Consider the following 72,089-nt stretch of genomic DNA (forward strand, 5'->3'; position numbering starts at 1 on the left):
CAAGTTTCTTAAGCCTGCAAACTAAGGGAGAAAAGGCTCAATCGTTGAGCATGTGCTGAGATTGTCTGAGTACTACAATCACTTGAATCGAGTGGGAGTTAATCTTCCATATGAGATTGTGATGGTTCTCCAAAGTCACTACCAAAAGCTACTAGAGCTTCGTGATGAACTATAACATATCAGGGATAGATATGATGATCCTTGAGCTATTCGCGACGTTTGACACCGCGAAAGTAGAAATTAAGTAGGAGCATCAATTGTTGATGGTTAGTAAAACCACTAGTTTCTAGAAGGGCAAGGGCAAGAAGGGATACTTCATGAAACGGCAAATCAGTTGCTGCTCTAGTGAAGAAGCCCAAGGTTGAACCCAAACCCGAGACTAAGTGCTTCTGTAATAAGGGGAACGGTCACTGAAGCAGAACTACCCTAGATACTTGGTAGATGAGAAGGCTGGCAAGGCCGACAGAAGTATATTGGATATACATTATATTAATGTGTACTTTACTAGTACTCCTAGTAGCACCAGGGTATTAGATACCGGTTCGGTTGCTAAGTGTTAGTAACTCGAAATAAAAGGCTACAGAATAAATGGAGACTAGCCAAAGGTGAGACGACGATATGTGTTGGAAGTGTTTCCAAGGTTGATGTGATCAAACATCGTACGCTCCCTCTACCATCGGGATTGGTACTAAACCTAAATAATTGTTATTTGGTGTTTGCGTTGAGCATAGACATGATTGGATTATGTTTATCGCAATACGGTTATTCATTTAAGGAGAATAATGGTTACTCTGTTTATTTGAATAATACCTTCAATGGTCTTGCACCTAAAATGAATGGTTTATTGAATCTCGATCGTAGTGATACACATGTTCATGCCAAAAGATATAAGATAGTAATGATAGTACCACATACTTGTGGCACTGCCATTTGAGTCATATTGGTATAAAACGCATGAAGAAGCTCCATGTTGATGGATCTTTGGACTCACTCGTGTTTGAAAAGATTGAGACATGCGAACCATGTCTATTGGTGTATACGCATGAAGAAACTCCATGCAGATGGATCGTTTGGACTCACTTGATTTTGAATCACTTGAGACATGCAAATCATACCACATGGGCAAGATGACTGAAAGGCCTCGGTTTCAGTGAGATGGAACAAGAAAGCAACTTGTTGGAAGTAATACATTTTGATGTGTGCAGTCCAATGAGTGCTGAGGCACGCAGTGGATATCGTTATGTTCTTACTTCACAGATGATTTGAGTAGATGCTGAGTATATTTACTTGATAAAACACAAGTCTGAATTATTGAAAGGTTCAAGTAATTTCAGAGTGAAGTAGAAGATCGCCGTGACAAGAGGATAAGATGTCTATGATATGATCATAGAGATGAATATCTGAGTTACGAGTTTGGCACACAATTAAGACATTGTGGAATTTGTTTCACAACTAATACTTCCTGGAACACCATAGTGTGATGGTGTGTCCGAACATCATAAATGCACCCTATTGGATATGGTGCATACCATGATGTCTCTTATCGAATTACCACTATCGTTTATGGGTTAGGCATTAGAGACAACCGCATTCACTTTAAATAGGGCAGCACGTAACTCCGTTGAGATGACACCGTATGAATTATGGTTTAGAGAAACCTAAGTTGTCGTTTCTTAAAAGTTTGGGGCTGCGACGCTTATGTGAAAAGGTTTCAGACTAATAAGCTCGAACCCAAAGCGGATAAATGCATCTTCATAGGACACCCAAAAACAGTTGGGTATGCCTCCTGTCTCAGATCTGGAAGCAAAAGGGATTGTTTCCAGAATCGGATCCTTTCTCGAGGAAAAGTTTCTCTCGAAAGAATTGAGTGGGAGGATGGTGGAGACTTGATGAGGTTATTGAACCGTCACTTCAACTAGTGTGCAGCAGGGCACAGGAAGTTGTTCCTGTGGCGCCTACACCAATTGAAGTGGAAGCTGATGATATTGATCATGAAACTTCGGATCAAGTCACTACCAAAACTCATAGATCGTCAAGGATACGTACTACTTCAGAGTGGTACGTAATCATGTCTTGGAGGTCATGTTGCTAGACAACAATGAACCTACGAGCTATGGAGAAGCGATGGTGGGCCCGGATTCCGACGAATGGCTCGAGGCCATAGAATCCGAGAGGATCCATGTATGAAAACAAAGTATAGATGGATTTTAAAAGGGAAAACGGACAATGATGGTAAGTATCACCATTAAGAAAGCTCGACTTGTCGTTGAGATGTTTTCCGACAAGTTCAAGGAGTTGACTACGATGAGACTTTCTCACTCGTAGCGATGCTAAGAGTCTGTTGGAATTATATTAGCAGTTACTGCATTATTTATGAAATCTTGCAGATAGGATGTCAAAACATTGCTTCCTCGACGATTTTCTTGAGGAAAGGTTGTATGTGATACAACCAGAAGGTTTTGTCAATCCTATAAGATGCTAACAAGTATTCAAAGCTCCAGCAATCCTTATAGGGATTGGAGTAAGCATCTCAGAGTTGGAATATACGCTTTAATGAGATGATCAAAGATTTTGGGTTTATACAAAGTTTATGAGAAACTTGTATTTCCAAAGAAGTGAGTGGGAGCACTATAGAATTTCTGATGAGTATATGTTGTTGACATATTGTTGATCAGAAATGATGTAGAATTTCTGGAAAGCATATAGGGTTATTTGAAAAGTGTTTTTCAATGGAAAACCTGGATTAAGCTACTTGAACATTGAGCATCAAGATCTATAAGGATAGATCAAAAACGCTTAATAGTACTTCCAAATGAACACACACCGTGACAAGATTTTGAAGGAGTTCAAAATAGATCGGCAAAGAAGGAGTTCTTGGCTGTGTTGTAAGGTGTGAGTATTGAGTAAGACTCAAGACCTGACCACGGCAGAAGAGAGAGAAAGGATGAAGGTCGTCCCCTATGCTTTAGACGTAGGCTCCACAGTATGCTATGCTGTGTACCGCACCTGAAGTGTGCCTTGCCATGAGTCAGTCAAGGGGTACAAGTGTGATCCAGTAATGGATCACAGGACAGCGGTCGAGGTTATCCTTAGTAACTAGTGGACTAAGGAATTTTCTCGATTATGGAGGTGGTAAAAGAGTTCGTCGTAAAGGGTTACGTTGATGCAAACTTTGACACTAATCCGGATGACTCTGAGTAGTAAAACCGGATTCATAGAGTAGAGCAGTTATTTGGAATAGCTCCAAATAGCGCGTGGTAGCGGCATCTACAAGATGACATAGAGATTTGTAAAGCACACACGGACCTGAAAGGTTCAGACCCGTTGACTAATAACCTCTCTCACAAGCAAGATATGATCAAACCCCATGGGTGTTGGATTCATTACAATCATATAGTGATGTGAACTAGATTATTGACTCTAGTGCAAATGGGAGACTGTTGGAAATATGCCCTAGAGGCAATAATAAACTGGTTATTATTATATTTCCTTGTTCATGATAATTGTCTATTGTTCATGCTATAACTGTATTAACTGGAAACCGTAATACATGTGTGAATACATAGACCACAACATGTCCCTAGTGAGCCTCTAGTTGACTAGCTCGTTGATCAATAGATGGTTATGGTTTCCTGACCATGGACATTGGATGTCATTGATAACGGGATCACATCATTAGGAGAATGATGTGATGGACAAGACCCAATCCTAAGCATAGCACAAGATCGTGTAGTTCGTCTGCTAAGAGCTTTTCTAATGTCAAGTATCATTTCCTTAGACCATGAGATTGTGCAACTCCCGGATACCGTAGGAATGCTTTGGCTGTACCAAACGTCACAACGTAACTAGGTGGCTATAAAGGTGCACTACAGGTAGCTCCAAAAGAGTGTGTTGAGTTGGCACGAATCGAGACTGGGATTTGTCACTCCGTATGATGGAGAGGTATCTCTGGGCCCACTCGGTAATGCATCATCATAATGAGCTCAGTGTGACTAAGGAGTTAGTCACGGGATCATGCATTACGGAATGAGTAAAGAGACTTGCCGGTAACGAGATTGAACGAGGTATGGGGATACCGACGATCGAATCTCGGGCAAGTAACATACCGATAGACAGAGGGAATTGTATACGGGATTGATTGAATCCCCGACATCGTGGTTCATCCGATGAGATTATCATGGAACATGTGGGAGCCAATATGGGTATCCAGATCCGGCTATTGGTTATTGGCCGAGAGGTGTCTCGGTCATGTCTGCATGGTTCCCGAACCCGTAGGGTCTACACACTTAAGGTTCGGTGACGCTAGAGTTGTTATGGGAAATAGTATGTGGTAACCAAAAGGTTGTTCGGGGTCCCGGATGAGATCCCGGACGTGACGAGGAACTCCGGAATGGTCCGGAGGTGAAGATCGATATATTGGACGAAGGGTATTGGAGTCCGGAATTGTTCCAGGGGTACCGGGTGACGACCAGTGTGTCCGAAAGGGGTTTCGGAGGCCCCGGCAAGCGTTGGGGGGCCTTATGGGCCAAGGGGAGGGGGCACATCAGCCCACTAAGGGGCTGAGCGCCCCTCCCACCCCATCTCACGTAACCTGGAGAGGTTGGGGTGCCTCCCCTAGGGCAGCCACCCCTCCCGGCTTGGGGGGCAAGTTTCCTAGGGGTGGGGGCGCCCAAACCCATCTAGGGTTTTCCCTGTGGCCGCCGCCCCTCCCCTAGGGAAACCCTAGGGCGCCTCCTCCTCCCCCCTTCCCCCTATATATAGTGAGGGAGAGAGAGGGCAGCCGCACCCCTTCCCTGGCGCAGCCCCTTCCTGAAAGGATCGAGATGGACCTAGAGGGGGGTGAATAGGTACAATTACAAATTTTAATTGTTACTTAGCAATTTTAGGCAATAATGCGGAATATGAAGGTGAGCCTAACAATTGCAAGTGAAGTACTAAGTGCTAAGCAAGATAAGCAAGTATGTAAGTAAGCAAGTACAATATGATATAAGTAAGTACTCAGAGACAAGTAACCACAGGTAGGGAGTTAGGGTTAGGAATAACCGCAACTCCGGGAGACGAGGATGTATGCCGATGTTCACTTCCTTAGAGGGAAGCTACGTCACCGTTAGAGAGGTGGATGTTACCATGAAGGCACACCAACGCCACGAAGGCTCACCCTATTCTCCCTTTGAGACAACACCATGGAGGCGTTTCTCAACCACTAGTGGTAGACCTTGGGGTGGTCTCCAAATCCTCACAAACTTTCCGGGGGGTAATCAGAAAGGTCGATTCCTCTCCGAAAGACTCCTACCGCCTAGGAGTCTCCAACCTCCAAGAGTAATAAGAACGATGGGGAAAAGCTCAAGACTTGCTCAAATCACGAATTCCTTGGGTGCAAAGAAGGGGATGGAGTGGATCTATCACTTGATCGGACAACTTCTCTCAAATGCTCTCAAATCCCTTGGGGATCTAAGATTTGGTGTGGAGGAGTGAGAGAGAGAGAGTGAGAGGTGTTCTAGGGTTTGTTCAAAGTGAATGGTCAACCCTCTCCCGTGGGGAAGAAGGGCTATATATAGTGTAAGCACAAATGTGGTCGTTATAGCACAAGTGAATGGGCAGGCCGGACATCCGGGCAGGGTGGCCGGACATCCGGGCTGGCGAGGCACTAGAAGAACAGAGGAGAATCCAGGAGAAAAACAGAGGGGGCCGGACATCCGGAGTAAGGATCGGACATCCGGAGCAAGGACCGGACATCCGGTGACACGGGAAGGCCCGGACATCCGGGCGAAGCCCGGACATCCGGCAGCAACGTGCAAACCTACTGGAGTCGAGATGACAGGGAGCCGGACATCCGGGGGAAATACGGACATCCGGCGTGGCTGGGAGACCCGGACATCCGTGGTGTAGCCCGGACATCCGGCGTGAGCATGCAGACTTACTGGTGTTGGAATGACAGGGAGTCGGACATCCGGGGAAAATACCGGACATTCGGCATGGCTAGGAGACCCGGACATCCGGCAGGTAGCCCGGACATCCGGCAAGGGAGCAAACAGAACATGTGCACAGAGTATTTTTGTGTGACCCTAAGTTTTTATTGAAGCAAGGAATTATTGTAACTTGAGCAAGTCTTTAACTAACCCTACCGATCCCCTCTTAATAGTGCGGGATCCTATACTCAAGAAACCAAATATCAAATCAATTTTTATGCTTCATCCTTGAGTAAAATCACTTGTATGCCCTTGATCCACACACTTCGATGAGCCGGGGACTAACACCTGAGATTTACTTAACAACCATTGTTAGTCCCCTACATGTATATTGTCATCAACATCAAAACATAATGTAAGGGCATGATTGCACTTTCACTTCCTCCTCCAACTTTTCCTCCTCCTCCGCAGTGCTTGGCGAAGCCCTGCAGGAATACCACAAGCTCCACCACCACGCCGTCGTGCTGCCGGAGCTCTCCCTCAACTTCTCCTCTCCCCTTGCTGGATCAAGAAGGAGGAGACGTCCCCGGGCTGTACGTGTGTTGAACGCGGAGGCGCCGTCCGTTCGGCGCTAGATCGGATCTTCTGCGATTTGAATCACCGCGAGTACGACTCCGTCAACCGCGTTCCTGTAATGCTTCCGCTTGGCGATCTTCAAGGGTATGAAGATGCACTCCCTCTCTCTCGTTGCTAGCATCTCCTAGATTGATCTTGGTGACACGTAGGAAAATTTTGAATTATTACTACGTTCCCCAACATGTGGAGTATTAATGATACCAGTTAACGAAAAGAAAAGTAGGCTCGCAAAGCATTCATTAATTTTATCTTGGTACCTGTAATTTGAGTTTGTGACCTTGTATAAGGGAACGATAGGAGTACCATTCTCGAATGTGTTTGCCCTGTCAATTGGCCCTTCTTCGAGCCGACACGTGGCCAAACAAAGCCGGGAGGGAATATTGCATGGTTATGCATGGTAACCTGCGCGATTGTGTGGAAACAGGCTCACCAATGATACATTTGGCGCCTTTTCAAGACTATGTGTGGTCAAACTAAACGCATGTGGGGTGCTCAAGCGTGCACTGGGATCCTCCGCTGGGAACGCGGTGACAAGATGTGACGATTACAAACTGTTCGGCCCCCAGTTATTACATCAGCCATTAAACTCTTGTGTCTCTTCAACCTTTTGACCGTGCCCCAATTTTACAAGAAGCACACCCACGATGAAAAATACAGAGAGGGTATCCTCTGTGGCTCCAATGGCGCTCACAGTGCCTGCGGACGATGAGCGGCGGTTCACCATGCATGCCGTAGTGGACACCTACAGAAGGTTCATGGAGCTCTTGGTGTTGTACACCAACAACCTGATATGGGTGGAGAACTCCATCCACACTATGAATGTGTTGCTTGTTGTGGAGAAGTACAAAGTGGTCGGGTTCGACCTTGAGTACACCCGCGCTCGTGTCGGGTATCTTTAGAAGGTCGTCGTTGCCCAGATGTGTGTGCACAATCACGTCCTCGTCTATCAGTACTGACTAGCCACAAGGCCTTGCGAGCGTTTCGCCAGGTTTGTCAACAACCCCCACTACAGGTTCGCTATGGTGGACACCACCAACGATGTAAAGGTGCTCAAGAATTCGGGCATCTCCTGCCAGAATCTTGTCGACATCCAGGGCCAATACAAGATCTAGGGCAGCAAGAAGCACGAGAAGGACTCACTGGTTCACCTCGCCGAGACTACCATCGACCCCTACTAAAGAGACATGAAGGATGCTGCAACGAGGACAAGCTTGCCTGCCACTCGGCCTGGATGGAGAAACTGGACGAAGATCACGTCGTGTACATGGCCAAGGTGGCATACACGAGCTACGAGATGTACAGTCGGATCGTTGACATGAGGAAGTGACTCCTTCCCCAAAACGGCGAGGGATCCAGCCGAAAGAATATCAATGGCAAGCGTCGTCACAACAAGTAGATGATTTGATGATCATTTCCCCTAGTTTATTATGCATGTAATTGTTACTTTGGTGTGTGCAAATGTTATGTGTGTAGTCACTCGTGTAATTGAATGTTTAATTTGGTTATGCCTCTCCCTCATGTATATGATAAATATCACACGCGTCATATTCAATTGCCTATGGATAAATCTTTCTAATCGTTCTCCAAAAAGTTTAAACAACAACTAACTTTTATTATATTGCAAAGTTCTCCTGGTTTTATTCTTGCAAAGTAATTTTATTCTTGTTATAGATAAAACAAACGCGTGCATAGAGTTTGTATCAGTGATCGATAGAACTTGAAAAGAATATAAATCTTACTTTTAGCTTCTCGTTGGGTTTGATACTCTTATTGATCAAAAAGGTTCCAAACGATCCATATACTTATGGGTTATTAGCACCTCGTAGTCGATGGGAGCATCTTTGCCAACTGCATAAATATCGTCGGTAAGCTTGCAATAAATCCAGATAAAATGCGAGCCAGCAATACCAAGTCTAGGACTTGAACCCTGGTGGCCTGGTTCTACCGCAAGGGAACTAACCATCCGAGCGACGCTGAGTTCACTTTCAAATACTCCCTCCATTTCTAAATATAAATTCTTTTAGAGATTTCAATATGGAGTACATACGGATGTATATAGACATACTTTACAATGTATATTCACACATTTTGCTCCATATGTAGTCCATATTAAAATATCTAAAAAGACTTATATTTAGGAAATGAGGGAGTATATGTTTTGATGTCCACTCTTTTTCATACACATTGTATATTTTTCGTAAACACCAGGAACACTTTTTTTTATATACGTTTAACATTTTCCAAACACATTATAACATTTTTATATATAATGCTTTCATTTTGTTTTCAATATGTGCTAAACATTTTTTCAAGTAGACGTCGAACATTTTTTGAATGATATAAAACATCCTTTTCAGCAACGTGAACTTTCCTTGGCAACAAAAATGCCAAGAACAATTTTTTTGAAAGTCATGAACATTTTTTTGAAGGTCCCCGTACATCCTTTTGAATGGTGTGAAACAATTTTTTGAATTATGCAAACATTTCTACATTGTATAAACAATTCTTAAAAATTTCACGTGGATTTTTGTGAAACGTGGGAACATTTTCTAAATGTCACGAACATTGTTTGAACACTGCATTCACATTTTTTTAACGAGTTGTAGAATTTTGAAACTTTACGTAAAGTAAGTTTTGGCATGTATTTTTTTATTGAAATATAAATAAACGTGTGGCGGCGTGTGTTGTCCCGCATCGGGCCTAGCTCATTTATATGGGGAGGTAAAGCGAGGCGCTCTAGGTGCCTGCAGAATTTGTAATACCTATTGAATTCATGAAATTTATTTGTGTATGAATTTGAAAAAATGTTAGAAATTTGAAATAAAAAAGGAAGCGACGGCCATTGGCCGGCTAATTCTGGGGCCAGCTTTTGTCGCTTCCTTTCCTCTTCTGTTTAATTTTTCATTATTAAAAAAAACATTTGGATTTCAAATAAAATTCGCGAAGTCAAAAAATATTCTCGGATTTCAGACAGGAGTTCTAAAATTTAAAAACCATTCACACATTTTATAAAGTGTTAGATATTCAATTATTTTCTGAATTTCATTTTTTTACAAATTTTGTAAAATGAGAGGAATTTATAAAATTATACATGAATTTTGTAAACGCTATTTAAAAATATACATTTGTAAAAGTTGTTCAGTATGAGTTTTAAAATAGTTCAGTGTACTTAAAAATATGTTCGTTGCATATTATAAAATGTTCACATTAGAAAAATGTTTAGTTCTGTAGGGTTAAAAAGCTTTAATTTATTACTGAGTTTTCAAATTTACAGGGATAGCAAACGGGTCATCTACTAAAAAAAATATGTTTTCATCTTATATTTTCACATTATTAGAAAAAATGTTTGGTCCTCCACCAGGCCCATAATGTGCTGCGCGCGGCCCATAGTTAAAGAGCCCAAAGCACTAGGAGACGTCCATGACACACACACAGGGCGGTCCGTGTTTGTTCCCCAAATCCCTCATCTCGCACAATTCCTCCCTCAATCCTCGCGAGTCAACCATGCGGCCAGCGCCGCCGCCGCCGCTGAGCCTCTCCGATGGCCCGGCCTCACGCGACAACGCGCTCGCCTCCATCCACAAGCAGCCGGCGTCTCATGGTGATTCGTCCACTCGTCAGCCATCAATAAGAAGGTACTCCTGATGTATAATAGGTCGGTCTTGATGGTTGGTTGCATAATCTATATAGGGGGCCGTCGATGTAAATCATCCCCCCAGCCCCCGCGTCGCTCCGCTCGGGGCGACTCGGGCGGCGACGAAACCCTAGCGCGCGCCGCCGCCCCCTGCTAGCTCCCCCCTCGCTGCCACTGGGAGAATTGATTTTAACCCCCCCAGCTCGCGCGCCTTTGATCTTAAGCCCCCTTGTTCGTTTGCCTTCCTCTGAAGCCCCCGACGCAGCCTAATTTTGGCTCGCTTGCCCCTCTAGCGCTGTTATCTCTGGATTTAGTGCATAAGGAAAGAATCTGGACTTAACAAATTTGTAATTGCCAAATCTGCCCTCGTCCAATTTTCCTCAAACTCACGAGACAGAGGCCCGAGGCCTGGCCCGTTTCTCATTCTATCTCCCCTCCCCTTCCCGACTCGACCTAGCCGCCAGCCGCCAGAGCCGCTGCGCCCGCCGTCCGCTGCCCTGCTCCGCCGCGTTTCTCCCCATCCGCCACCTTCCATCGCTGGCCCAAGGTAAGGCTGTTGGGGAACGTAGTAATTTTAAAAAAATTCCTACGCACACGCAAGATCATGGTGATGCATAGCAACGAGAGGGGAGAGTGTTGTCCACGTACCCTCGTAGACCGATAGCGGAAGCGTTATCACAACGCGGTTGATGTAGTCGTACGTCTTCATGATCCGACCGATCAAGTACCGAACGCACGGCACCTCCGAGTTCTACACACGTTCAGCTCGATGACGTACCTCGAACTCCGATCCAGCCGAGTGTTGAGGGAGAGTTTCGTCAGCACGACGGCGTGGTGACGATGATGATGTTCTACCGACGCAGGGCTTCGCCTAAGCTCCGCAACGGTATTATCGAGGTGTAATTTGGTGGAGGGGGGCACCGCACACGGCTAAGAGATCTCAAGGATCAATTGTTGTGTCTCTGGGGTGCCCCCCTGCCCCCGTATATAAAGGAGCAAGGGAGGAGGAGGCCGGCCCTAGGAGGGGGCGCACCAAGTGTGGAGTCCTACTAGGACTCCCTAGTCCTAGTAGGATTCCACCTCCCATATGGAATAGGAAAAGAGGAAGGAAAAAGAGAAGGAAGGAAGGGGGCGCCCCCCTTCCCTAGTCCAATTCGGACCAGACCAAGGGGAGGGGTGCGGCCACCCTTGAGGCCCTTTTCCTTCTTTCCCGTATGGCCCAATAAGGCCCAATACATATTCCCGTAACTCTCCGGTACTCCGAAAAATACCCGAATCACTCGGAACCTTTCCGAAGTCCGAATATAGTCGTCCAATATATCGATCTTTACGTCTCGGCCATTTCGAGACTCCTCGTCATGTCCCCGATCTCATCCGGGACTCCGAACTCCTTCGATACATCAAAACTCAATAAAACTGTCATCGTAACGTTAAGCGTGCGGACCCTACGGGTTCGAGAACTATGTAGACATGATCGAGACACGTCTCCGGTCAATAACCAATAGCGGGACCTGGATGCCCATATTGGCTCCCACATATTCTACGAAGATCTTTATCGGTCAGATCGCATAACAACATACGTTGTTCCCTTTGTCACCGGTATGTTACTTGCCCGAGATTTGATCGTCGGTATCTCGATACCTAGTTCAATCTCGTTACCGGCAAGTCTCTTTACTCGTTCCGTAACACATCATCCCGCAACTAACTCATTAGTCACAATGCTTGCAAGGCTTATAGTGATGTGCATTACCGAGTGGGCCCAGAGATACCTCTCCGACAATCGGAGTGACAAATCCTAATCTCGAAATACGCCAACCCAACAAGTACCTTTGGAAGCACCTGTAGAGCACCTTTATAATCACCCATTTACGTTGTGACGTTTGGTAGCACACAAAGTGTTCCTCCGGTAAACGGGAGTTGCATAATCTCATAGTCATAGGAACATGTATAAGTCATGAAGAAAGCAATAGCAACATACTAAACGATCGAGTGCTAAGCTAACGGAATGGGTCAAGTCAATCACGTCATTCTCCTAATGAGGTGATCTCGTTAATCAAATGACAACTTATGTCTATGGCTAGGAAACATAACCATCTTTGATTAACGAGCTAGTCAAGTAGAGGCATACTAGTGACACTCTGTTTGTCTATGTATTCACACATGTATTATGTTTCCGGTTAATACAATTCTAGCATGAATAATAAACATTTATCATGATATAAGGAAATAAATAATAACTTTATTATTGCCTCTAGGGCATATTTCCTTCAGTCTCCCACTTGCACTAGAGTCAATAATCTAGTTCACATCGCCATGTGATTTAGCATGAATATTTCACATCACCATGTGATTAACACTCATAGTTCACATCGTCATGTGACCATCACCCAAAGGGTTTACTAGAGTCAGTAATCTAGTTCACATCGCTATGTGATTAACACCCAAAGAGTACTAAGGTGTGATCATGTTTTGCTTGTGAGATAATTTTAGTCAACGGGTCTGTCACATTCAGATCCGTAAGTATTTTGCAAATTTCTATGTCTACAATGCTCTGCATGGAGCTACTCTAGCTAATTGCTCCCACTTTCTATATGTATCTAGACCGAGACTTAGAGTCATCTAGATTAGTGTCAAAACTTGCATCGACGTAACTTTTTACGACGAGCCTTTTGCCACTACCATAATCGAGAAACATATCTTTATTCCAGTAAGGATAATTTTGACCGATGTCCAGTGATCTACTCCTAGATCAATATTGTACTCCCTTGCCAAAATCAGTGTAGGGTATACAATAGATCTGGTACACGGCATGGCATACTTTATAGAGCCTATGGCCGAGGCATAGGGAATGACTTTCATTCTTTTTCTATCTTCTGCCGTGGTCGGGTTTTGAGTCTTACTCAATTTCACACCTTGTAACACAGGCAAGAAACTCTTTCTTTGACTGTTCCATTTTGAACCACTTCAAAATCTTGTTAAGGTATGTACTCATTGAAAAAACTTATCAAGCGTCTTGATCTATCTCTATAGATCTTGATGCTCAATATGTAAGCAGCTTCACCGAGGTCTTTCTTTGAAAAACTCCTTTATGCTTTGCAGAATAATTCTACATTATTTCCGATCAACAATATGTCACTTACATATACTTATCAGAAATGTTGTAGTGCTCCCACTCACTTTCTTGTAAATACAGCCTTCACCGCAAGTCTGTATAAAACTATATCCTTTGATCAACTTATCAAAGCGTATATTCCTACTCCGAGATGCTTGCACCAGTCCATAGATGGATCGCTGGAGCTTGCATATTTTGTTAGCACCTTTAGGATTGACAAAACCTTCTGGTTGCATCATATACAACTCTTCTTTAATAAATCCATTAAGGAATGCAGTTTTGTTTATCCATTTGCCAGATTTCATAAAATGTGACAATTGCTAACATGGTTCGGACAGACTTAAGCATCGCCGCGAGTGAGAAAATATCATCGTAGTCAACACCTTGAACTTTGTCAAAAACCTTTTTCTGACAAGTCTAGCTTTGTAGATAGTAACACTACTATCAGCGTCCGTCTTCCTCTTGAAGATCCATTTATTTTCTATGGCTTGCCGATCATCGGGCAAGTCAATCAAAGTCCACACTTTGTTCTCATACATGGATCTCATCTCAGATTTCATGGCCTCAAGCCATTTTGCGGAATCTGGGCTCACCATCGCTTCTTCATAGTTCGTAGGTTTGTCATGGTCTAGTAACATAACCTCCAGAACAGGATTACCGTACCACTCTGGTGCGGATCTTACTCTGATTGACCTACAAGGTTTAGTAACAACTTGATCTGAAGTTTCATGATCATCATCATTAACTTCCTCACTCATTGGTATAGACGTCACAGGAACCGTTTCTTGTGATGAACTACTTTCCAATAAGGGAGCAGGTACAGTTACCTCATCAAGTTCTACTTTCCTCCCACTCACTTCTTTCGAGAGAAACTCCTTCTCTAGAAAGGATCCATACTAAGCAACGAATGTCTTGCCTTCGGATCTGTGATAGAAGGTGTACCCAACTGTCTCCTTTGGGTATCCTATGAAGACACATTTCTCCGATTTGGGTTTGAGCTTATCAGGATGAAACTTTTTCACATAAGCATCGCAACCCCAAACTTTAAGAAACGACAACTTTGGTTTCTTGCCAAACCACAGTTCATAAGGCGTCGTCTCAACGGATTTTGATGCTGCCCTATTTAACGTGAATGTAGCTGTCTCTAATGCAAAACCCCAAAACGATAGTGGTAAATTGGTAAGAGACATCATAGGTTGCACTATATCCAATAAAGTACGGTTATGACCTTCGGACACACCATTATGCTGTGGTGTTCCAGGTGGCATGAATTTGTGAAACTATTCCACATTGTTTTAACTGAAGGCCAAACTCGTAACTTAAATACTCTTCTCCACGATCAGATCGTAGAAACTTTATTTTCTTGTTACGATGATTTTCTGCTTCACTCTGAAATTATATGAACTTTTCAAATGTTTCAGACTCTTGTTTCATTAAGTAGATATACCCATATCTGCTCAAATCATCTGTGAAGGTCAGAAAATAATGATACCTGCTACGAGCCTCAATATTCATCGGACCACATACATCTGTATGTATGATTTCCAACAAATCTATTGCTCTCTCCATAGTTTCGGAGAACGGCGTTTTAGTCATCTTGCCCATGAGGCATGGTTCGCAAGCATCAAGTGATTCATAATCAATTGATTCCAAAATCCCATCAGTATGGAGTTTCTTCATGCGCTTTACACCAATATGACCTAAACGGCAGTGCCACAAATAAGTTGCACTATCATTATTAACTTTGCATCTTTTGGCTTCAATATTATGAATATGTGTATCACTACGATCGAGATCCAACAAACCATTTTCGTTGGTGTGTATGACCATAGAAGGTTTTATTCATGTAAACAGAACAACAATTGTTCTCTAATTTAAATGAATAACCGTATTGCAATAAACATGATCAAATCATATTCATGCTCAACGCAAACACCAAATAACACTTATTTAGTTTCAACACTAATCCCGAAAGTACAGGGAGTGTGTGATGATGATCATATCAATCTTGGAACTACTTCCAACACTCATCGTCACCTCGCCTTTTACTAGTCTCTGTTTATTCTGCAACTCCCGTTTTTGAGTTCCTACTCTTTAGCAACTGAACCAGTATCAATTACCGAGGGGTTGCTATAAACACTAGTCAAGTACACATCAATAATCTGTATATCAAATATACCTTTGTTCACTTTTACTAGTCTCTGTTTATTCTGCAACTCCCGTTTCGAGTTACTACTCTTAGCAACTGAACCAGTATCAATTACCGAGGGGTTGCTATAAACACTAGTAAAGTACACATCAATAATCTGTATATCAAATATACCTTTGTTCACTTTTCCATCCTTCTTATCCACCAAATAGTTGGGGTAGTTCCGCTTTCAGTGACCAGTCCCTTTGCAGTAGAAGCACTTAGTCTCAGGCTTAGGACCAGACTTAGGCTTCTTCACTTGAGCAGCAACTTGCTTGCCGTTCTTCTTGAAATTCCCCTTCTTCCCTTTGCCCTTTTCTTGAAACTAGTGGTCTCGTCAACCATCAACACTTGATGTTTTTCTTGATTTCTACCTTCGTCGATTTCAGCATCACGAAGAGCTCGGGAATTACTTTCGTCATCCCTTGCATACTATAGTTCATCACGACGTTCTACTAACTTGGTGATGGTGACTAGAGAATTCTGTCAATCACTATTTTATCTGGAAGATTAACTCCCACTTGATTCAAGCGATTGTAGTATCCAGACAATCTGAGCACATGCTCACTAGTTGAGCGATTCTCCTCCATCTTTTAGCTATAGAACTTGTTGGAGACTTCATATCTCTCAACTCGGGTATTTGCTTGAAATATTAACTTCAACTCTTGGAACATCTCATATGGTCCATGACGTTCAAAACGTCTTTGAAGTCCCGATTCTAAGCCGTTAAGCATGGTGCACTAAACTATCAAGTAGTCATCATATTGAGCTAGCCAAACGTTCATAACGTCTGCATCTGCTCCTGCAATAGGTCTGTTACCTAGCGGTGCATCAAGGACATAATTTTTCTGTGCAGCAATGAGGATAATCCTCAGATCACGGATCCAATCCGCATCTTTGCTACTAACATCTTTCAACATAATTATTCTCTAGGAACATATCAAAAATAAACACAGGGAAGCAACAACGCGAGCTATTGATCTACAACATAATTTGCAAAATACTATCAGGACTAAGTTCATGATAAATTTAAGTTCAATTAATCATATTACTTAAGAACTCCCACTTAGATAGACATCCCTCTAATCTTGTAAGTGATCACGTGATCCATATCAACTAAACCATGTCCGATCATCACGTGAGATGGAGTAGTTTCAACGGTGAACATCACTATGTTGATCATATCTACTATATGATTCACGCTCGACCTTTCGGTCTCCGTGTTCCGAGGCCATATCTGTTATATGCTAGGCTCGTCAAGTTTAACCTGAGTATTCCGCGTGTGCAACTGTTTTGCACCCGTTGTATTTGAACGTAGAGCCTATCACACCCGATCATCACGTGGTGTCTCAGCACGAAGAACTTTCGCAACGGTGCATAATCAGGGAGAACACTTATACTTTGATAATTTAGTGAAGGATCATCTTATAATGCTACCGTCAAACAAAGCAAGATAAGATGAATAAAGCATTAACATCACATGCAATCAATATAAGTGATATGATATGGCCATCATCATCTTGTGCTTGTGATCTCCATCTCCGAAGCACCGTGCTTGTGATCTCCATCTCCGAAGCATCGTCATGATCACCATCGTCACCGGCGCGACACCTTGATCTCCATCGTAGTATCGTTGTCGTCTCGCCAACTAATTGCTTTTACGACTATCGCTACCGCTTAGTGATAAAGTAAAACTATTACATGGTGATTGCATCTCATACAATAAAGCGACAACCATATGGCTCCTGCCAGTTGCCGATAACTCGATTACAAAACATGATCATCTCATACAACAAATTATATCACATCATGTCTTGACCATATCACATCACAACATGCCCTGCAAAAACAAGTTAGACGTCCTCTACTTTGTTGTTGCAAGTTTTACGTGGCTGCTACGGGCTTAGCAAGAACCGTTCTTACCTACGCATCAAAACCACAACGATCGTTTGTCAAGTTGGTGCTGTTTTAACCTTCGCAAGGACCGGGCGTAGCCACACTCGGTTCAACTAAAGTGAGAGAGACAGACACCCGCCAGTCACCTTTAAGCAATGAGTGCTCCGAACGGTGAAACCAGTCTCGCGTAAGTGTACGCGTAATGTCGGTCCGGACCGCTTCATCTCACAATACCGCTGAACCGAAGTATGATATGCTGGTAAGCAGTGTGACTTATATCGTCCACAACTCAGTTGTGTTCTACTCGTGCATAGCATCAACGCATAAAACCAGGCTCGGATGCCACTGTTGGGGAACGTAGTAATTTAAAAAAAATTCCTACGCACACGCAAGATCATGGTGATGCATAGCAACGGGAGGGGAGAGTGTTGTCCACGTACCCTCGTAGACCGATAGCGGAAGCGTTATCACAACGCGGTTGATGTAGTCGTACGTCTTCATGATCCGACCGATCAAGTACCGAACGCACGGCACCTCCGAGTTCTACACACGTTCAGCTCGATGACGTACCTCGAACTCCGATCCAGCCGAGTGTTGAGGGAGAGTTTCGTCAGCACGACTGCGTGGTGACGATGATGATGTTCTACCGACGCAGGGCTTCGCCTAAGCTCCGCAACGGTATTATCGAGGTGTAATTTGGTGGAGGGGGGCACCGCACACGGCTAAGAGATCTCAAGGATCAATTGTTGTGTCTCTGGGGTGCCCCCCTGCCCCCGTATATAAAGGAGCAAGGGAGGAGGAGGCCGGCCCTAGGAGGGGGCGCACCAAGTGTGGAGTCCTACTAGGACTCCCTAGTCCTAGTAGGATTCCACCTCCCATATGGAATAGGAAAAGAGGAAGGGAAAAAGAGAAGGGAGGAAGGGGGCGCCCCCCTTCAGTAGTCCAATTCGGACCAGACCAAGGGGAGGGGTGCGGCCACCCTTGAGGCCCTTTTCCTTCTTTCCCGTATGGCCCAATAAGGCCCAATACGTATTCCCGTAACTCTCCGGTACTCCGAAAAATACCCGAATCACTCGGAACCTTTCCGAAGTCCGAATATAGTCGTCCAATATATCGATCTTTACGTCTCGGCCATTTCGAGACTCCTCGTCATGTCCCCGATCTCATCCGGGACTCCGAACTCCTTCGGTACATCAAAACTCAATAAAACTGTCATCGTAACGTTAAGCGTGCGGACCCTACGGGTTCGAGAACTATGTAGACATGACCGAGACATGTCTCCGGTCAATAACCAATAGCGGGACCTGGATGCCCATATTGGCTCCCACATATTCTACGAAGATCTTTATCGGTCAGATCGCATAACAACATACGTTGTTCCCTTTGTCACCGGTATGTTACTTGCCCGAGATTTGATCGTCGGTATCTCGATACCTAGTTCAATCTCGTTACCGGCAAGTCTCTTTACTCGTTCCGTAACACACCATCCCGCAACTAACTCATTAGTCACAATGCTTGCAAGGCTTATAGTGATGTGCATTACCGAGTGGGCCCAGAGATACCTCTCCGACAATCGGAGTGACAAATCCTAATCTCGAAATACGCCAACCCAACAAGTACCTTTGGAGACACCTGTAGAGTACCTTTATAATCACCCATTTACGTTGTGACGTTTGGTAGCACACAAAGTGTTCCTCCGGTAAACGGGAGTTGCATAATCTCATAGTCATAGGAACATGTATAAGTCATGAAGAAAGCAATAGCAACATACTAAACGATCGAGTGCTAAGCTAACGGAATAGGTCAAGTCAATCACGTCATTCTCCTAATGAGGTGATCTCGTTAATCAAATGACAACTTATGTCTATGGCTAGGAAACATAACCATCTTTGATTAACGAGCTAGTCAAGTAGAGGCATACTAGTGACACTCTGTTTGTCTATGTATTCACACATGTATTATGTTTCCGTTAATACAATTCTAGCATGAATAATAAAGATTTATCATGATATAAGGAAATAAATAATAACTTTATTATTGCCTCTAGGGCATATTTCCTTCAAAGGCAACCTCTTCCCCCTTGTATTCTTCACAGATTTTGTGCTCTTCTTCTGGTACAATTTCTAAATCATGGAAACCTAGGTCTTGTGTGTGTGATTGGCATGGGATTTGAGTGGGAGGGGCTGGATTGACTAAGGGGTGTGATGGATCTGAAAAGGTAACATCATATTCCCATGTTCTAATTGATGTATGCATGAGTTTTGGTGTGTGAATTTTCTGATTTTTTCTGTCTATCTGAAAATCATGTCATTTCTTATTTGGCCAAAATATTTTGTGGTTTGAAAATTCGGACAAGGTACAAAGATGTGCCTTTCAAACATACTTTTGTCTATTCCTATTTCAATATGTTAGTTATACACTAACAAAGTTGTTAACAATGCCAAAAGGGGTACCAGCAACAAGTGGAACCGGATCCTCTGCCGTGCTGTTAAGCACGGCACCCTGCCGTGCCTCCTTGTGGCGCTAGTGGACGCACGCATTTGGGCCTTGCCAAAAACCAATGTAGCTACCCAGACCATCCGTCTGATGCATCACACACCTGAATAGATTAACGAATTAGTAATTATAATTAATACAGTACATGACTAACTAAAATGAACTTGTTTCAAAAAAATAGTTTTACAAAATCTCGGTCTTATTTTACGTGGAGCGAAATATGTCATTTTCCTATTTTCTATTTATTATTTAATCCATTTGATTGTACTTTTATTTTTGTTTTTGTGCGCTTTTATTTTGACCACACCCGCCGACCACACATAATCTTAGTTGCCTTCCAACCGATCGTGCGCAACTGCAATCGCATGCATGTGCACTGGCGATCTGCCCCTCGAGTTCATGAGGGTGGGGGATTTGTTGAGAGAGCGAGCGAATGAGGCGATGAGGGTGAGCGCTCAGGCGATCCAGAGACTGGGGGTATTCCTCTTGTTAAAAAAAAACATGCACTGGCGTGCATCTACAATTGCATGTCCATCTGTCGCCAATGTCTCTGTGCCCAGGCGACATCATTAGGGAGAGAACAAGTGTCGCGCCTTGGTCAGCTGCGTAGCCACCTCTCTCACGATCTCCGACAAATATATTCGTGTATTAAAAACATAAAACTAGAAAAAGAAGAACGAAAGAAAAGTGTGTTATTTAAAACTATATAATTTTAATACATGGATGTATTTGTTTTTTTGCGGATAATATATTTGTTGAAACTTGTGAGTGAGGCGGCTACACAGCCGAGTGGAAACTCTAGCCGCAACCCAGTGGCGACCAAAGGGATACAACACGACGATCTTTAACTATAGTTAAATGTGATCGATGGACATGCAATTGTAGTTGCACGCCCATGCACTGACGTGCGACTGCAGTTGCGCACGATATGTTGGCATGCAATTGTAGTTTTGTCTGGGCGACGAATGTGGTAAAAAATAAAACCGACACCCATAAAAATAAAAGTACCAATCAAACTGGTCAAAATAATAAATAGAAAGGACATATTCCGCTTTGCGCAAAATAAGACTGAGATTAGCAAAACATTTTTTTCTGAAATGAGACCATTTTTGTTTCACAGTATTATCTAAAAGCACACAAAAACAAAAATAAAGGTACCAATCGAACCGATTAAAATAATAAATAAAAAATAGGAAAAGGACATATTCCGCTCCATGTAAAATAAGACTGAGATTTAGTAAAAATGTTTTTCTGAAATGAGTTTATTTTTGTTAGCCATGTACTGTATTAATTATAGTTAATCATTAATCTTTTTTGAGGCAATTAATCTGTTTTTTAATAGAACGGTGTGATGGATAGAACGGCTGGGCTGGGTAACTAGTTTGATTTTTGACAAGGCCCATATGCGTGCGACCGCTAGCGCCACAAGGAGGCACGGCACCCTGCCGTGCTTAACAGCACGGTAGAGGAGCCGGTTCCGCAACAAGTAGACAGAAAAAAATGCCGTCCGTGCGGAGAGCCTCGGACGCCGAGGCGGCGGCCTCGGAAGGAGAGGCGACGGCTGGCTCTCCGGCGAGCAGTGGTCGCGGGTGCTGCTCCGCCCCCTCGGCCGCGCGGGCGGCATGGTGGCGGCGGTTGTTTGGTGGCTGGTCTTCGCGTGCGGTCTTCTCCGACGGACGGCGCCAGATCTGCAGGTCTTTCCCTCCCCCTCTCATAGCTCCTTCCACCCCGGCGCTGCTGGTCCTTGGCGGTCCCTGGTCGTCGGATCTGGTGCGTTTGGGGTGCGGGAGTGGCGGCAGTCCGGGAGAAATCCTTGGCCGGTGTGGCCCGGCCACGACGGTGACGATATCAACTGTTGCCGTGCCCCTCCCTAGAGGCTCCGTCGAGGTTCTGTTCCCCCCTCCCCCTCTCGCCCCGGGTGAAAACCTCATCCTTTTGGATGGGGCGGCAGCGGCGCTCTACGCCGTCACCTTCCTGGAGGTGCCGCTCAGGTGGTTCGAGAGATGCGAGGGCGTTCTGAATTGGGGATTCGGGGATTGACGGTCGCGTGGTCCGATTTTATCGTTCTGCGCGTCCTTCCTCAGCACCTTCGATCTTGATAGCTTCATCCCTTCGTGTGTGGCTCTATGCGTATGGGCGAGGATCTTCCAAGGCGAGCTCGTCTCAGCTGGGGGCGGGGCTGAGTATCTCTCAAGGTTGTTCGTGGCTGCCATCTTATCTGGCTCTAGGGTGAGCTTCCCCATCTTCCGACGGTACAGCGTCCTTCGAGCCAGGACGAGGGGCAGGGGTCCTCTTCGGAGATGGTTTCGGGTAGTTTGTTGCAGCTCACCACTCCTGGTGCAGATGAGGGCATGCTCCCTGCCTATGATGGGTCTCATCTTGTTAGTGCTTCCGCTCCACCTATGGCGCTCATTCTGCGGCTGGGGACTTCATCGACATCAAGTGAAGCTTTGTTGTCCATTATGTTGTAGTGCTTGGTGTTGTTGAGGTTTGTAAGTTGTCTAGTAGCACCATGTATCTGCCGTCTTTTTCTTTTTCCTCTTGTTAGGTGCTGTCCGATGTAACTCCTGGCCGGTTGATGGCTTTGTTAATTCAAAGCCGGGCTCTCTCTCGAGCCTTCGTTCTAAAATTAAAAAAAAAAATCTATATAGGGAATAGCTCGCCTCCTGATTCGTCCACTCGTCAGCCGTCAGTTGATCCTGGAGTAGCTCTGAGGCTCAGGTTTTCTGATCCGCGGTTGCTTCATCTGTATAGGTCTTTTGTGCTGTGATTGGGTTTACTGATCCAAACACTTATTCATAACTTTGCCCGATTTGAACCAAACCTCCATGTTTCTTTCTTTTCTTTTTGAGCCTACAAATATGTTAAGGAAGCTGACTGTTTGTTCTTTTTCCTTTTAGAGATAATCCAGAGAATTTAACCAAAGTGTTGGCTGAGGCAGTGAAGTGTGCACAAGCTCTTAAGACCGATGATCTGATTACTGACACTAGAGTTAAGGAAGCTTTTGCAGAGCTGATGAATAAAGTGTACCCGCATCTACCTGAGAGTCTACAGGATCAACTGATTGCGGATTTCAAACTCAATATCCTCCGTCGGGCACAAGAGAAAAATACTCCCCCAGTTGAGTTGATGGATTGTGAACAGAAGAAGAACTTCCTCGGGAAAAAAGGAACTCGTACCAATACCTTGTGGATTATAGAAAAGCTAGTCCTGTTAGTCGGCATATCCTGCTTCATGTACCTCATGAGCCTCTATGTCACCGAGAACTGAAAAGAGAAAGGTATGCATTTTCTTTTCGTCGAATATTATGTTGCTCGTATTAATGCATTCTTATGGTGGCTAGAACACTTGTACTTTTATGCACATGTAACATCTTTCCTAGTAGACCTGATTGTGGTTTATCTGCTTATACACAGGGGAAATAAACATTTATACATGGGGATTCAGTTGTATTCTAATCTCCGGACAACAAAAGCAGCAATCTTTCAGCATACCACAAGGATGGGCTCTGCTTTGGTGCCAAATAGGATTTGTACCACTGGAAAGGAAGTGTGTCTGGTTTGATGGCCGGTTAGCTGGTGTTAGTCTGTTTATTTTTCAGTCTTATTGTCTGTTTCTGCTGGGGTTGTGTCAAGACTTGATGTGCCCTCTTGCTTTATTTCAGTAAAGTTATGTTGATGTGCGGGCATGATGTAATGAACTTTTGTTTTAATGAATAAGTTTATTAAAGCATATATGTTCTCCTCACGGCTCCATTCGCATGCTTCTGTTCCGAATTATATTTTCTCGATTAAGGTATGCAGCAAGGTTGGAAGAAACTCACTGAACATCTTGGCAGCGCACAGCACCAAGTCAGCGATATATTGTACATGCACTGGCCCTTGCCCACCATGTTCATGAAAATTTGAGCTTAAACTTCAGAAGCCCACGCACCGAGTTCTCATACTGATCAGGCTCCAACTGATGAGCAGACATATGGTAAGTGGTTTCTCTATGGTAAGAGTACACCTTGCCGAGAACGTTGATATCTTCCTTTGTCTGGTTTCATCAATGCTCTTCTCCAGTCATTGGGATATACAATTGGCTTTGCTTCCAAGACTGAGATGTAGCCGAGTACGATATATATCTAGCATAAAGTATGGTCTCAAAGTATGTACACACAGTTGAGGGCATCAATGCAACGTGATAACTCAAATATTTTCTGAACCATGCCTCTGCAACCAACTCATTAGTCGCTCCATCCAGGTCTTCTGTGAGCTGGCTAAAGTAAACTAGCAAAGTATCATTCATCTTGCACAGTTGTATGATTATTCAGCAGCTCTTTGTAGGTCATCGACTATAGTTCTCTGCTTATTTAACGGTTGGTCAGTTTTGCTGTCGAGGCCTCCATGTAGTAGGTATGGGTTTGGTGGCTCCGTGGTGTGGCCTAAGGTATTTGCCTGTCAGATTTCTTCACTGTTCTTCAGTTTTGCATTTGGTTTCTCACACCTGTTCTTTCTTCTTGGTTTTGAGCAGGTGGATCTGTCAGTCTGCATGCTCGGCTCGTTGTGTTCTTGCCTGGCTGGTCGTCGACCCTGAGGTATGCTCTCCTCTCCGCCTCGCTTCAGTATCTTGTGCTCATGCTGCCGCTGAAGCTCTGAGCTTCCCTTTTCCCTGCAGTTCTGTTCTCATCTTCCCCTTCTGCTGCTGTTTCCTCCCACTTAACCATCCAGTGTCCTTGCACTTCCCGCATCCGTTCGTCTGCTCGTGTGGTTCTAGTTCATGCCTACTATGGATGTTTGCCCATGGTGTTGAACCTGCTGCAGTTTGGGCGCCAGGACGTGCTGCTTGGTCTTTTTTTTTTGTGGTGCGTGTTCAGGCTGTTTGTTGATATGCGCCTTTGAAACACTTGAACAATTCGCTCATCATACCTTGAGTTTTGAAGTCTTCACTTTCAGCACTGTAGTTGTACATGAGAGCTCATGTTGCAATGCCATCAGCTGCATGCTATATATGCACAATTACTTACCAAATTGATAGGCCATGTTGATTATTTACATTCAACATAACAGAAAACAAACTGGGCAAGCTTACCTATCATTAACTTGATGGGTCACAAAATGCAGAGATGGGTCACACAGTGTGTCAGCACGATGCTGATCCACAAAGGCAACTAGAGGATTTCCTGGCAGGAAATCATAAATAAACGAGATAGAAAAACCAAATTCATCTTCAGGACAAGTGAAACCATGACAACAACGTCTGTAGAGAATGCCTGACCACTGAGGCTACACTTAATGCCAACAGAAAAAAAAATGATCCATGGCTCCTTTGAGATTGTCTATCTTTTACATTTTGTTCCATATTCTTCTCATATAACATAGACAAACAAGGTTTTGAAAATAGATCAACAAGGTTTTGAAAATACTCCCTCCGTTCCTAAATATAAGTCTTTTTAGACATTTCAAATGGACTACAACATAAGGATGTATGTAGACATATTTTGGAATATAGATTCATTCATTTTGCTCCGTATGTAGTCACTTGTTAAAATCTCTAAAAAGACTTATATTTAGGAACGGAGCTAGCCCAAGCAGGTCCATGTACAGGATTCTACGGCAAGCTAGACCTACAAATTCGATTAAGCTATTTCTAAGCCTAGCTTTGCACGTATCGTATGTGTATTGCTCCTGGCTAAATCAGTCTAATCCTTGCCGGCAACCAACAGTTTGCTCTCGCCTGTGTGCCGTCTGGCAGGAGCTGGGGCTGGAGCTGCACCGGTCTCCTCGCCTTGGACGGCCCCTGATGCCGTGCTCCTGCAGTGTGCCCAGCGTGAGCATCCAACCGCGCCGTGTCCAACTTTCTCCGGCTGCCGTCCGGGGAGCCTGCAGCTGGAGCGCGCGGATATTGGCCGGGGGTCGACTGCGTGGACGGCACACGCTAGAGGGTGCTTGCACGGCCGTGGCCGCCATTTTTTCTGTTTCAACTAAGTTTCTCGAGTACATAACTTGGTCAAATCTATTACGTAGTTACAAGTTTTTTGTCATCAAACTTGGAAAAGTTGAAAATTTCTCAATTATGTATAATACAATTTTTTTTCCACAATTGCAACCCTTGGTCAAATATTCCGCGTTACAAAACTTGATTCAAACTAAGTTCCAACCTACAAAACTTGATAAAGAATATCATGTAGATATAACTACTTCGTTACCAAAGTTGTTAAAATTAAATTGCTGATCAATATAAAATGTGTTAAAAATGCCATCAATTATATATAATAAAAATATAAGATTTTTATACTTTTAAAATTGCATATCTTGGTCAGAACTTTATTTCATGGTAAAAACAAACTAATCCAACATTAATAAGTTTCTTATACGTAAAACTTGCTTAAAAAAGAGTTTCTGGCCGTTCGATTCCTCTCATGATTGTGAAACTGCGTCGGAGTGCCATTTGGCAGAATTATTCTGTTTGAACTAAATTCCTGAGGTACTACAAAACTTGGTCAAATCTGTCACATAGATACAAGTTATTGTCATCAAACTTGGTAAGCTTGAAAATTCCTAAATTATGTATAATACAAAATTAAGTTTATAACTTTTTCCAAATTGCAACACTTGGTCAAAATAAGTCCTGCGGTTCAAAACTTGGTTTGAACTAAGTTCCAACCTACATAACTTGGTCAAATCTATCACATAGATATAACTTTTTCGTTATTTAAGTTGGTAAGATTAAATTCCTCAATGTAAAATGTGTTTAGAAGTATCCCCAATTTTGTATAACAAAAAACAAGTTTTCCCCATTTTCTAAATTGCAAAATCTCGGTTAGAAGTAAGCTTTACGGTAAAAAAAACTAAGCGAAAACAGAGTTTCTCATATGTTAAACTTGTTGAACAAGAGTTTCCGACCGTGCAATTCCTCTCACTATCGTGAAACCACACCCATGATATGTTCGTGATGTACCTACACTCCTCGTGGTATGTCGAGTGTGCATCGCGCTCGCTACCATCGGAACATAATGCATCCTTCGAAATATGGTCTTCTACTATAATGCTAGTATGTATGCACGTGCAACGCACGTTTTAACATTATTATGGAGTGATTTTTTGGTAGAAAAAAAACATAGACTTGCCCATAGATTCAAGGCAAAAAGAAAATATTGTTTATGTACGGATGCAGAAAGAAAATACATTATAAAAAAGTAGGAGTTAATATATGTAATCCCCGCAATTTGTTAAGAAAGAAAATAATTCATAAAATTGGTTGCCAAAAATGTTTTATATTGTGGGACGGAGAGAGTATAACTTTACTGTATCTTTCCTCAATGAAACCATCTTTTTTGGGCTCAACACGTCCTCAAACTGCAACATGGGCCAAGAGGAATCAGTATGGGCCACTTATTTTGAGAAGGATGAGGGGATCGTTCTGGAACATTGTGGATGGAGCAACGATGTACTGTTCACTGCAAATCCCACTCTTTTCAGCCGTTGGATTTAGCACACGAATGGCTAGGATTGATGATCATGCCCAATTCAAAACTGGTACACTATAAGTAGTATAGATATAGATATAGATATAGATAATATTTATTCATGAACAATGATACACCAACTTTAATTGTTTTGGATCCCCATAGTAGCACTTATGTCATAATCATGTCGACTCCACACTAATAGTCTTACCAAACAGCTTCAAGGGGGTAAAGTTCAAAGCTATCATGTATTGTAAAATTCCCAAAGTCAAACTTCTAGATCTATAAAACACGTCCTAAGTTCTGGCTTACAGAACTTGCTTTGTCGTAATTTTATGAGCTGCCAAAGTTGGTCAAACCTAAGTTCATCAACTGTAAACTTGGTTCCATTGATTTTGAAGTATTGATTTAGGGTTTCTCGTTATCTTTGAGGTGCTCGCCAGAATTTGCTATAGCACCATATTGTGCTAAAAGTTGTTCTTACCTACATTAATTTCTTGAATTTTTACCTAACTATTAGCAAGTGGCACTTTTAATACATTCGAGTTAGGGATTAGGGCTTATGGATTTTGGTTAAGATTTACGGTTTAGCGTTTTTAGGGTTATAAATAAGACTACTTGATAGTATATGCTCTTCTTTAGTCTTGTTTAATTCTTCAACCGTCATACTTTTTAATACATTGGTGTTGCAAACTTCTATTTTCTACAATTATCCATATAAGACTGATTGACACTATATGTCCTTCTTTGATATTGGTTATCTTTTAGTGTCAAGGGTTTATGATTAGGCTTTTTAGGGTTTAAGGCTTAGGGCTTAGGTAAGGCTTTAGGGTTTTAGGATTGGGGTTGAGGGTTTAGGTAAGGGTTCTTTGTTTAGTGTAGGGTTTTAGGGTATAAGGTCTAGCCTTTAGGGTTTGGAATTTGAAGGGTTTAGTGTTTAGAGTTTAAGGTTTAGGGCTTAGGTTTTTTAGAGGTTAGGGTTTATGATTTATGATTTAGGGTTTATCCCTCGAAAGTTGTCTTTTAGACATGTATACTCTTACCAATTTTATGATATACTTCAGAGATATAAAACTTAACGCCTCAATCTATGAGTAAAGAACTAGTGGGCCGGGTCCCGTTTGTGAACTTCATGGTCCATGGCAAATCCGCACATAACAAATATACTCTTACAGTACAACTTGAAAGGGACAAGTTCAAAGATATCATGTACTGTAAAATTCGCAAAGTCTAATTTCTAGATCTATAGAACTTGTCTTAACTCCAGTTGTACAGAACTTGTTTTGCAGAAACTTTATAAACCACGAAGGCTCGGTTCAAAAGACTGCACTAATATTGTGTTTCCACTTTGACAGTTTCCACTAGTTATTTGGAAATAAATGGTAAGGATCAATATAGATGGAAAGAAACATATCAGTACCAAATCTTAAACTGTGTAAAATGGTATTTTCTCCCAAGTATCTACATATGGTACAAAAATTCTGTAGACGGATATTATCTCCTAGATATCTTATTTCTTTTGAGTTTGTTCAAACCTTGTTGTTCGACAGGAATTCTAAATTAGTGTTGAGAAGCATTTCATGCAATCTATTTATACCTAATAATAAATGGGCTATTTCTTCTTGCGGTACGTCATGGAAATTTTCCTCAAATTTGCAAAATATTACCCATCAATGCCACCTATAAGTGATAACAAAACGTTTCACACAGGGGAATCCCCCACCTGGGCCGGCCCATGCAGTAGGGACCTCCTGTATTGCGTTTTGCACGCTGGGAGAAGACACATCGCTTCTGTTCGGGGCAGCCCATCTCCGGGCGGCCTATTTTTAAGTTTTATTTTGTTCTTTTCTATTTTTTATTTTTCTAATTTAAATAATGTGGGAGTTCCAAAAAATTCACAAAATTAGAAAATGAGAATTTTAAAATAAAATGTTTAGTAAATCATAAAATGTATGTTGATTCAAATAATATTCACGATTTTATAAAAAAATGTTTGCTTATTCAAAAAATATTCAAAATTTTGAAAACAAATGTCTGGGGAATAAAAAATATTCATTATTTTTTAAAAAGTTCATGTATTTGAAATTTTTAATGAAATTGAACAAAATTTTACCAATTCAAAATATGTTCATGAATGGAAAAATATCCTAAAAATTCTAAAACTTCATGACTTACAAAATAGTCTCTTCATTCATAAAATGTCAGCTGATTCAAAAAATGATCATGCATTTACAAAAATGTTCATGAATTTCAAATTTTGTTCCACCAATTTCCAAAACAATGTTTGTCGATTCTAAAAATGTTCGCCGATTCAAGAAAAAATGTTAAAAAAATGTTCACAATTTTAAGAAAATGTTTGCAAATAGTATAAAATGTTCACAAATTCAAAAATGTTCTTGATTTTAGAAAATGGTCGAAAATTTGTAAAAGTGTACATGAATTGAAAAATGTTCACGAGTTTAAAAAATGTTCGTGATTTCATGGAATTGAGAGTGATAATGTATCTCGGTGATGCAGTAAAATGTGATCATGGTCCTTGGAGATTATGATTTATTTTTTTCACCTGTAACAATGCACGGGCGGGTCCTTTTGCTAGTCATTTCTAACGGCACTAAAATAATTTGGATTTTTATGAAAATAGTTAAAATTATAGTATGTGTGAACATGGTTCTTTTTTACGTATCTGATTTTTCTATCCAACTACATGTTTTTTGTTTCAAACTAACATGGATTACATGTCTTAATATAAAATTACGGAATGCAACCTGTACCATCATCTAGTCAAAAAAGTGAGAAAACATTGATGTCCACTAGTCATTCACTTAATCGGAATGGTTGTGCAGATATACACGTCACATGTAGGCATGATGCACCAATTCATGCTAATTAATGAAAACATGCGCGTGTAGGGCATTTCTAACTGATCCCCTATTCGGTGTTAGAGGAGGATAATTTCAGTTTTCCTCCTTTAGCCGGCACCTAACCGATCCCTAAACCGAATAGCGGAAGATAATTTATCCTCCCGCGCCTATCCCGTCCCTAAATTTACTCTGACACTACCGCTCAGAGGAAAAAGTCTCGCCTCTCCCTCCACCACTGCCTCTTCGTCGGCGACCGCCCGTTGGCTCCGCCGCTACTTCGTTGCCTCCCTTGGCCCTCACCACCCTTCTGTCCGACGCCGAACCCGTTCCGCCCTCGTCACCGCCGCCGGAATCAAGGTGAAACGCCGCCGCCGTCGCCATTACTGACTCGTCGGATTGCTTCATATTTTCTTCCTCTTTGGCGGCCGCCGCATCTGACCTTGCTTGCGCGCCGTTGCAGGTCACTCCCACGCTTCCCCACCCGCCAGTTTGGCCGAAACGACGGCGGCTGGCCGGTGCATCACCACCGCAGTGCAAGTGTTCAGTGAATTGCCTAGGTGAGTTTTTCGTTCGTTTCCTTTTGAACCGAGCCGTTTGGATTGAACCAAGCCATTTGAATTATAGATGAAGAGGTTGACAGAGATGGTCGTCGAGGACTCATCGTCATCCGAAGAGGAAGAAGATGACGGAGACTTTGAAACTGTTTTAGGCATGATTTTCAATGATGATATTCAATGCCTAGGAGAGGATCACAGTTTAGCCGCATACACATTAACCGTGATAGAGCGGAAGTCATGCCAAGATCATGAGAGACTACTTTGCTCCAAATCTAACATATCCGGAGAAGTACTTTACTCGGCTCTTTCGGATGCACACAAGTCTTTTTCTAACCATTGCAAAAGTCGTTACAAAGTATGATGACTGGTTCAAGCTCCAGAGAAATGCAAGTGGATAGATAAGTGCAAGCCTTCTAATGAAGTGCATTGCGGCTGTTCGAGTCTTGGCCTATGGGTGCTCGCCGATGTCGTTGACAACTATGTCCGCATTGGTGAAGACACAATTTTGAAGGTCGTTTGAAGGTTTACTAGCATTTAATAGTCAAAAATGATATAGGTTAGTCTGTAAAAATGATATAGAAAGCATACAAAAGTGATAATATAATAGCATTTAATAGTCAAAAAATTATAGAAACGTTGGAGAGTGATAACTTTTAGAAGAGCTCCGTAGTCGCATTTTCATGTGGGCTCCTAAACCTTGACGACGTTCTCCATAGTTTGCCCGTCTCGCAGACGTCCTTCCTGTTGAAGTACCCATGCCCCCCTATCCATTTTTCACCTGGAGAGGGTTGACTTCTAACACCTTGAGGATAAGGTCGCTGCAAAGCTTCCTCTTGGCAAGGGTGAAACGTCACCATAGTCGCCCGGGCGGCCTTGGTTAAATCGGTCCTCACTTCGCAAGTCATTTATCACATCATCAACAAGATTGAGCGTGCTTTCCTCTAGTCAGCTAAGGATAAAACTTTAGGCATGGAATGCAAGGTCAACTGGGAGACTATTTGCCACCCCACGCATCTCAGTGGGCTTGGGATCCTACACTTTGAAAAAATTGCTAGGGCTCTCAGGTTGAGATGGTCGTGGGTTGCATGGAAGGACCCAACTAAACTGTGGTGGTCTTGGGAAATCTATGCTCGGATGTGGATATGGAACTCTTCGACGTTTCCACCTTCATTACAATGGGGAATGGAGGGAAGACGCCTTTCTGGGAGGCACCTTGGTTGAGAGGAAAAAAGCCGAAAGATATCAGCACATCATCTTGGCGGTCTCCAAGCGCAAGAAGTGGGTGGTGAGGGATGCCCTGCAAGATAATGCTTGGGTGCGCAAGATCAAGCCTTCCATCAACCTCTCAATCACCCACATTGTTGAGTTTGTCGACCTCTGGATTTGTCTTGAGCAGTTTCAACTTCAACCGGGCATTGATGATGACATCTCTTGGAAACTTGAAGCGAATAAAGAGTATTCAGCGGCCTATGCTTACAGGGCCTAATTCTTTGGTTCCATGTCGACCACCATGAACAATACTATTTGAGAGGTTTGGGATCCTCCCAAGATCAAGTTCTTCTCATGGTTGGCGATTCAAAACATGATTTGGACGGCGGACATATTGAAGAAGCGAGGTTGGGGAAATTTGGGCTATGCACCCTTTGCAGAAGGGCCAACGAGACTACCGCACACATCTTCTTTCGGTCCTGGTACACGCTGCATAGCCGGATAATGTTAGAGTGGCTTGGCTTAGGGGCTCTGGAGATTAATCAATACGCGGCGGAATGCAACGTCAAGCGGTGATGAACTAACATGTTGAAGCCCAATATGACAAACCGAAAGGACATGACTTTTCTTACCATGCTTGTCAGTTGGGTCATTTGGAATGAGAAAAATGATAGTTGAAAAACTTATTCAAGATGTTTTGTTGTGGGACAGGCTATGTTGTGGTGAATGAGGCAAGCCTTTTTGCCTCTGTTTTTTTTTTAAATATCACGCATACTCCCATCCAGGTACGCTGGCCACGGCTATAGCTGGCCAAACGGGCCGGGCCAAACAGGCCAGCCCGCGAGCACGCCGGCACGGCCCGCCATGGGCCAGGCACGACACGGGCTAAACGGGCCGTGCCCGGCACGCGGCACGCCTTGGGCCGTGCCTGGGCCTGGAGCCTGGGCACACGGGCCGGCACGGCACGGCCCGTTTAATTTTTTTATATAATTTTCAGATTTTTTTACATATGCATAACTAATATATAGCCCAATAGGCCTAAAAACCAGCCCAACAGGCTGAAAATGTGCAGCCCAGCGTGCTAAACGGGCCATCGGGGCGGCCCGTTTACTAATCAGGCCGTGCCGGGCCAAGGAGCCGCGCCCGTGGGCCGGCACGGCACGGCCCGGCTATTAAACGTGCCACGGCGGGCCGTGCCGGGCCAGGCACGATTTGCACAGGCCGTGCCGTGCCGGGCCGGGCCGGCCCGTTTGGCCAGGTCTGGCCACGGCCACGGCGGCGGGTTGACAAAGTCCACCGAGCCGACCCACATGTAAGTGCCTGCGAGCACCGGCAGTAATAATAATAATAAAAGAAAAGGGAAAAGCCCCCCAAAAATCCGCCCGCCCGCCGCGCCCTTTTCCCCAAAATCAAGCCGGCCGCGCGCGGCGAACGGCGGCGCCGCCATGGACCGCTCGTGGCTTCTCGCCGCCGCGACCGGAGGCGGAGGCCCGCCGCTCCTAGCGGGTCTACTCCTTGACCGCGACCGACCGATTCGGGCCGCGGTGGCATTCGGCTACGGGGACGGCTCCTGGGATACGACGGTGACGCGCGTCGATGACGCCGCCGCCGGGGTGGTCGCCGTCGACTTCGTCGACCGCGGCGGCGAGAGACGCGCCCGTGCATTCCTCAACATCGACCGGGACGGCGTCCTGCTCCGCCTGGTCGCCGTCTTCGATACGGTGGACCACGCCACCCGAGAGAACACCCGCAACGTGTTCGTTGTATCGTCTGCACGCCGCCCTGATCCCGCTGCACCCCCACCGGCCCCTCTCCTGCTAGGCCTACCACCAGCACCTGCCATCCAGGTCGATTACATTGTCATCGATATCCCAGACAACTTCCCTGTCCCTGATGTGAGGTATGTCCTCTTAGTCATTTGGTTCTGTTTCTGCTACAGGGGGCGCTGGGGGTGGCCTCGCTCGGCTGGGGCGGCGAGGGGCTGCTCACAGATGCCATGGTTTACTTATCCTGTGCGCTGGTTGAAATGCAGTGAGCACGGCTCAAATGATGGAGATGATGGACAATATGTACCTCCACTTGGTGCTGACCCGAGTGCAGCTGGGGGCGGGCATAACATAGCAGAGTATGTCCTATCACCCATGCCACATTAACAGGCTAGATCGTTGTGTTAGTTTGGATGCATACTATGTCGGCTGGGTCGTGGCCGTTGAGAGGTTGACGCAAGTGGTGAACATGGCAGTAGTTAGTTAGTTGTTAGATGCATGTCGTTTGTTAGCTAGCTTCACGCATGGAGTTGGTATGTTAGTGGGCGTAGAAGTGGTCATGGTATTAGTGGTTAGTGGAGTATGGCGTGAACTCATGGTAACAGGGAGATGGGGGAACTGATGAGTTCCTACCGCTGATTCATACCACAGAGGCGGACCAGCGGAGGACCTGGCTGGGTGCATGATTTGTGCTTGACTGACTGTGTGCGTGCCTATTATGTTATTAGGAAAGTTTGTGTATGATAAAACAAATTGTTGAGCCAACTTATTCATTCTAGTTAGATTCCTTTATATTTTCCCTTTCCTGCAAATGGACATGAATGCAGTGGTTGCTGATTTTCTCATTCTCTGCATATCGCTGGTTGCTGATTTTCTCATTCTCTACGTATCGCTGGTTTACTCATCCTGTCTGCTGGTTGAAATGTAGTGACGGGGATGCTCAAGAGTACCTACCTCCACTTGCCGAGGACCAGCTTGCAGTTGGCGGCGGCAACAACAGGCCACAGTATGTCCTATCACCCATGATAGACTAGACCTTTGGAAGTGTGTAAGCATGTAGACGCCACATTTTCAGAGTAGCGTCCCTAACTTTTTCTGTCTCTTAGCATCCTTTCCCATTAGTTCAAATCTATTGTATGTATCTTTCATCACATGGTAGCAGATTCCAGAAGATAAACGTTGCTCCCAAAATGCAGTTAATTTACTCCTTACCTATCTTTCGGTCTAATGGCAGACCAAAAGGAAAATTAAAGAATATCAAATTTCAAGACATGCTTGTCAGTAAAGGGTGTAATACATGATAAAATCCACATGCCACCGGTGCTAGTCTCACTAAAGAACAGAAAACTGTAGCTCATGTATAATTAAATAAGTAATATAATGGAAAAGGAAGAGTCTAAGAACATGATACAATCTTATGGGCAACAATAAACTGGAAATGGCATCATCAAAGATTCATATCTGAGAAAAAAACATGGAGGTGACAATGTGTAAAGTGGTTTACATGTTTGCTAGTGTACCTTTCACTTCTCAACCATGTCTAATGGTACTTCTAGAATTGCCTTTGGCTGCAATCAGGAGAAGCAGTGAAGCATTATAACATTCCATCTATATTATTTTTAGCAATGCCCGCTATATCATTTGTGCAGGTCTTGTGTTATTTTCATTACTAATTTTAGTGTTCTGTTTACTATATTGCAGCATAAATGATAAACAGGGAGATTTGATTCAGCGTGTTCATGGTTTAGTTACATTCCTGGTGGCTACTGAAGGAATCATGGAGCTGAATGATGAGCAGTGGTCAGATGTGCGGACGATGTTCACTAACTTCCACGAGCGTTTACCGGAGGAGCATCAATTAGAACTGGAAGATCTGCTTGTGGAGAGGAGAATGGAGCGAATCCGTAGATCCAAAGGGAGAATGATGATGTCCTTCGCTTGCAACGTGACTGTTTCATTTCTGTCACATTGGATACTCTTTCTCCTGTCTATGCGATTCACAGAAAGTGTCAGCTCTGATTTGGCAACCGCTCTGGCCCCATCGGCAGCTGCTCCGGCCCCACCCAATGCACGGGAGCCAAACCAGTACTTGATATGGGGGGTAGAGAAGATAGCTGCCCCAGCTCTGATGATGTTCATGGTTTGGGCTGTGAAAATCATTTGTTATCAGGCAAGAATTTAATTTGATGGCATATAGAAACAATGATGCAGCAAACTTTCTTGTCAACAGTCTTTCGAAGATAAGCTTTTTTGCGGTTAAAGAGTTTCCGTTATTATCCAATCGCATCTGGTGGGGGCATCTTTTCTCATTTGCTGTGGACTTTGTCGGAGCTATCTTTCTTCTGTTCAAAAATGGTTTCTGGGACCAGGATATTGCAGACGGATGAACCACACCTCGAGGTATGTAACTTTCTATATTGCATCATCTGTACATTATACGGTTGTGGTATACTTCGTGTGTCGACAAACTGGGAGTTGCCCATGTGTAGTTTGATAGGTGTTGAGATTTGTTGCGATCTGTATCACTTTGACCCAGGTTTTCGATCTTTGGCATCATATCCATCCTTTCATCTTTGTTCTATGTTGCCTGTTGTCTGTCATTGAATTTTCGTTTTGCTTCCTGCGATAGCAGTAGACCAAGCCATTCTGAGGGTGTATGCTAAATACAAAGTAGGCTAACTGCAGCAAAACGCAGTCAAGGAAAGTTGCACTTTTATAGTAGTGTCATCTGTAGTTGGATAGGCGTTAACATTGGTTGTGGTTACCTTGTACCAGTTATCCGATCTGTCGCATTATATCTATCATGTCATGTTTGCTCTCTATACTATCTTCTGTCTTTGATTGAATTTCATTTTGCTTGCTGCAATAGCAGTAGACCGAGTTGTTCTCTGTTCTGAGGTTAGGCTGATTAGAGCAAAATGCAGTTAAAAGAAGAAACAGTTTTAACCGCTGAAACTGAATATTATTCTCTGAAGAGACATGCCTTCTGGATCGATGAACAAGTCATGCATGTTCTCCCTTCTACTGATGCTACCCTGCCCCCTAAAGTCTCTTTTCTGAACATTGTGGTCGTGCTCCACGATACAGATACTATTGTTTGTTATTGTAGTGATGCACTGTTCATGTACTATAAAAGTTAGAAATGCAGACCTATACTGCTTCAGTAAAGTTGAACCACAAAATGATCACTACCAATATCATGAGCACGACTGTGAGTTATAATAAGGTCACCAATAGCATCATGGATATAGAGTAGAGCCTTTTTTAGGGCACTGTCATCAGTAGAACTGGTTGGGGATAGACTGATTTTAGTCGGTGGATTTTGCCAGAAGCATCAAACACATCATCCAAGCTGTCAGCCCAGCCTTCACTAATCTCTCTAATCTTTATATCCTGCCCTTTGCCTTTCTTCTCTTTCTTGTTCACCAAAACGGTTAGCTGCAAGTTTGTCTCTTTTGTCTTTTTTCAGCGAGGCGTAGTTGTAGGCCTTTCGCACCTTGATCAGGTATAAGTAATGATATCCATATATATGATCGCTTGTGCCGCAACATTGTTCATTGCAGTTGGCACGTAGTTTGATGGATGGCCGGACAGCGACAGAGCACCAGATGCATGGTGTAGACATACTGCTTTGGAGTAACACTCAACTGTCACCACGAATTGGCCGTCTCTAACGGCGGGTGATATTGCAGGCATAGGAGGTGCAGTTGGGATGGCTGGGAAGTTGTTCTCAGTAGGCATAACATAGGAATATCAATACTAAGGCCTTTCAAGCTATCTATGTAGCAGATTATAGCCATGTCGCAGCACAGTTATTAATGAACTAAAGTATTAATCATTTGCTAAATAGTTATAACAGGACATCACAAGTAAGTAAACAGCAACACACCTGTCAAAAAAAAAACACCTGTAAAGGGAAGCCAGATTGGCATCCACGGTGGGCGATAAACTCAACCTGGCTCGTTGTTTCTTTTCGCACATCATGGGCACTGCTCCTGCCAGTCAACACTTGCTGAACTTTGATGGTTTGAATTTACGGCGACTCTTGGCTCAGGAGGCCCATGCCCTTGAAAGTCCCTTCTCTCGTGAGTAAATCAAGAGAATCATTCTTGCCACGCCCTCTGACTGTGCTTCAGGCCCTGATGGCTTCTCTTGTCTCTTCTTCAAGTTGTGTTGGGATATAATCGCCCATGATCTTCTGAGGGCTCTTGATCATCTCCTTAAGGGACCGTTCCTTAACTTGAGTCACCTAAATTCCTTTGTCATGCTGCTGCTGCCCAAAACGGGAAACCCCTTGGATATTAATATTAATTACTTCAGGCCCATCTCCCTAATCCATGGCTTCTCCAATTTTTTTGACACGCTGCTGGCTGCTCGCCTCGCCCCCCTGCTGCTTGCTCTAATTTTGCCGGCCCAGAGCATTTTTACTTGCAATCGTGGCAGCCAGGAGAACTTCAAGTTAGTCCATGGCACCAACTCTGGAACATTCTCATTTGTAGCAAGAGATGCCTTTTTCCGGATTACCTTCATCAGTGGAGGCCCAGTGAGCAAAGTCTCCATAGGCAGCATCATCTACTTCTTCCTTGCCCTTCGACATCCCATGACCCATGGTCTCCTTCAACTGCCATGTGTGCCCTTTGACCCCCTGATTTTGCCAAGTATCCACCTCTGCCTCTAGTAGTTTGACCCACTGAGTTCCCTGAATGTCCACATTTGCCTCTAGCAATCCTGCCTCTGCCACGAGTTGGACAGTCCCACTTCAAGTGACATGCCTCCCCACAGGTATAACAGCCCCTGGAATCTCTCCACTCCATGTGCTCTGTGATTGCAAACGTCGAAGCCGCTACAACCTTCACGTTTGCTTGCTCAAGAGATGCCCGCAACTCCTCTTGAGTCACTGCAATAGCCTCATCAATAGTAGGCAGGAGAGTTTGGTGCAGCAGGGATGCCTCCTGCCATGAAAGCACCCTTTGAGGCCCTCCAAAAGTTTCAGCACACACCTGTGTGCCATCCCCTTGTGCCTTGACTTGATGCAAACTGAGGATCACAGTTATCCTGGGCTACCCAGAAAGCCTGCAACTCTGCCACATATGCCATCACTGACATGTCATGTTGGCGCAGCCGACTAATCTTCCTATCAATCTGAGCAATGAGCATGGCATTGCCCTTGCCAGAGTACTGGGTGGACAGATTCTTCCATATCTCAGCAGATGTGGATAGCCCCTCCACAGAGCGTCCAATAGAGGGCACCACCGAGTTTAACAACCACCCAATAAGCATAGAGTTGATGACCTTCCACCTCTTTCCGTCTGCACTAGTGTTGTCTCCTGGTTCTGCAACAATACCCAACAAGTGCCCATCAAGCTCCTTCTGCTCCACAGCCAGCAATGCCCTCCGAGACCAGCTCAGATAATTGGTAGCCCCTCTAGCTTGATGTCCGTGGGTGACAGCTCGACCTTCTGAGCCACTTCCTGCCGAGGAACGATGGCCCCAGATTTCGAGCCCGCGAGGAACGAAGTGAGCTTCTCGACAGCCTCAGCAAGGCCTTTTGGTTCACCCATCTGTCTGACCAGCTACATGCATCAGCAACGTCGCCTTCTCCCCCTGGTAAGCAGCTGCCGTAGCAGCTCCAGTCGCTGCTTCCTTTCCCTCTGCAATAAGCGACAGCAGCAGTTCCAGTCGCTGCCTCCTTCTCCTTCAGCAATCGGCAGCAGCAGCCTCCACATGCAGCCACAACAGCAGTTACAGCAGCAAGTCTATGCGCAGATGCAGCCAGTCAGCAGCATCCAGCACCAGCAGCTCCACTTCTTCCTCCCACTGCTTCCTTTCTTCCTCCCGCTGCTTCCTCTCTCCGTCTCCTTTCCTCTACGAGAGACACAGCCCTCCAGCAGCTCCACTTCACCCAGCCGCTCCACTTCTTAACCTGCGCCATTCCAGCACTGCGTTCTGCTGCGGGCTGTATTGCTGATCTCTCAGCGCTGCTGTAGTCCTGACCGTGTTTTTTGAGGCCATTTCTGAGGATGTTCAGAGTTGGAGAGTAGCGGGCTGTATTGTTGATCTCTGAGCCCTGCTGTAGTGTGGGAGTGTAGCCGTTCTGCTGTTTTCTAGCTGTTTAGTGTGGCTGGTCTTGTGAGCTGGCGTCCTGTTCTCCTCAGGAAACTGTCTAGTCATTCCCTTCCCTGGTTTAATAAAGCCTTTAATAGGGCATTATTGTTAGCAATAGTTGTGCTCAGGCTGACAGCCTGTTGTCTCTAGATAGGGATACTATGCTGTAGAGACACAAACGTGAAGAGCATGTATTTGCCGAAGAACTATCTAATTGAGAAATGAACGCTGAGTAACTGCCCTTTATTATTGATCAAATGTGATCAAGTGCATTACGTATTTACTTACCAGTTTACACATGTCTATCATTACAGGACATACCGTGACAAAGAGACTGGTGAGGGGTTGCTGATCCTGGCAAAGACTGGTTAAGATGAAACAAATGAAGCGACATGACCAGAAGAGTAATAATAGAGAAGCAAATGCAGTCCGTGATATAGATAACTACCACAAGAAGCAAAGAAATGGTGGATGTAGGGCAAGTAAATGAAGTCGGTGATAATGCTGAGGATATCCCCAAACTTATCTGTGCTAGTGGTACTAGTACCATGCTAGCGGTGATGATGATTTTGCGTACATATGTGACTGGAGCCAGGTGGTATACGTACTGCTGTAGTTAAAAATTAGCAGACACGAGGGTCGGTGCTCGGAAAACTCCTAGTTAGCTTGTATAGTAGTATATCACGCTGGACATGGTTAACCACACGGGAACGGGATAGGACTTGCCATTCTTAAAAAGGCGCTGAGCTTCCGTCTTGCATCATTTTTCGTCAGTACGAGTAAACTGTGGCCCCGTTTCGGCCTGGGACAGCAATGGCCGGCCACCGCTGATCTTTCCTGCCCGTCGATCGACACTTTGACTGGGAGTGGGAGAGAAAGCCACATACCGGTCCATGATGACACGCCGTGGTTTCACCCTACACTAGTCGCACGCTGCAGGAAGAAAAAAAAAACTGTGCGATATATATATACTATAAGGAAATGCAGGCGGTTTGGACAGATTGTACATATTCCCTCCGTTTGAAAATACTTGTCATCAAAATGAATAAAAAAGATGTATCTACACATATTTTAGTTTGAGATACATTTCTTTTTATTTATTTTGATAACAAGCATTTTCGGACAGAGGGAGTACAACTTAGCGAGCGAACTCTGCTCTGCGATGCACTGTTTCATTCGAGATATCGTCCGCCTCACCTGGGTAGCACTTGCACGCTGGCTGGGCAGCACTTGCGTAGAACCTCGTAGTCCTCCCATGTTGCTGCATCTGGCGCACGACGGCCTGGTTACCATGCTTCATCATGCGACGGTTGAGGATGTTAGCTGTAATAACTTCAGTTGCAAACGGATCCAGAGTGCGCGGGCGTGTTTGGTTGCCTGCATGAGGCCCAATCAGGCCCGTGCGGGAAGAAAACGGGCTGTTTGGTTGGCTGCATACACTGTTCGGCCTGCATAGTACGGAACTTAAAGCATCTCTGGGCTGGCTCGCTGGCGCTTAGATCGACAGTTTTGTCGATCTTGCGAGTCAGGCCGAGGCGAGCGCAAGCGAGGTGGCCCTTGCATGAGTGGAGACGGGAGGGATGCAAGCTTCTCACTAATCTCCTCTCTCTTGTCCCCCTGATCTACACAACGGTGCTTCGATTCGAGGTAGCTCTACATGAAAAAGATGCACCACGATGCTACGGTTCCATTCAGGCGATCGGTTCGTAATTTCGTCGGCCGAAAGTTCTTTATTTCGTGTTCCCGTTTGGAGTTATTCTGGACGAATTTTGTTAGATTCGTCGCGCACGATCGATCGTTTAAAATTTCCTTTGACCAGCAGCCCAATCTTGCAGTTTCGCACAACATTCGTGTTGTAAGTTTTTTCTTTCGACGATCGTAGCTTCATCTCTCCTTGAACAACAGTCTAGTGCACTCACGCCGCCATGTTGAGCTCCTCTATCCTCTGCTCAGAGCCCTCCTATTCATCCCCCTCGACGCCGACGCCCTTCCACTTGATCTCCTTGCTCGCGTCCTACTACACTAGAGTCGTTTCCGGCGTCGCTTATCTCGGCCTACTCTCTGTCGTCCTCCTACTGTACCGACTCTATGCTCGTCATGTTGGACACAGCGCCACGGCCACTATCCACCGCAGTCGTCATGGTCCGGCGCACACTGCATTTCTTCTCCCCCTTCATCTGCTAGCTCTTAACCCTGTGTGCTAAGTGCAAGTGCTAGCTCTTAATCATACCCCATGCGGGCAACCAAAACAACGTGTAGTTGTATGCGCCGAGACAATGCAGGCAACCAAACAACGTGCCAAAATTGATCCCCTAATACAGGAAGTCCATATGCAGGCAACCAAACAACTTGCAGATGTCGCATATGAGGCTGTTTTTCCAGAGCCAGACTGAGTGGAGAAGGGTATGTAACGCAGCGCAGGTACTGTAGCCGACGGCAACCAAACACGCCCCAGGTGGACGCAACTCGACCTGCCCGCGAATGTGGGTGATGTGTGCCGCCCAGTCCAAGTCGTCCAAGTATTCTCCTGCCAACGCCGCCATGGCCCCAATATTTGCTTCCTTGCCGTAGAGCGCCTCGAATGGGGCACTGGAGCAAGGACTGGAAGGTGGAGTTATATCAAAATTTGTCCATTGGCAGCCAACGACGCCATTTGATGCTGCATGTTGTGCATCGGAGGTACATCTTAATGCATTGGTTCACCCTCTAGCTCCGGCCATCCGTCCGCGGGCGGTAGGCGGTGGAGTAGAATAGTTTGGTGCCGGCGTTGGTGAGAAGTTCCCGTCATAGATTGCCCGTGAGCACCTTGTCACGGTCGAAGACAATCGAAGCCAGGACGCAGTGGAGCTTAACAACGTTGTCCCATAATGCATGCGCCACTTGTGTTGTTGTGAATGGGTGGCGAAGCGGCACAAAATGGCCAATTTGGTGAAGCAATCGACCTGATAGAGTTAACCTTGTTGTATAAGTGGGTAATTGGTTTTGCTTTGAGTCATCCAGGTAGTAGTAGCTGCGGCAGTGTGCACACACAGAGATGTGGCCGTGTGTGTGCGTGCAAGCTACAACAGTATTGTGTTTAACCAGTCAAATGCATGCATGCATGGGTTAGTTAGTGGCTGTATGGATAAGTTGTTAGCTCCAGAGGGATTTCAGGATAGTTAGCTGGGCGTACGGTATGTGGAGTAGTGGCCGAACCTGCCGGCTAGTCAGTACGTGTGTGAGGCCAACTCCTTGTATATATGATGCATATCAAGCAATGAGAACGAAGCCGAGAGGGCTGAAGGAGAAAGCATGTAGCGCCTGTGATTTTCACCAGGAGACAAGGCAAAGCCAGCTTTCTCCTTGATGAAGTGTGTGTGCGTGAGTTTTCATGGTGTGTGTCCTTGTGGTCTTGAGAGATACAAAGAGAGAAGCCTCAGGAGAGTTGTGAGAAGCAACATGAGGAAGAAGAAGAGTGGCGCTGCGAGGAGGCGGCGCCAACACGACCACCATCATTTATGGTGTCGTAGCCCTTGGATTTTGTCGACAAAATCCATCGCCAGATCTTGCCATGGCACGGTAGGGACTGGAAGAGGAACGAGCAGCCCCGCCGAATTCGAGTGCTCGTGTTTTGCTTTTGCTTGTTGGCACATGGTGCACTGGTGCATGCAGAGTCGTCGACGCCCGCCTTCAGGTCGTGCCGCTCGAAATGCTTCTTCACCCGGTGGTACGTCGCGGTGGAGCCAGCGTGGTCGCCCACGGCTCTATTATGAAGAGCCAAGATGAGCTTGGTGTTTGCCGTGGAGCCAGGGAGGTGTTCGCGCCAATGCATAGGCGCCCACGACGGCGGATGAGTGCGATGTGGAGATCATAGCCGTCGTCGTCGGGCCTGTGTATGGAGATTTTTTGGACTCGCTCTTGCGCATCCGCGTTGGTCTCGTAGGTGGATGGTTGACCACGTCCTGAACCCATGCCATATTGCACAAGGAGAGGGCGGCGACATTGAGCAGATTGCCCATGTGAGAGAGGGCGTCTACCGCGCCGTTGTCGATACCGCTCTTGTATCGGAAGCGGAATTGAAGACACGCCAACTCCGACATCGCCTCCAACTGCTACTCATTGAGGGTGTATAGGCTCTTGTAGTCGGTGAAGTTCACGAATGGTCCCCGTTGCAAGTACGGCATCCACTTGTCGACGACCATCATAACTGTGAGTAATTATGTCTCGTAGGTGGATAGTTTCTGGTTCCACATACCCATCGCATTGTTGAAATACGCCACCGGGTGACCATCTTCATTAGGATTGCACCGATGTTGGTGTCACAGGCATCGGTTTCAATGGAGAAGGGGCTGTCGAAGTTTGGCGGCGCCATCACTGTGTGGTCATATGACAATCTTGAGAAGTCGAAAGCAACCTGTGTTTGCTCGTTCCACGCGAAGCCCTTCTTGGTGAGAAGTTGAGTAAAGGGCTTGGCGGTGATCCCATACCATGGGGAAAACTTGCGGTAGTACCCCTTGAGGCCGAGGAAGCCATGCAGCTTCGTCGCGTTCATCGGTGTGGGCCACTGTACCATCACCTAGGTCTTTTTCTTGTCGGTGACGACGCCCTCCCGCGGAATCATATGGCCGAGGTAGTCACTGTGGTCACGTGTGAATGAGCACTTCGACACCTTGGTATATAGATTGTGGGCGCGTAGCAGCTCGAACACCAGACGCAAGTGGTCGACATGATCATGGAGAGTGGCGTTGTAGAAAAGAATGTCATCAAGGATACAAACTTATAGATGTACACATGGAAGATGGCATTCATCAGGCATTGGAAGGTCATCGCCGCATTTGTCGGACCGAAAGGCATGGTGCGAAATTGAAGTGGCCATGGTGTGTTTTAAACACGGTCTTTGCCTCATCTTCCTCTTTCATGCGGATTTGGTGGTATCCGGTGAAAGGATCAAGATGGACCTAGGCGTGCGTGGAGGGAGAGGGCATGAATAGGTACATTTACAAATTTTAATTACTTATTAGCAATTTTAGCCAAGTGCGGAATATAAAGATGAGCATAACAATTACTATGGTGAGGCAAGTTCTAGCATACGATGGTAACAATGATATGGTGAGTGCAAAAACACAATATTATAAAAAGTGCATGGTCAAGGGGCCAAAGTAGACAACAAGTACTTGGGTTAGGGATAACCGAAACTCCGGAGACGAGGATGTACCCTGATGTTCACTTTCTTGGAGGGGATCTAATCACCATTGGAGGAGTGGGTGTTACCATGAAGGCACACCAACAACACGAAGACCCATCCTATTCTCCTTGAGATATCACAACAAATGTGATTCTCAACCACTAGTGGTAGACCTTCAAGCGGCCTCCAAACCTTTACAAACTTTCTGGGGGTAAATCCATTGATTCCTCACCGGAGACCTCATATCCGCCTAGGAGTCTCCAATGCACCCTGGTAACTCCATTGCCAATGCCACCACCTCCTCTTAACGTAGTTTCCATGACCTGCGCCCTCGAGTTCAACCACCAAACAACCAGTGAGGATCTCCAAGCTTTGATTTGGATTTTTTTCTTTGCCATCTCCAAGTAGTAACTAGTAGTTCTGAAAGTTAGCAATTGATCCTCCAAGTTTGTTAGATCAAATTTGTAGAAAACAATTTTTTGCACCTGGATAGTTGTGTCAAGTATGATAATTTTGCATATATAATTTTTTGTGTTTCTAATTTCTCTCATTTATGTTTTGATGGAATTTTTTTTGCAAGAGAGAATCATGCATGCTTCCTTCATCTTAGGTGCTTCATATGTACTGATGCTTCTTCAATGCTTTGTATGTTCTATGTACAGATCGACTTTAGTCTATTCCTAGGTGTAGATGGCATTTCTTCATAGCATACATGTTTCCTAGGTTTTCTATGCATAGATGGAAGTACAAACATGCTTCTAGTAGTAGTGCATATATATCCTCAAACTATGACAATATGATAGCCACACATATTATATCATGTTAGAAGCAGGTTCCATTAAGCACACTATTTCTTCTTCAGGATCTTCAATGTTTAATTCATTGACAATAGAGAGTTCAGCCTATGTCTTTATTTGTACATAAGTAGTAGTGCACTTATTATTACTCTTATTTTTAACAAAAGACGCTAGCACATGCTCTCTAATTTTCATTGAAAAGGTGTTTTTCAGCATATGCAATAGGTTCGACCTCTTTGATAGTATTTACACAAATTTCTTTCTCAAAAGAATTACTTGTCTTAGAAATATCTTTAAAAGGTTCATGATATTTTTCCCATCTAGCTTTACAAATCTTAATATGATAAGCAAAAGATTCAATAAGATCGACAAGTACTTCAAAATCATGACCATACACTAGTAGAAAAACTACTTTACGTGAGATACATTAGTCCTGGTTTGTAAACGGACCGACACTAATGTGACCATTAGTGCCGGTTCCAACGGCTAGGCGGGCGGTCATCATTAGTCTCGGTTCGTGTCACAAACCGGGACTAAAGAGGTGGTGGCAGGCTGGGGCCCCAACATTTCCTTTAGTCCTGGTTCGTGTCACGAACCAGTACTAGAAGCTCACATATAGTCCCGGTTTGTGCCATGAACCGAGACTAAAGATTTTCCTATATATACTCTTCGTCGAGCCCGCGATCGAGCTCTCTGTTCTTTCCCTTTCCTCTCCTCTTCGTTTTTCCCCAAAGCTCGAGCTCATCCTTCATTTTGCCCAAAATTTGTCAAGATTTGAAGGTCCCCCATCCATCCAAGTGATCACAAAGGTTAGCAACTTTGTCCTTTTATCTCTCATTGCTAGATTAGCTCTTGCAATGCTCTATAAGTATAGTGATTTGTGGATTTAGTTTGGGAGTGATTATACGTGGTAGTTTATCTGATTTATATGCAATTTGAGCTCAAACTAACTCATACTTTGCATATGTAGGTGTGGTTTACTTAACGCCTTCCCGTCCCCGTCCTAACCACTGTAGATCGCCCGCACCGTCCCATCGCCGACACCACCTTGGTGAGCCCTTGTTCTTCTTTCTTTTTTATATAAAAAAAATCATGTTTTTGTGATTTAGATATATAGTTACTTGTATAATATTCTTACCCGTACGTTGTTTGTATACATAGTGGCATGGTTTTGATATCCGTCCCCGTCGGTCCTCGTTCGGTTTATGATTCGGATGTGGTATATTCTCTTTTATAACTATCTGTTGCATTTCGTGTTTCTGACAAATTATGCCCATCAAGTTGACATAGATATTTTTATCTAGGAGGTATGTGAACCGGAAATTCCAACCGACCCTCTTGTCAAGAGGTTAAATTTAGTTAAAAAAACGAGTATATGAAAGAAAAATTGAAAAGAATTGAAGAAGAGAAGATGAAACTGGAGCTGTATGTTGCCGATGTCGTCGATGATCACAAGATCAAGATGGAGAAAATGCGCTTGAAGGTTAGAAAGATTAGAAAATATGCCATTGATAATGAGGCTTGGTATCATTATGTTGTTGGATCAATTGTTACCTTAGTTGCGATCTTGATCGCATTTGTTGTTGCATTTATGCTTTAGCTAGAGAGTGTGTATGTTGTTTTATGAGAATAAGTGTGTATGAACTTGTATTAATTTGGTCTTTTTGGTGTTGTGTAATGAAGATGAGTCGGCAATGAATGTACGATGACCGATGCTCTCCCCAGTTCATTAATGGCGTGCATACTTTTCTACTTGCGGCTGAGGCAAACAAGCGGGCGGATGGTTTTATGTGTTGTCCATGTGCTGTCTGTAAGAATGATCAGAGTTACTCCAAGTCAAGAACCATTCACGTCCACCTGTTTGAGTCCGGTTTCATGCCCCACTATAATGTTTGGACCAAGCACGGAGAAAGAGGGGTTATGATGGAAGACAATGAAGAAGAAGGGGACGATGAAAGCTATCCTGGCCATGGGTTCCCTGAATACGATGGTACAACAATGGGGGAAGAAGCTGAGCCGGCAATGTGGGAAGAAGCTGAAGAAGAGGCATCAGATGAGCCCGCTGATGATCTTGGTCGGGCCATTGCCGATGCAAAGAGAAACTGTGCAAGTGAAAAGGAGAGCTGAAGCTGCAACGCATGTTAGAGGATCAGAAAAAATTGTTGTACCCAAATTGCGAAGCTGACAAGAAAAAGCTGGGTACCTGATACGTCTCCAACATATCTACTGATCGTAATGCTTTTCCTCTTGTTTTGGACTCTAATTTGCATGATTTGAAAGAAACTAACCCTGGACTGACGCTGTTTTCAACAGAACTACCATGGTGTTGTTTTTGTGCAGAAATAAAAGTTCTCGGAATGGAACGAAACTTTGCGAGGATTTTTTACACAATAATTTTTTTTGAGCCAAGAACCACCGAAGGGGGCACCTGGGTGGGCATAACCCACCAGGGCGCGCCCCCTCCAGTCGCACCCAGGTGGGTTGTCCCCACCTGGCGGCCCCGAAGACCCTGAAACCGACGCTATAAAATCACATATTTCCAGAAAAAATCAGGGAGAAAGAATTATCGCGTTCCATGAGACGGAGCCGCCGCCGTCTCCTGTTCTTCATCGGGAGGCCAGATCTGGAGTCTGTTTTGGGCTCCGAAGAGGGGGATCTTCGATCTTCGTCATCACTAACCCTTCTCCATCGCCAATTCCATGATGCTCCCCACCGGAAGTGAGTAATTCCTTCGTAGGCTTGCTGGTCGGTGAGGAGTTGGATGAGATTCATCATGTAATCTAGTTAGTTTTGTTAGGGCCTTATCCCTAGTATCCACTATGTTTTGAGATTGATGTTGCTATGTCTTTGCCATGCTTAATGCTTGTCACTTTGGGCCCGGGTGCCCTGATTTCAGATCTGAACCGTTTATGCTATCACCATTATATCTATGTTCTAGATCCGATCTTGCAAGTTATAGTCACCTACTACGTGTTATGATCCGGCAACCCTGGAGTGACAATAGTCGGGACCACTCCCGGTGATGACCGTAGTCTGAGGAGTTCATGTATTAATCGTGTGTTAATGCTTTGTTCCGATTCGCTATTAAAAGGAGGCCTTAATATCCCTTAGTTTCCAATTGGACCCTGCTACCACGGGAGGGTAGGACAAAAGATGTCATGCAAGTTCTTTCCACAAGCACGTATGACTATTTACGGAATACATGCCTACATTATATTTATGAACTGGAGCTAGTGATGTATCGCCCTAGGTTATGACTGTCACATGATGAATATCATCCAACAAGTCACCGATCCAATGCCTACGATTTTCCTACTTATTGTTCTTGCTAAGTTACCATTGTTATCGTTACTGTTGCATTTGCTATAAAACTACTGCTATCACTGTTACCGTTACTATTGATGTCGCTACTATTATCAAAACTATCATACTACTTTGCTACTGATCACTTTGCTGCAGATAATTAATCTCCAGGTGTGGTTGAATTGACAACTCAGCTGCTAATACTTGCAAGTATTCTTTGACTCCCCTTGTGTCGACTCTATAAATTTGGGTTGAATACTCTACCCTCGAAAACTGTTGCGATCCCATATACTTGTGGGTTATCAAGACCTTTTTCTGGCGCCGTTGCCGGGGAGCATAGCTATATTTGTTGAGTCACTTGGGATTATTATCAATTTATCACAATGAAGAATCTGAAGGATGCTAAGACTAAGATTTATCCCTCTAAGACGAGGGGAGGTAAGGAACTGCCGTCTAGCTCTGCTTTAGATTCACCTTCTGTTATAAGTAAACTTGCAACACCACCACATGCTATCGATCCTGATATGTCGCAAGTTATTGATGATGCTACTTTTGCTACGAATGATACTTATGATGATGCTAGTACCTTGCTTGATGATGATGTGCCACTAGGTGAATTTCTTGATAAACAAATTGCTAAAGTAAGACAACATGATATTGTTGAAATTGATGATGAGCTTGAAACTGAAAATCTTGAAACACCTATTAGAACTAGCCCTCCTAGATATGAATTGCCAAAGGTACCAGAAAGTTATGTTATGAATGAGGAGACAACCAGAGATATTCTTGCTTGTAAGGATAGAGATGATCTAGAGAAATTATTATGCAAGTATAAAGAAAAATCCTTGAATGCTAGAATGCAATATGATCCTAAGTTTGCTACTTCACCTATCTTTATTGATAATAAGGATTATGAATTCTCTGTCGACCCAGAGTTAATTACTTTGGTTGAATTTGATCCTTTCCATTGTTATGAAACTGAAACGATTGTGGCACATCTTACTAAGTTGAATGACATAGCCACCCTTTTTGCTCATGATGAGAAGAATCGCTATTACTATATTCTCAAATTATTTCCGTTCTCATTAAAGGGTGATGCTAAAGCTTGGTACAATACTCTTGCTCCTGGTTGTGTGTGTAGTCCCCAGGATATGATTTATTACTTCTCTGAGAAATATTTCCCTGCTCATAAGAAACAAGCTGCTTTACAGGAGATATTTAACTTTGTGCAAATTGAAGAAGAGTCTCCCACAAGCTTGGGGGAGGCTTTGCCAATTGCTTAATACTTTGCCCGATCATCCTCTTAAGAAAAATGAAATACTTGATATCTTCTATAATAGACTAACCGATGATTCTAGGGATTTCCTAGATAGTTGTGCTGGTTGTGTTTTCAGGGAGCGAACTATTGGGTAGCTGAAGAATTATTGAATAACATATTGAAAAATTATGATGATTGGACTCTTCCTGAACCACTGCTTAAACCCACTCCGAAGAAGAGGGGTATCTTATATCTCAGTCCTGAAGATATCCAAGAGGCAAAGAAATCTATGAAGGAAAAAGGTATTAAAACTGAGGATGTCAAAAATTTACCTCCTATTGAAGAAATACATGGGCTTGATACACCACCACCACGTAAGGTGGTAGAGGTAAATTCTCTAAAGAAATTCAATGATAATGATAATCCTCACAATATGCACCCTAGCCAATGCCTTTATGAGTCTGAAAATTACATTAGAAAGCAAGATCACTTCAATGCAAACACTACTGGAATCAGCTTCTTTGCCGTCCGCCATGGCAGACGGCAAAGGCATAGATCCCGGATGGCAAACTTCTTTGCCGTCCGCCAGCAGACGGAAAACTATCCGTCTGAACAGGTGCCAGCAAAGGCCTTCTTTGCCGTCCGCTTCCATGAAATGGACGGCAAAGGATTGTGCCGTCCGCCATCTGAGGCGAGCAGACGTCAAAGACAACGGACGACAGTGGGGTGGCGTCAGAGCCGTTAGGGGGTTAACGCCGCTCTTTGCCGTCCGCCAACGGACGGCATAGAGTCGAAGCTCTTTGCCGTCCGCTGACGGATGGCAAAGAGCTCAGTTAGGACAGCACTGGGAAGCTGCCACGTGGCCAGCTATGCCGTCTGCCAGCAGACGGCAAAGATTCAAAGGTCTTTGCTTTCCGCCAGCGGACGGCAAACTGTCCAAATAGGTTCTACAGGTAGCTGCCATGTGTCCTCTTTGCCGTCTGCTAGCGGGATGGCAACGGAGGGGAGGGGGTGGGGGGGGACGTGGAAGGGGCGGCGGGGGTACGGTGGAGGTCGGGCAGCCGCAGGGGAGGGGTGCGGGGCGGCCGGGTACGGCAGACGGGGTCGGCGGCGGCGGCGCGGGTGTGGGTGGGGAGGGAATGAGAGAGTGAGAGAACAGAGAGAGGACGGGGGTGGGATGGCCATTAACGTACCCGCCTCTTTGCCGTCTGATACGTCCATTTTGCATCATGCTTTTATATCGATATTTATTGCATTATGGACTGTTATTACACGTTATGTCACGATACTTATGGCTATTCTCTCTTATTTTACAAGGTTTAACATGATGAGGGAGAATGCCGGCAGCTGGGATTCCGGGCTGGAAAAGGAGCAAATATTGGAAACCTATTCTGCACAGCTCCAAAAGTCCTGAAACTCCACGAAAGTCATTTTTGGAATTAATGATAATTATTGAGCGAAAGAAGTACCAGAGGGGGCCCACACCCTGGCCACGAGGGTGGGGGGCGCGCCCACCCTTACAGGGCGCGCTCCCCTGCCTCGTGGGCCCCCTGGTGGCCCTCCGGTGCCCATCTTCTGCTATATGAAGTCTTTTACCCTGGAAAAAATCATAAGCAAGCTTACGGGACGAAATTCCGCCGCCACGAGGCGGAACCTTGGCGGAACCAATCTAGGGCTCCGGCGGAGCTGTTCTGCCGGGGAAACTTCCCTCCGGGAGGGGGAAATCATCACCATCGTCATCACCAACGATCCTCTCGTCGGGAGGGGGTCAATCTCCATCAACATCTTCACCAGCACCATCTCCTCTCAAACCCTAGTTCATCTCTTGTATCCAATCTTTGTACCAAAACCTTAGATTGGTACCTGTGGGTTGCTAGTAGTGTTGATTACTCCTTGTAGTTGATGCTAGTTGGTTTATTTGGTGGAAGATCATATGTTCAGATCCTTCATGCATATTAATACTCCTCTGATTATGAACATGAATATGCTTTGTGAGTAGTTACATTTGTTCCTGAGGACATGGGTGAAGTCTTGCTATTAGTAGTCATGTGAATTTGGTATTCGTTCGATATTTTGATGAGATGTATGTTGTCTCTCCTCTAGTGGTGTTATGTGAACGTCGACTACATGACACTTCACCATTATTTGGGCCTAGAGGAAGGCATTGGGAAGTAATAAGTAGATGATGGGTTGCTAGAGTGACAGAAGCTTAAACCCTAGTTTATGCGTTGCTTCGTAAGGGGCTGATTTGGATCCACTTGTTTCATGCTATGGTTAGGTTTACCTTAATACTTCTTTTGTAGTTGCAGATGCTTGCAATAGGGGTTAATCATAAGTGGGATGCTTGTACAAGAAAGGGCAGCACCCAAGCACCGGTCCACCCACATATCAAATTATCAAAGTAACGAACGCGAATCATATGAGCGTGATGAAAACTTGGTTGACGATAATTCCCATGTGTCCTCGGGAGCGATTTTCTCATTATAAGAATTTGTCCAGGCTTGTCCTTTGCTACAAAAAGGATTGGGCCACCTTGCTGCACTTTATTTACTTTCATTGCTTGTTACCCATTACAAATTATCTTATTACAAAACTATCCGTTATCTACAATTTCAGTGCTTGCAGAGAATACCTTACTGAAAACCGCTTGTCATTTCATTTTGCTCCTCGTTGGGTTCGACACTCTTACTTATCGAAAGGACTACGATAGGTCCCCTATACTTGTGGGTCTATGGCCAGACTGACCACCATTCGAGTATTACTCTCGTTGGTAGCCTCGCATGGTCTTCTTGTCCACCAGATGGATGTTAAGACGGCTTTTCTGAATGGAGAGCTAAACGAGGAAATCTACATGCAACAGCCAGATGGCTTTGTGATAGATGGTCAGGAAGGAAAAGTGTGTAGGTTGCTAAAATCTTTGTATGGCCTGAAACAAGCACCTAAGCAATGGCATGGTAAGTTTAATACAACTCTGACACTTGTTGGTTTCGTTGTTAATGAAGCTGACAAATGTGTATACTATCGCCATGGTGGGGGCGAAGGAGTTATACTATGCTTGTATGTTCAACTACTTCATCTTACGTCGACTACTTCCGCGTCACCTTCGTCTTCACCATGAGCACTGACGCTGATCGTGCGGCTGCCGAGAAGGCCGCTGCTGACAAGAGGATCGCCGACTAGGCCGACGCCTCTGCTGCTTCTACGGCCGACTGGCCTAGTGGAGGGTATAACACATTTACCCCGCTCCTGTCTACTTTCATGTGTGCAGTACTAGTGGTTTGCGTAGATGTTTCTACTATCTTCCTAGTACGTGCGTACATTATCAAAATTCAGTATGTCATTAGCACTGCCTATGTCATGTTCATGATTTATTATTGGATTAAATTAATCAAACAATTGCTTAATTTCTCATCAATCCAAAAACCTAATATGCGTAGGCAATTTTCGATCCATGGTTTTGCTGCTGCACTGAAACCAGCCCCATTTACAGGGACGTACTTTAAGCATTGGCAGACTAAAACCGTCTTATGGCTTATAGCGATGAACGTGTTCTGGGTCGCCGGTGTTACTCCCACGGGAACGATCGCTCCTGAACAGGAGAAGGCGTTCAGGGAGGCCACCGTCGTCTTTGTTGGATGCGTTCTGAGCGTGATCGGAGATAAGCTGGTTGATGCATACTTACATATGCGGGTTGCCAAGGACTTGTGGGAGGCGCTCGAATATAAATTCGGTGCTACGGATGCTGGAAGCGAGATGTATATTTTGGAGCAGTTCCACGATTACGAAATGGTCGAAAACCGTTCTGTATTGGAACAGGCTCATGAGATACAGTGCTGCCAGGCAAATTTGTCGCGGGTTGCACTATCGCTAAGTTACCCAATTCCTGGAGGAACTTTGCCACTATAAAACATCAGAGGCGTGAATTCTCAGTTGAGGATGTCATTGGCCATCTGAGTGTCGAGCAGAATTCGAGGGCAAAGGACTCGCACGAAAAAGGGACCGAAGGGACCTCTGTTGCCAATGTGGTGCAGAAGAACTTCAACCCTCACAAGCCCAAGGGGAAGACTGGTGTCCAACAGAATACCGAGTTTAAAAAGAAGGGCAAGAAGACCTTCAAGAAAGATAAGAAGAAGGGTGGCAGTTTCACTTGTGGTTCAGATGAACATTGGGCTGCCAAGTGCCCAAACAAGTTTAAGAAGCCAGGACAGGACTACAAGACTGTCAACATGATTGTGAGCAACGATGAGAGTGGGCCATCTGGGTACGGTAATTTGTTTACTGTATTTTCAGTTTGTCAGTCTACCGATTGGTGGATTGACACAGGTGCAAATATTCATGTGTGTGCTGACATTTCATTGTTTTCTTCTTATTAGGCCACAGGGAACGGGTCCGTACTGATGGGGAATGGCGCGAGTGCTTCTGTTCATGGTGTTGGCACGGTCGATCTGAAGTTTACTTCGGGAAGGATCGTGCAACTGAAGAACGTGCAACATGTCCTCGCCATCAAGAAGAATCTTGTTAGTGGTTCCCTTCTATGTAGAGAAGGGTTTAAATTGGTATTCGAGTCTAATAAAGTAGTTGTTACGAAATATGGACTGTTTGTTGGAAAAGGATATGAATGCGGAGGTCTGTTCCGCTTTTGCCTCACAGATTTTTGTAATAAAGTCATGAACAATATTCATTCGAGTGTTAATGAAACAGAAGTTTGGCATTCACGTCTGTGTCACATTGGTTTTGGTAGTATGACGCGGTTGGCAAAATTGAATTTAATCCCAAGTTTCACTTTAGCCAAAGGTTCTAAGTGCCATTCGTGTGTGCAAGCGAAGCAACCTCGCAAGCCCCATAAGGCTGCGGAGGAGAGACATTTGGCACCGTTAGAACTCATACATTCTGATCTTTGTGAGATGAATGGTGTACTGACTAAAGGTGGAAAAAGATACTTCATGACACTGATAGATGATTCTACTAGATATTGCTATGTATGTCTTTTAAACACTAAAGGTGAGGCTCTACACTACTTTAAAATCTATAAGGCAGAAGTTGAGAATCAACTTGAAAAGAAAATAAAACTAGTTCGGTCAGATCGTGGTGGAGAGTAATTCTCTAATGAGTTTGATTCTTTCTGTGCGGAACACGGAATTATTCATGAGAGAACGCCTCCTTATTCACCTCAGTCAAATGGGGTTGCCAAACGGAAAAACCGTACTCTAGCAGATTTGGTTAATGCCATGTTAGATACATCGGGTTTATCCAAGGTATGGTGGGGGGAGGCTATATTGACATAATGTCATGTCCTGAATAAAGTTCTGACAAAAGACAATGAGATCACTCCCTATGAACAATGGGAAAAGAGAAGAACGACACTCTCATACTTACGTACTTGGGGCTGCTTGGCGAAAGTCAATGTGCCAATCCCCAAAAAGCGTAAGCTTGGACCAAAGACCGTGGACTGCGTTAATTTGGGCTACGCTACGAATAGCGTCGGCTATAGATTTCTGGTAGTGAAATCTGAGGTACCTGACGTGAAGGTCGGTTCGATTATGGAGTCTAAAGATGCTACATTTTTGATGATATTTTTCCTATGAGAGATATGCAAAGCACTTCTAGGCTGGAATCTGATGAGACTCCTGAACCTGCCATTCCGATGGGATATTATGAACAGACACATGATGGAATTATTGAGGAGGATGACAAGGAAACCCTTGGTAGGGGCAAGAGACAGAGGACTACAAAGTCTTTTGGTGATGATTTCCTTGTATACCTTGTGGATGATACTCCCACTTCTATTTTAGAAGCTTATGCGTCTCCGGATGCTGACTACTGGAAAGAAGCGGCCCGTAGCGAGATGGACTCCATCATGGCTAACGGGACATGGGAAATCACTGAACGCCCCTATGTCTGTAAACCATTGGGTTGTAAATGGGTGTTCAAAAAGAAGCTTAGGCCCGATGGTACGGTTGAAAAGTACAAGGCTAGGCTTGTGGCCAAGGGCTATGATCAGAAAGAAGAGGAAGATTTCTTCGATACTTATTCACCTGTGGCCAGACTGACCACCATTCGAGTATTACTCTCGTTGGTAGCCTCGCATGGTCTTCTTGTCCACCAGATGGATGTTAAGACGGCTTTTCTGAATGGAGAGCTAAACGAGGAAATATACATGCAACAGCCAGATGGCTTTGTGATAGATGGTCAGGAAGGAAAAGTGTGTAGGTTGCTAAAATCTTTGTATGGCCTGAAACAAGCACCTAAGCAATGGCATGGTAAGTTTAATACAACTCTGACACCTGTTGGTTTCGTTGTTAATGAAGCTGACAAATGTGTATACTATCGCCATGGTGGGGCGAAGGAGTTATACTATGCTTGTATGTTGATGACATACTGTTATTCGGAACCAACCTCAAAGTCATTGAGGAGGTCAAGTCGTTTCTATCTCAGAACTTTGAGATGAAAGTCCTTGGTGTGGCTGATGTTATCTTGAACATCAAGCTACTGAGAGATAATGAGGGTGAGATTACACTTCTGCAATCCCATTATGTTGAGAAGGTGTTGAGTCGTTTTGGATATGCGGACTGCACGCCATCTCAAAAACCATATGATCCTAGCGTCTTGATTCGAAAATCCAAAGGCACGGCTATAGATCAATTAAGATACTCTCAAATCATTGGTCCACTTATGTACCTAGCGAGCGCTACGAGGCCTGACATCGCCTTTGCTGTGAGTAAACTGAGTCGGTTTGTTTCAAAACCGGGTGATGTGCATTGGCGTGCTGTTGAAAGAGTTATGCGCTATCTGAAGGGTACTATGAACTATGGACTTCACTATACCGGATACCCGTCGGTACTTGAAGGGTATACTGACGCGAATTGGATCTCTGATGCTGATGAGATGAAGGCCACAACTGGGTATATGTTTACTCTTGGAGGTGGTGCTGTTTCCTGGAAGTCTTGCAAGCAAATGATCTTAACGAGATCGACAATGGAAGCAGAATTAACAACATTAGACACATCTGGTGTCGAAGCAGGATGGCTTCGAGATCTTTTGATGGACTTGCCATTGGTTGATAAACCGGTTCTGGCTATCCTTATGAACTGTGACAATCAGACTGTCATCACTAAGGTGAAGAGTTCAAAGGACAACATGAAGTCCAATAAACACATAAGAATGAGACTAAAAGCTGTCAGAAAACTAAGAAACTCCGGAGTGATAGCGTTGGAGTATGTCCAAACGGCTAAGAATCTGGCAGATCCCTTTACAAAAGGGCTATCGCGTGTTGTGATAGATAATGCATCGAGGGAGATGGGTATGAGACCCACATGAGTTGCCATGGTGGTAACCCAACCTATGTGATCGGAGATCCCGTGAAGTAGGACCTGGGAAAACAAGCTAGTGGTTAACTGAGGAGAGTATTTTGACTAACCCACTCCGTTGGAGATGCACAACTCTCGGTAACTGTATGGCAGGTTGACTTTTGTCTTAATGTGTTCCAAGGCTTATAAAAGCAAGATGCTATCCTACAGAGCGTTCTTTGGAGGAACACACCTATATGAGCCTGACTACTGGTCATAGTCTATGAGATTAGGGTGATCTCTAGTAAGTTCATGAAAAGGCCAGGAGTGACCAATATGCTCCACCCGAGGGGTCAGCCTTCGGCAGCCTAGTACTGGTAAGACACTTGGTGAAACTCCTTCATGCCAAATTGACAATTCAAGGCCTAGTCCATTGTTCAGTTGTGAAGGAGTGTAGCTTTTTGTTCTAGGTGGATGTTCAACCTTAACGGGTCTCCACTGAAAATACTGGTATATCAAAATAGAGTTTGGAACAGAGGACAACACCATGGGCCTTCGGGATCTGGTGGGGGATTGCTGAATATTAGTTGGGCTAATGGCCCATAACAATTTCAGGAAAATCCCTAAGGGCCCATGCTGTCAAGGGAGTGGTGGGAAATTTAGTCCCACATGGCTAGTTGAGAGAGATGTACACCAACTCATGATGAGAAGACTCGCTATTACCATATTCTCAAATTATTTCCGTTCTCATTAAAGGGTGATGCTAAAGCTTGGTACAATACTCTTGCTCCTGGTTGTGTGTGTAGTCCCCAGGATATGATTTATTACTTCTCTGAGAAATATTTCCCTGCTCATAAGAAACAAGCTGCTTTACAGGAGATATTTAACTTTGTGCAAATTGAAGAAGAGTCTCCCACAAGCTTGGGGGAGGCTTTGCCAATTGCTTAATACTTTGCCTGATCATCCTCTTAAGAAAAATGAAATACTTGATATCTTCTATAATGGACTAACCGATGATTCTAGGGATTTCCTAGATAGTTGTGCTGGTTGTGTTTTCAGGGAGCGAACTATTGGGTAGCTGAAGAATTATTGAATAACATATTGAAAAATTATGATGATTGGACTCTTCCTGAACCACTGCTTAAACCCACTCTGAAGAAGAGGGGTATCTTATATCTCAGTCCTGAAGATATGCAAGAGGCAAAGAAATCTATGAAGGAAAAAGGTATTAAAACTGAGGATGTCAAAAATTTACCTCCTATTGAAGAAATACATGGGCTTGATACACCACCACCACGTAAGGTGGTAGAGGTAAATTCTCTAATGAAATTCAATGATAATTATAATCCTCACAATATGCACCCCATCCAATGCCTTTATGAGTCTGAAAATTACATTAGAAAGCAAGATCACTTCAATGCAAACACTACTGGAATCAGCTTCTTTGCCGTCCGCCATGGCAGACGGCAAAGGCATAGATCCCGGACGGCAAACTTCTTTGCCGTCCGCCAGCAGACGACAAACTATCCGTCTGAACAGGTGCCAGCAAAGGCCTTCTTTGCCGTCCGCTTCCATGAAATGGACGGCAAAGGATTGTGCCGTCCGCCATCTGAGGCGAGCAGACGTCAAAGACAATGGACGACAGTGGGGTGGCGTCAGAGCCGTTAGGGGGTTAACGGCGCTCTTTGCCGTCTGCCAGCGGACGGCATAGAGTCGAAGCTCTTTGCCGTCCGCTGACGGATGGCAAAGAGCTCAGTTAGGACAGCACTGGGAAGCTGCCACGTGGCCAGCTATGCCGTCTGCCAGCAGACGGCAAAGATTCAAAGGTCTTTGCTTTCCGCCAGCGGACGGCAAACTGTCCAAATAGGTTCTACAGGTAGCTGCCATGTGTCCTCTTTGCCGTCTGCTAGCGGGATGGCGACGGAGGGGAGGGGGTGGGGGGGGGGACGTGGAAGGGGCGGCGGGGGTACGGTGGAGGTCGGGGAGCCGCAGGGGAGGGGTGCGGGGCGGCCGGGTACGGCAGACGGGGTCGGCGGCGGCGGCGCGGGTGTGGGTGGGGAGGGAATGAGAGAGTGAGAGAACAGAGAGAGGACGGGGGTGGGATGGCCATTAACGTACCCGCCTCTTTGCCGTCTGATACGTCCATTTTGCATCATGCTTTTATATCGATATTTATTGCATTATGGACTGTTATTACACGTTATGTCACGATACTTATGGCTATTCTCTCTTATTTTACAAGGTTTAACATGATGAGGGAGAATGCCGGCAGCTGGGATTCCGGGCTGGAAAAGGAGCAGATATTGGAAACCTATTCTGCACAGCTCCAAAAGTCCTGAAACTCCACGAAAGTCATTTTTGGAATTAATGATAATTATTGAGCGAAAGAAGTACCAGAGGGGGCCCACACCCTGGCCACGAGGGTGGGGGGCGCGCCCACCCTTACAGGGCGCGCTCCCCTGCCTCGTGGGCCCCCTGGTGGCCCTCCGGTGCCCATCTTCTGCTATATGAAGTCTTTTACCCTGGAAAAAATCATAAGCAAGCTTACGGGACGAAATTCCGCCGCCACGAGGCGGAACCTTGGCGGAACCAATCTAGGGCTCCGGCGGAGCTGTTCTGCCGGGGAAACTTCCCTCCGGGAGGGGGAAATCATCACCATCGTCATCACCAACGATCCTCTCGTCGGGAGGGGGTCAATCTCCATCAACATCTTCACCAGCACCATCTCCTCTCAAACCCTAGTTCATCTCTTGTATCCAATCTTTGTACCAAAACCTTAGATTGGTACCTGTGGGTTGCTAGTAGTGTTGATTACTCCTTGTAGTTGATGCTAGTTGGTTTATTTGGTGGAAGATCATATGTTCAGATCCTTCATGCATATTAATACTCCTCTGATTATGAACATGAATATGCTTTGTGAGTAGTTACATTTGTTCCTGAGGACATGGGTGAAGTCTTGCTATTAGTAGTCATGTGAATTTGGTATTCGTTCGATATTTTGATGAGATGTATGTTGTCTCTCCTCTAGTGGTGTTATGTGAACGTCGACTACATGACACTTCACCATTATTTGGGCCTAGAGGAAGGCATTGGGAAGTAATAAGTAGATGATGGGTTGCTAGAGTGACAGAAGCTTAAACCCTAGTTTATGCGTTGCTTCGTAAGGGGCTGATTTGGATCCACTTGTTTCATGCTATGGTTAGGTTTACCTTAATACTTCTTTTGTAGTTGCAGATGCTTGCAATAGGGGTTAATCATAAGTGGGATGCTTGTACAAGAAAGGGCAGCACCCAAGCACCGGTCCACCCACATATCAAATTATCAAAGTAACGAACGCGAATCATATGAGCGTGATGAAAACTTGGTTGACGATAATTCCCATGTGTCCTCGGGAGCGATTTTCTCATTATAAGAATTTGTCCAGGCTTGTCCTTTGCTACAAAAAGGATTGGGCCACCTTGCTGCACTTTATTTACTTTCATTGCTTGTTACCCATTACAAATTATCTTATTACAAAACTATCCGTTATCTACAATTTCAGTGCTTGCAGAGAATACCTTACTGAAAACCGCTTGTCATTTCATTTTGCTCCTCGTTGGGTTCGACACTCTTACTTATCGAAAGGACTACGATAGGTCCCCTATACTTGTGGGTCTATGGCCAGACTGACCACCATTCGAGTATTACTCTCGTTGGTAGCCTCGCATGGTCTTCTTGTCCACCAGATGGATGTTAAGACGGCTTTTCTGAATGGAGAGCTAAACGAGGAAATCTACATGCAACAGCCAGATGGCTTTGTGATAGATGGTCAGGAAGGAAAAGTGTGTAGGTTGCTAAAATCTTTGTATGGCCTGAAACAAGCACCTAAGCAATGGCATGGTAAGTTTAATACAACTCTGACACCTGTTGGTTTCGTTGTTAATGAAGCTGACAAATGTGTATACTATCGCCATGGTGGGGGCGAAGGAGTTATACTATGCTTGTATGTTGATGACATACTGTTATTCGGAACCAACCTCAAAGTCATTGAGGAGGTCAAGTCGTTTCTATCTCAGAACTTTGAGATGAAAGTCCTTGGTGTGGCTGATGTTATCTTGAACGTCAAGCTACTGAGAGATAATGAGGGTGAGATTACACTTCTGCAATCCCATTATGTTGAGAAGGTGTTGAGTCGTTTTGGATATGCGGACTGCACGCCATCTCAAAAACCATATGATCCTAGCGTCTTGATTCGAAAATCCAAAGGCACGGCTATAGATCAATTAAGATACTCTCAAATCATTGGTCCACTTATGTACCTAGCGAGCGCTACGAGGCCTGACATCGCCTTTGCTGTGAGTAAACTGAGTCGGTTTGTTTCAAAACCGGGTGATGTGCATTGGCGTGCTGTTGAAAGAGTTATGCGCTATCTGAAGGGTACTATGAACTATGGACTTCACTATACCGGATACCCGTCGGTACTTGAAGGGTATACTGACGCGAATTGGATCTCTGATGCTGATGAGATGAAGGCCACAACTGGGTATATGTTTACTCTTGGAGGTGGTGCTGTTTCCTGGAAGTCTTGCAAGCAAATGATCTTAACGAGATCGACAATGGAAGCAGAATTAACAACATTAGACACATCAGGTGTCGAAGCAGGATGGCTTCGAGATCTTTTGATGGACTTGCCATTGGTTGATAAACCGGTTCCGGCTATCCTTATGAACTGTGACAATCAGACTGTCATCACTAAGGTGAAGAGTTCAAAGGACAACATGAAGTCCAATAAACACATAAGAATGAGACTAAAAGCTGTCAGAAAACTAAGAAACTCCGGAGTGATAGCGTTGGAGTATGTCCAAACGGCTAAGAATCTGGCAGATCCCTTTACAAAAGGGCTATCGCGTGTTGTGATAGATAATGCATCGAGGGAGATGGGTATGAGACCCACATGAGTTGCCATGGTGGTAACCCAACCTATGTGATCGGAGATCCCGTGAAGTAGGACCTGGGAAAACAAGCTAGTGGTTAACCGAGGAGAGTATTTTGACTAACCCACTCCGTTGGAGATACACAACTCTCGGTAACTGTATGGCAGGTTGACTTTTGTCTTAATGTGTTCCAAGGCTTATAAAAGCAAGATGCTATCCTACAGAGCAATCTTTGGAGGAACACACCTATATGAGCCTGACTATTGGTCATAGTCTATGAGATTAGGGTGATCTCTAGTAAGTTCATGAAAAGGCCAGGAGTGACCAATATGCTCCACCCGAGGGGTCAGCCTTCGGCAGCCTAGTACTGGTAAGACACTTGGTGAAACTCCTTCACGCCAAATTGACATTTCAAGGCCTAGTCCATTGTTCAGTTGTGAAGGAGTGTAGCTTTTTGTTCTAGGTGGATGTTCAACCTTAACGGGTCTCCACTGAAAATACTGGTATATCAAAACAGAGTTTGGAACAGAGGACAACACCATGGGCCTTCGGGATCTGGTGGGGGATTGCTGAATATTAGTTGGGCTAATGGCCCATAACAATTTCAGGAAAATCCCTAAGGGCCCATGCTGTCAAGGGAGTGGTGGGAAATTTAGTCCCACATGGCTAGTTGAGATTGATGTACACCAACTTTTAACGTGAGCTCTTCTCCCACTAGTATGAGTTGGTGTGAAGGAAGGAGAGGTGTTCCACACGCGCGCTCCTCCGCTGCCCGCCACGCCACGCCTCGTCACAACGCGCGCGCGCCGCAGGTTTCGGGAATGAGCCGAGCCGATGCAATGTTTTGCCGGTCAAAATTGGAGAGTCCATTACAGACACAAAATGAATATGAGACATCATATTCATTGCGGAAATGGAAACGTCCATAATAAATACGTTTAACCGAACAGAGGATTCTCCCACTGCCTCTCCAGTTTCCGAGACCAAACGCCTCCGGAGAAAACCCCATCTGCTTCTCTGCCGCCACCATCGCCGCCGGACCGCCCTCACGAGCACGCCCACGCTTCCCCTAGCTCTGGTCCGGGTCCTGCTCTGCAGCCCTCAATGGCGGTGTATGAGATTGACCCGCATCGCTTTATCCCTGCGGGCTTTGATATTGAAGATGGCGGAGCAGATCGTCTACCTCGCACCTTCTACACGCCGGCCGTCCCGCCGCCCCGAGCGCATGAGCAGTACATGGTGGCCATTGTGGAGCCGATCCCACCTCCAGAGCTAGTTGGGGTCCGTCGGCAGCAGGTTCTTGATTTTCTAGTTCAAGTGATGCATGTTCCAGTTCTTTCTGCTCACACTTGGTATCAGGGAGTTGGTCTGTTTGAGATGGAAGATCCTGTTGTCCGAGACTCTTTCACTCTGCATCCTCCGTTCCCCTTAGGGATTGATGATGATGGCAACGAGTTTTTCGTCCATTTTATTCCGCATAATCAGGGTGAAGGTTTTCGTGCTATTCATGGTCAGCGGACGGGGTGGTTGATGTTCATCGGCATCCCTTTAGACTACAGGAATACGCAGTGCATTGCAGATACGGTTGGCTCTTTTGGGCAGTTTCATTACTGGAATAGTACTGACCGGCGCAAGGTTCGAGCTTTGGTCCGCGCCTCGTTCCCCGACAATGCGCTAGTTCCTCGTTCGGTCACCTTTCGGGAATTTGCCAATTGGGGCGATGTCATGGTTTCTTGGTCAGCTGGTTGCTATATCCTGTCAGGGGAATTCGCTGGTGCCATGATCCCAGCGGATGAGGACCCAATGCCTCTAAATGGGAACCCCCACCCGTTGCCTGGAGTTCAAGTGCCGCAGCCATTTTGGGCAATGCCCCCATACCCTGCTTTGGGATGGAACGCTGTTCCTCCGGGCCCTCCACAAGGGCAGAATGAGGGGGCGGGCTGGGCTGACAATGTGCCACAAGGAGCAGGATGGGGCCCGTGGGAGGAGCAGGTTCAGCCTGACCATCAGCAGCAGCATCAAGAGGTCCAACCTGTCCAAGACCAGGATTCTATGATTCTGAACCCATCTGCGGATTCTTCTGACGATGAGGATATGGCTGAGGTCCAGCAGCCTCTACAAGCCCCACCACTTGTGCAGCTGGAGCCGATTCATCTTGGCTTGGTCCGGGTTTTTTATGGACCAGTTTTGCCGCCGGCCATGATCTGGGAGCGATCTTTCAAGACTTTGTTACCTGAATTCTTCATCAAGGATATACCAGCCTGCCTCCCTAGTTCTTCTGCGCTGTTGCTACAAATCAAATTTGGGTCTGCAGATCTGCAAGCGAAGTATCAGCTTTTCTCTGCTCCGCCTGATGTCTCCGTCCCTGGACCCAGCTCCTCGGTGGTCATTGAGGAGTTGGCATCTGACGATCACTCGTGTTCCACTTACCAGGTTTCTCAAGAGGACTTTCAGTTTTCTTCGGTTACACCTTCTCCGCTGGGTAAGCGACCACGTCAGTCTGCATGCTCACGGCGCTCCATCACGCTTGTGGAGCCAGCTCCCGACTTCTCCATTCGACGCATGACGCGCAGTGCTGCCAAGAGGACAGGCATGAAGCCCGTCTCTGCAATTTCTCCGAGGTCTGCCCCCCAGCGTCGCCCGAAGGCCAAGAAGCTTCGACTTGACGATGAGCCCAGCGTGCTCCCTCTCCCACCTCCGATGCCAATTTCGACGCTGCAGGCCATTGGAGTGGCTTTGGGCATCGATCCAGCCGAGTTATCAGTGGAGAAGCTTATGGCTTCTCCCAATCCTGCTGCAGAAGGTGATGGTCCACATGATGCTTGATGGCCCACGAAGATTCCTGGCGAGTTGGGCGCTTTTGCTTTTGCGCTCTTTTTTTGTTTTCAGTATCTGTCTGCAACAATTGGTTACTGTTATTGCAACATGTGGTCCGTTTATGTCCATGCTGTTAAGCAGCTGGATCTGCAACTATATCCCTGCGTTGTTTTTTATGGATAATTGCTATTTTCGCAACTGGAATGTGCTCTGTTGGAATGTGCGAGGGCTCAATTCTGAGGCTCGACAGCGTGATCTCCGTGCCAAGATTGAGGAGAGCAGATGTTCTGTTATTTGTCTGCAAGAAACTAAATGTGAGAGCTTCGATATTCGTACGCTTAGATCCTTTTGCCCTAGGCGGTTCGATCAATTTGTGTTCTCCCCTTCTATTGGAGCCTCTGGTGGGATCCTCGTTGTTTGGAATTCCTCGATCTTTCATGGTCAGCTTGTGGATATTCAGAGGTTTGGTGTTATCGTCTCTTTCTAGTCGTTACAGAATTCTGAAAAATGGACCCTAACCACTGTCTATGGGCCATGTGAGGGCCAGCCTAGGGATGATTTTGTTAGTTGGCTTTATCACTTACCAATTCCACCGGATGAAAATTGGCTCTTGTTGGGGGATTTTAATTTCATCAGATCTTTGGACAACCGAAACCTTCCGGGTGGTGATACCAATGATATCTTTCTATTCAAAAAAATAATTGGTCACCAGGGACTTTTGGAGCTGCCCTTGAAGGGACGGAGCTTTACCTGGTCTAATATGCAGCAGAACCCCCTGCTTGAGCAACTCGACTGGTTCTTCACTACTGCTGATTGGATCTCACACTACCCAAACACCGTGGTTACCACACTAGCCAGAACTTCCTCTGACCACGTGCCTTGTGTGGTGTCCATTGACACTACCATTCCTGCGGCCAAGATTTTTCGGTTTGAAAATTTCTGGTTGGATATGCCGGGGTTCATGGATTGTGTCTCCAAGTCCTGGAATGCACCTGTTTTCTCTGATCTCTCTGCTTCAGCGGTTATCACAAGGAAATTTAAGCGACTGCGGTACGATTTGAAAATTTGGAGCAAAAAATTATCGTACATCAAAAAGCTTACTGTTGATTGTTCAAAGGTGATTCTGCACTTTGATCAGCTGGAGGAAGTGCGACCTTTAACACGGCCGGAATTCAACTTCCGGAAATGCGTGAAGTTACACTATGAACACCTGTTAAAACTTCACTACATATATTGGAAGCAGCGGTGCACTATTAGGTACATCAAGGTTGGTGAGGAGAATTCAAATTTTTTTCATGCCATGGCCTCTGAGCGTATGAGGAGAAACTCAATCTCCAGCCTCAAAACCAGCTCCATGCTTGATCCAGTGACTGATCATGCTCAGATGGCGGGAATCCTGTGGGCCTCTTTCAAATCTAGGATGGGCCGGGCCCAAGGGATCTCTATGGGCTTTGATTTGAATCATTTAATTCAACCCATCCCGGGGCTGGAGGAGTTATCCTTGCCTTTTTCTGATGAAGAAATACACAAAGTTTTGAAGGATTTGCCGGCGGATCGAGCACCTGGCCCAGATGGCTTTAATGGGATGTTTGTCAAGCGCTGTTGGCCTATCATTGAGGGGGATTTCTTGAGGATGATTCGGGCTTTTTATGAGGGGAAACTCTCGTTGGAAAATATCAACTCCTCCCTCATTACGCTCATTCCCAAAATCCTGTCACCAGAAGGGCCGGATGATTTCCGGCCGATTTCCCTCACCAACACATGTCTTAAATTCCTCACAAAATTACTGGCCAACAGATTGCAGCGGGTGATCCTCAAGTGCATCCACAAAAATCAATATGGGTTCCTCAAGGGCCGGTCGATTCAGGATTGCCTGGCCTGGAGCTTTGAGTATATTCATCAATGTAAGCAATCCAAGCGCCCAATTGTAATCCTTAAGTTGGACTTTGCTAAGGCCTTTGACACAGTTGAGCATGAGGTTATTCTTCAGATGTTGCAGCATAAAGGTTTTGATGCCAAATGGGTTCTTTGGGTTAAACAGCTGTTGTCTACAGGCTCGTCGTCTGTGCTGTTAAATGGCATTCCTGGAAAGCAATTCTTGTGTAAGTGTGGCGTCAGGCAGGGTGATCCACTCTCTCCTCTGTTGTTCGTCATCGCAGCCGACCTGTTGCAATCTGTGGTTAATCAAATGCTCGCGTCTGGCACACTTTCTTTGCCTCTTCAGACACATGACAGGGATTTTCCCATCATTCAATATGCGGATGATACGATCCTATTTCTTGCAGCTAAGGATGATGAGCTTGTGGCCCTCAAGAATATGCTGCTTACATTTCAACAATCCACTGGTTTAAAGGTCAACTTTGCTAAATCCTCAATGATCCCACTGAATATGCCTAATGAGGAGGCTGACAGACTTGCTGCTATTCTTGGTTGTAAAATTGGCCAACTTCCATTTACTTATCTTGGATTGCCATTGGGAACTACAAGGCCTAGGATCGTTGACCTCATGCCCTTAGTTGACAGTCTTGAAAGGAGGTTAACTGCCAGCTCTTCTATGCTGAATCAAGGCTCTCGTTTGCAGCTTCTCACCTCTGTCTTGACCTCTCTGCCAATATACTTTTTGTGTACCCTCAATATCCCAGCGGGGATCATTAAGCAACTGGACAGGATCTTCAGGCAATGTCTTTGGAGGGGTAATAATGATGTTCCAAAACAGTCCCTGGCTGCTTGGGAGCTCGTTTGCAGGCCAAGAGATAAGGGTGGTTTAGGCATTATTAATCTGAACATTCAGAACCAAGGGCTGCTTCTCAAGCATCTGCATAAATTCTATAACAAGGTTGATGTTCCTTGGGTGACCCTCATATGGAATAGTTACTATGATCACGGGTCCCACAGGCAACAGCTACTGTTGGATCTTTCTGGTGGAGAGATATTCTGAAGCTGCATGAGGCTTACACTGCTATTGCTTCAGTCCACATCAACATGGGTGATTCTGCCCTTTTCTGGACTAATTCCTGGCACATTGGGGGCTCTGCTAGACCCCTCTGTTGGAGATTGCCAAGGTTGTTTTCTTTTGTCATTAATGACAGGATCTCTGTGAGGGAATTTCTCCAATCCTAGGATCTCTTCTCCATGTTTTATCTACCTCTTTCTCAGGAAGCTGCTGCTGAGTTGCACACATTGGAAAATTGGATCATGCAGTTAGACAGAGACCCCACCATCCCTGATGTTTGGATATGGCCTGGTCAATCAGGAGGGTATACGGCAAAAAGTTTTTACAGGATCATGCACTCCGACTTGCCTACAATACAACCCTGCAAATGGCTTTGGCAAAGTAAATGCACCATGAAGATCAAGGTGTTTGGCTGGTTTTTATTCTTTGATAGACTTAACACCAAGGATATGCTGGTTAGGAGACACTGGCGTTCGAATCAGGATGATAATCTTTGCCTCATCTGCAGTGAGTTGGCGTATGAGAATAGGATGCATCTATTTTTTCACTGCACTTTTAGCTGTAGAATCTGGAACTATTTGGGTATTGATTGGTCTGGAGGTTCAGATATCCTGCAATGTCTCCTGCACGCCAGGTCTAACTTCACACACCCTTTTTTCGTTGAAGTCATACTCACAGCAGCCTGGAATATTTGGATCTGGCGAAATGGCAGAATTTTCAGAGCTGAGAGAGCTACTTTCAGTGCTTGGAAGTGTAATTTCATCCATGACATTTCCTTGCTTGCTCACAGGGTGAAGGATTGTAACAGGCCGAAACTTTTGGCGTGGATTGATTCTTTGTTGTAAAGTAAGTACAGTTAGTTAGCTAATAGGTAGACTCTTTCCCCTTTTGTTTTTCTTCCTTGTATAGTTTGTTATACTTGTACAGTGGATCTTTTTTATTTATTTTAATAAAGGGCTGTGGGGCTTTGCCTCACAGTAAATATTCAAAAATAAATAAATAAATACATTTAATTGTGGAAATGGAAACGTCTGTAATTAAACATGTTTTTATGGAGATGAAATGTTCTGTAATTAAACGGTTTTATTGCTGGACCGTTCTCCTACCCGACTGGCTATATATATGAGGCATCGTAGCTCAGCCAAAAACACAACGCTTCACACCTCCACTGCTCCCTGGTCGTTCCTTTCACTGCTGCTGCCCTCGGTGATCCCATCCCGTCTACCGCGTACACGGCTGACGGGAGAGTAGGCCTCCGAAATCCCGCTTCTCCTGATCCTGTACGGGAGAGAGGCGATTAGGTTTTTAGGGAGCGTCTCCTATGCGACTGCTCGCCTCTGTTCAACTACTTCATCTACGTCGACTACTTCCGCGTCACCTTCGTCTTCACCATGAGCATTGACGCCGATCGCGCGGCTGCCGAGAAGGCTGCTGCTGACAAGAGGATCGCCGACTAGGCCGACGCCTCCGCTGCTGCTACGGCCGACTGGCCTACTGGAGGGTATAACACATTTACCCCGCTCCTGTTTACTTTCATGTGTGCAGTACTAGTGGTTTGCGTAGATGTTTCTACTATCTGCCTAGTACGTGCGTACATTATCAAAATTCAGTATGTCATTATCACTGCCTATGTCATGTTCATGATTTATTATTGGATTAAATTAATCGAACAATTTCTTAATTTCTCATCACTGAAGACTATTAAATTCAAGTGGGACTTATTGGAAAGAATTAAGCACAACTCTGAAGATTGGGGTTCCGATGATGGTAAGGAGTCAGGTATGATACCTAAGTTTGATTGTGTTAAGTCTTTTATGGATACCGATGCTTTTCGTGGATTTAGCACTAAATATGGACTTTATTCTGAGATAGTAGCTTCTTTCTGTGAATCCTTTGCTACTCACGTTGGTCTTCCTAAGGAAAAGTGGTTTAAATATAATCCTCCAACTGAAGTAAAAGTAGTTGCACTTATTACAGTTGAAGAAAAGACTATTACTTATAATGATCCTACTACTTATGTTGAGAAACCACCTTTCCCTGTTAGGATAAAGGATCATGCTAAAGCTTCAACTATTGTTCGTAAGAGTAATACTAGAACATATACACCTCCTAAGCAAACTAAAGTTGAACCTAGTATTGCTATGGTTAAAGATCTCTTGGCCGATAATATTGATGGGCATGTTATTTATTTCTGTGATGAAGCTGCTAATATTGCTAGACCCGATGCTAAGATACATAGACCTGTTGTAGGCATGCCTGTTATTTTTGTTAAAATAGGAGATCATTGTTATCATGGCTTATGTGATATGGGTGCTAGTGCTAGTGCAATACCTTTTTCCTTATATAAATAAATTATGCATGATATTGCACCCACTGAAATAGAAGATATTGATGTTACTATTAAGCTTGCAAATAGAGATACTATTTCACCAATGGGGATTGTTAGAGATGTCGAAGTCTTGTGTGGGAAAGTTAAATATCCTGCTGTTTTTCTTGTTCTTGGTTCCCCACAAGATAGCTTTTGTCCCATTATATTTGGTAGACCCTTCTTGAATACTGTTAATGCTAAGATTGATTGTGAAAAGGATGTTGTTACAATAGGCTTGGGGGATATGAAACATGAGTTTAATTTTGCTAAGTTTCGTAGACAACCCCATGATAAAGAATTGCCTAGTAAGGATGAAATTATTGGTCTTGCTTCTATTGCCATGCCTCCTACTGATCCTTTAGAACAATATTTGCTAGACCATGAAAATGATATGTTTATGAATGAAAGAAGGGAGATAGATGAAGCATTCTTTAAACAGGGTCCTATTCTGAAACACAACTTTCCTGTCGAAATCCTAGGGGATCCCCCTCAACCCAAGGGTGATCCCGTGTCTGAGCTTAAACATTTACCTGATACCCTTAAATATGCTTATCTTGATGAAAAGAAGATATATCCTGTTATTATTAGTGCTAACCTTTCTGTCGGGGATATACCCCGCGGTATGACCCGGCCGGAAGTATGACCCAGCCGGACTTGGCGTTTCATTAGTAACCCGCCGGTTGATTGGCGACTCACGAGTCTGGCGGCTCACTAGTCTGACGACTCACGAGCCTGGTGACACACTAATGGTTCTGACGACGGGTCAGATAGAAGACTAGGACCAAGGCCCATAAGAACGGCTTATGTTATGCTGAGCCAGCTTAAGAGGAAAGCGTAAGGAATATTCCCTTACAAAGGAAGCAAGACTAGGACTCCACTTGTAATAGAGTAATCCTAATCCTACTAGGACTAGTCATGTTACCCGCCCCTTCAACATATATAAGGAGGGGCAGGGCACCCCAAGAGGGACAAGCAAGAAGAAACAATCTCTAGGGCTAGACACAAAGAGCCGGCTTATCGGCGACTCCATGATGAGCATAATGAGACCTAGCCACAGACAACATGTAGGGCTATTATCGGATGATGTTTCCCGGGGCCCGAAGCTGTCTAAATCCTTGTCTTATGTTGCGTCTCTCGATTCCGCCCAACCCCTCTCAAGCTACCGCATAGATGCGTTGGCCTCGCGACTAAGTCCTGACACTAAGGACATCTACCGTGACAATTCCACGACAGCTGGCGCCCACCGTGGGGCCTGCGCATGGTGGTGTTGAGTTCTTGGAGGGATCTTCTCCTAGGGATCGAGAAGTTTGCAACTGTCCAGTATAAGTTTTGAGTTCAAGGGAATTTAGGGTTTGGCGTTCCTGTGTGTATCGCCGATGAAACATAAGACAAGGATCTGGCAAGCCGAGTA

At 44.8% G+C, this 72,089-nt stretch overlaps 2 protein-coding genes, 1 long non-coding RNA gene and 1 pseudogene across 6 annotated transcripts; 3 read left to right on the top strand and 1 right to left on the bottom strand.

Annotated features, from left to right (window-relative positions):
* Positions 1 to 21,309: 21,309 nt before the first annotated feature.
* On the top strand, positions 21,310 to 25,973 carry LOC109744267 (uncharacterized). 4 transcript variants are annotated; one of them, XR_006670832.1, is made up of 4 exons: positions 21,310 to 21,565; positions 22,772 to 23,151; positions 23,667 to 24,302; positions 24,387 to 25,973. It is a non-coding gene; the product is annotated as an uncharacterized lncRNA (long non-coding RNA). The 4 variants fall into 4 exon arrangements; XR_006670831.1 differs by having other exon boundaries at positions 23,710 to 24,302; XR_006670834.1 differs by having other exon boundaries at positions 23,717 to 24,302.
* Positions 25,974 to 33,329: 7,356 nt separating this feature from the next.
* Positions 33,330 to 40,557, top strand: LOC109744266 (uncharacterized). The gene is made up of 5 exons (XM_020303367.4): positions 33,330 to 33,848; positions 33,981 to 34,073; positions 34,643 to 34,720; positions 35,416 to 36,114; positions 40,134 to 40,557. The coding sequence occupies exons 1-4, from the start codon at positions 33,394 to 33,396 to the stop codon at positions 35,894 to 35,896; spliced, it is 1,107 nt and encodes a 368-aa protein (XP_020158956.1). The 5' UTR covers positions 33,330 to 33,393; the 3' UTR covers positions 35,897 to 36,114; positions 40,134 to 40,557.
* LOC141042130 (uncharacterized) lies at positions 37,867 to 39,275 on the bottom strand (annotated as a pseudogene).
* A 25,003-nt stretch (positions 40,558 to 65,560) lies between the features above and the next one.
* Positions 65,561 to 69,767, top strand: LOC123497279 (uncharacterized). The gene is made up of 6 exons (XM_073507540.1): positions 65,561 to 65,671; positions 66,070 to 68,208; positions 68,514 to 68,614; positions 68,744 to 68,817; positions 68,870 to 69,063; positions 69,612 to 69,767. The coding sequence occupies exons 1-6, from the start codon at positions 65,561 to 65,563 to the stop codon at positions 69,765 to 69,767; spliced, it is 2,775 nt and encodes a 924-aa protein (XP_073363641.1).
* Positions 69,768 to 72,089: the final 2,322 nt, after the last annotated feature.

Source organism: Aegilops tauschii, chromosome 2, assembly GCF_002575655.3.
Source record: "Aegilops tauschii subsp. strangulata cultivar AL8/78 chromosome 2, Aet v6.0, whole genome shotgun sequence".
Lineage (NCBI taxonomy): Eukaryota > Viridiplantae > Streptophyta > Magnoliopsida > Poales > Poaceae > Aegilops > Aegilops tauschii.

Bases quoted from the DNA above. Each gene is read 5' to 3' on its own strand.
- LOC109744266 (XM_020303367.4), top strand. From the start codon at position 33,394: ATGGACCGCTCGTGGCTTCTCGCCGCCGCGACCGGAGGCGGAGGCCCG. The intron at 34,074-34,642 runs GTATGTCCTATC...GTTGAAATGTAG, and splicing joins GGCGGGCATAACATAGCAGA to TGACGGGGATGCTCAAGAGT. The intron at 34,721-35,415 runs GTATGTCCTATC...ACTATATTGCAG, and splicing joins GGCGGCAACAACAGGCCACA to CATAAATGATAAACAGGGAG.
- LOC123497279 (XM_073507540.1), top strand. From the start codon at position 65,561: ATGTGCTCTGTTGGAATGTGCGAGGGCTCAATTCTGAGGCTCGACAGC. The intron at 65,672-66,069 runs GTGAGAGCTTCG...ATTGGTCACCAG, and splicing joins TTGTCTGCAAGAAACTAAAT to GGACTTTTGGAGCTGCCCTT. The intron at 68,615-68,743 runs GTATACGGCAAA...ATTCTTTGATAG, and splicing joins TGGCCTGGTCAATCAGGAGG to ACTTAACACCAAGGATATGC.